General features: G+C 39.3%; 2 protein-coding genes and 3 long non-coding RNA genes across 5 annotated transcripts; 1 reads left to right on the forward strand and 4 right to left on the reverse strand.

The window, feature by feature from the left end:
- Nucleotides 1-6988: 6988 nt before the first annotated feature.
- On the reverse strand, nt 6989-8758 carry LOC110939565. Its single transcript, XR_002592322.2, has 2 exons — nt 8445-8758; nt 6989-7428 (listed from the first exon to the last, which is right to left on the reverse strand). It is a non-coding gene; the product is annotated as an uncharacterized LOC110939565 (long non-coding RNA).
- Nucleotides 8759-27274: 18516 nt separating this feature from the next.
- On the reverse strand, nt 27275-28460 carry LOC110876592. Its single transcript, XR_002556670.2, has 2 exons — nt 27908-28460; nt 27275-27700 (listed from the first exon to the last, which is right to left on the reverse strand). It is a non-coding gene; the product is annotated as an uncharacterized LOC110876592 (long non-coding RNA).
- Nucleotides 28461-33162: 4702 nt separating this feature from the next.
- LOC110876578 (protein FAR1-RELATED SEQUENCE 4) lies at nt 33163-37134 on the reverse strand. Its single transcript, XM_022124748.2, has 4 exons — nt 36931-37134; nt 34172-36269; nt 33644-33700; nt 33163-33537 (listed from the first exon to the last, which is right to left on the reverse strand). Exons 2-4 carry the CDS (start codon nt 36155-36157, stop codon nt 33388-33390), a joined length of 2193 nt encoding a protein of 730 aa, XP_021980440.1. The 5' UTR covers nt 36158-36269; nt 36931-37134; the 3' UTR covers nt 33163-33387.
- Nucleotides 37135-52147: 15013 nt separating this feature from the next.
- LOC110939559 lies at nt 52148-52951 on the forward strand. Its single transcript, XR_002592321.2, has 2 exons — nt 52148-52285; nt 52767-52951. It is a non-coding gene; the product is annotated as an uncharacterized LOC110939559 (long non-coding RNA).
- A 6725-nt stretch (nt 52952-59676) lies between these two features.
- On the reverse strand, nt 59677-60264 carry LOC110876572 (histone H3.2). The gene has a single exon (XM_022124739.2). The coding sequence runs from the start codon at nt 60185-60187 to the stop codon at nt 59777-59779; it is 411 nt and encodes a 136-aa protein (XP_021980431.1). The 5' UTR covers nt 60188-60264; the 3' UTR covers nt 59677-59776.
- Between the last annotated feature and the right edge of the window lie 11825 nt (nt 60265-72089).

Below are 72089 nucleotides of genomic sequence, written 5' to 3' on the forward strand. Positions count from 1 at the left end.
TTGTAAAATCATTAAACAAAACAAATAGAAACATGTTGTTCTCAAACGTACAGACACGTCCTGAACATTTTCAAACACGGCAGTGTTTAAGATACTTGCGCAACAGCGCACCATCAAAACAGGGATTTACATCCGCATATTACATGAAAAATTGTTCAAATACAATTTTAAAACTACTCTAAATCTTCACCCTCATCCGGAAAGATTTCCTTTAATTGCGCTACGTGGTCATCCGACTGCAACGCTACGTTTATCAAATCCATAACCGAAAGTTGCAAATTATTAAACTCTGTCTTCATGGAAGCAAGCGCGGCACCAGTATTTATGCCAAAATTTGCAGACTTGCTATCATCCCAGCTAACTTTTAATGCACTGTTCACATGTTGGGAACATTCAGCATATCCTTGCGCATACCCATCACGTCGCGCAGCAACCATTAAATTAGCAACGGTTTTATCCAACTCTTCAGAGTTTAATACAGATTCCGCAACCTATGAAATCAAGCAAAAATAAATATCAAAAAAGCGTTTTCCACAAACAAGAAGGAGAGAAGAAACTTACGCAAGCAATTCCGCGATCTTTCAACCAGGCCATGTCATTCTTTAAAGGTTCAAGCTCGCTTTCCGCTGTAACCCGCGCCGTTTCTGAATTTTCTAATTTCTCCTCAACCTCAGTCAAACGGCGGGAGGTTTCAGTATTCTCGAAATGCGCAAGCTCCAGATCCTTCTTAAGTTGTTCCTGATCAGAAACCAAAGCAGTAAGTTCTTTCAACTCTTTATCTCTAAGGGAAAGGGTGGCAAAAGCTTGTATCTCTCATTGCTCACTACGCTCTCTATGAGAACGCGCCTCCGCCAGCGCAGCTTCTGCATCAACGTTCTCCTTCTTCAATTTTTCTACCTCCGCATCCTGATTCTTCAGTTTTTCAACCTCAGCCTTGAGGTTATTAATGATATTACGAAGGTTTGCTTTCTCAGCATTATCTTTTTCGCAAATCTTTCTCCAATTTTTACGTTCCTCGGAAAGGAGAGCAGCTTCAGCTTCCGCCTTTCTTTTCCAACCAGCAACAGACCATTCCTCAGTCTTGCGCTCAGCCTCAAACTTGGCTTGATCATCTTTTAATTTAGCCATCAATTGAGCCAAACGTCTCTCATTTTTGGCAAATTTCTTCCGAGACGCCATAAAGGATTCCTGCTCCTTATGCATGCTATACCACTCACGTACTATGCGGTGAGTGGTAGAGACATGAGAAGCAGTTTCTGCACAATAAGACTGGTTGGTCTGCTCGTAAGATCGACTTTCCTGAAATTTAACCTCCTCAGGTGGAAGTATCCCCTGCAACCAATCTTGGCACACATGCCAATCTGAGAAAGTATCACCTTTCTTTAAGTTCCAAACAGGGGCGTGAGGATCAGCAGCATCTTTCTCCGTGTAAGTCCGATAATAGTAATCTCCCAAGGTTTCCTCTGGGCGGATCGGAGAATGTTTACTAATACCAGCAGACGAATCTTCCCCCTCAACTGTCACCTTCTCAACATGCTCCGGCATAGTATCAGAAGGTTTAGGGGAAGAAGTAGAAGTGTTCTCAGTTGTCTCTTTCCCCAAGTCTTGGACAACAACCTCAGGGATTGAGGGATTGTCAGCATCATTCACCACACTTGGATCAACACCAGCAAGCTTCTCAGCTTCAACAGTCTTCTCCACACCATCGTCTGCAACCTCTGTAGGTTTCAGCTGGTCAGCTACAGAAGCATGTGGAGGGGTGGAGGGAAGTTCTTCATTTTCCACAGATTGCAGTTCTGTGGGAATAGGAGCAACAGCAACCTCTGGGAAAATAAAAATCCGTAAGGATCTAATCCGCATAAGGAAAACAAAGAAAGACGCCACTTACCAGGAACAGATTCCGTAACAAAGGCGTCAAGATTTCCCTTTCTAGTAATTTTCTTCCTCTGAACTTTTTTGGGAGGTTGACCCTCCGCGTCAGTATCAGTTTGTTTACTTTTGCTTGCTCCCCTTTGCACCAAATGCTCAGGACTGGATTACAAATCAATTGGATCCTCTGGGTTAGATGGAGGAATGTCAGCAGAGTCCTTTGGTTCTGGTTTCGGTCGCCTAATAGTAACTGCAGGCGCAAGACCCTCCAAAGTATCAGAAACCACCACATAATCACACCAGTTGTCAGAAGAATGGCGCATACCTTTCTTCTCCCCAACATTTTTAGCTTTAAAAGATTGAGTCTTCTCGGCATCACTCTTTTTCGGCGCAACATTACCAGTCGTCGCGCGTCTTTTCTTCTCAGGGCCTATGCCCAAATTTGACAACTCACCTATAAAGCGCAAGGAACAATTCACTCAGATGCGCAATGGTAAGTAAACAACAAACAGTATGCACAATCTTACCTATACCAGCAGAAGGCTGTTCAGACAAATCCGTATCTCGCGGAAGAGCAAAATTCCTCACAATACGATGGTACCAAAGCTCTTCGTCAGGCTTTTTCTTAATGGTACCCATCCTTCCCCCTTCTCTCTTATATGCAACAACATACAACGAAACAACTGCAAGAAAAGGGGAAACATGTTCAAAAAAAAAAGGGGGGGGGGAGAAAGGTAAGAAGGAGAAAACCCAATCATACCATGACCTCCCTCCGTATACACCGGCTTGTCGTCCCGGTCCATCTTCCAGTTTAAACTCATACTAGCTCCGACAAGGGCTTTCTCCGGCAAAACAATGTTAGGAATTTCCTTCAAATCTTGATACCAATTCTCGTCAGAAGGAGTCCGGAGCGTTTCAACCGGAACATCTTCCTTTCCCCTTAAAACCATCCTCACCGGAATCACTCCGGCCTTAATAAAGAAATTTTTTTTCTTCCAATCGTGAAAAGACTTCGGAGGATGCTGCAAAATTTTCTTTGCAGATGCTCTCTGAACGAATGAGTAAAACCTCTGGGTATAATGCATTTGATGGAAAACCCTAAATCGGGGACGGTCGGCTCAATATGCATAGTCCGACACACAAATTCAAAATGTCGAACCCTAACCATGCCAATAGGATGCAGTTGAGAGATATGAATGTTGTAAAAACCAAGAATTTCAAGAAAGAACTTTGTTACAGGCAAGCGAAAGTTGCCTTCGCAAAAGAAATCCCAAAACAGAGTAATATACCCAGCCAGAGCATCTGCTGCCGTCTGACCCTCCTCAGGGTACCGGGCACCCCAGGTCTCTGGGAATCTAAAGTTCTGAACCAGGCCGTCGAAAGTTGCCCTAGGCCATTTCAGCGGTGGCAGTTCAGCAGACATTTCCTCCGATAAATCTTCGTGATATTCTCCAGTTGACATAAGAAGAAGAAAGATTGACAATCTCTTTCTCAAACAATTAAAGAAGAAGGGAAGGGGAAAAGTTTTCAACAAAACAATGATTACACGAAGAGGTTACCCAAACGTTATATACTTATCGCAATAAATAGCATCGGTAATCGTCACAGCGACTTTTATGGATATCACAGTTCTCCAAACAGCAGGAAAAATACACACGCGTTTGCACGCGCGCGTGAAAAACTCGGATAGTAAAATATACCTGACTGTGACAGCCTGTCACATAGTCCTGACTGTACTATCCACTAAAGTCAAAGAATTTCAAAACTTTCAAAACAAAATTAAATCTTCTCATAGAAGATTCCTTATTTTTCGCGCCCAAAAGCATTTCCCTCTCACAAGTCCAGTGCTCCACTTACTTACATAAGTACAACACTAGACTGGGGGGACTTGAAGGGGTAAGGTCCCAAAAACCTTATAAAAAGTGCTTGGGACCATACCACAACTTTAATTTTCAGCTTGGCACCTTGCGCGGCCGCGCACTGGTCTCACAAAAGAAAGGTTTAAAAGGCCCACAAACAGTCAACACTTGCGCCCAAAGGAATCATAAAACCTTGCGCCTTTCCTACACAAAGCAAAGGATAAGAATCCGGAGTTAGATACTTCCGCTTAATATTCAGACTTGGATATTATTTGCCCAGACTTGGGATTTATTCATCTGCTTCCACACGATAAGGTGTCACACCAGATCACAGCGGTAATCTTCTAGAAATAATACAATCGTGCACCACCAAAACGGTTACAACCGTCTGGACACGTGTCACTATATCAGTTGTCCCCAAATTCACAACGAATGCATGCAAATGAAGAGTAATCTTCACTTAAGTCACTTTACACGTGGTAAATCCCTTGCCTTTGATCTAAACCACGATCCGTGTGCCATCACATCGGATCAAGGAGTATTAACGGAAGAAAGCATAACCGCTTACGGAGTTAGCATCTTCCGTCTTCTTTTCACTAATGGGTTTTCCCGCCTTTCGAACGACTCCCGGCTATAAATAAGAGAAAAATCAGGTATGAACACAAGTTACACACACTTCTCAAATACATCTTCTTCTTCATTACCAATACTTATTCTCACACCGGAGTCGGGTCAAGGAGAGAACCCTCTTCTCCCCTTGGCGAGGCTAACGGTGTTCTTTTTTGCAAAATCACCGGAGAAGAAGGTCGGTTAGGCCTAAATCGATCGAGTGGAAACCAACCTTTTTATGACGGGTCATTAGTTGTTGCGAAAGCGACCTGAGAGAGATGACTAGTGTCGCTTCTCTAGCAGCCACAACGGATGGATATTCGCTAACAAACGTTGAAGACCGTCGATCATATGGGGCATTCGAATGTCTGGAACTGTCATCCTAAGACCTGGTTCCCGCATCTGGTAAATCCTTATAACCTTTTCATCACCAAATTGATTTGCTCATTCTAGCAATTAATCTGGGTTACGCCCCGCTTGCGGTATGCTCATATAATGTATATATGTATGGGTGCTCGAGGGGCAAAAGTGAAAGTGCACTAATTTTAACGTTATTTTACTAATTTCGTGAAAATAATGTTAAAAGAGGGGATGGTTAATCATGCATCATGTGGTGGAGTTGATAGCCAAAAGACAATGGAGTACATGCACTAATTGGCCATTGTCTTAATTGCCGAGTGTTATGTGCCTTATGTCCAGGGCTTGATGCAAAACTACCATCGAGCCAAGGGTCTCACTGGAAGCAACCTCTCTATTCCTACGGGGTAGAGATAAAGTTGTCTACATCTTACCCTCCTCAGACCCTACCTTAGCTTTGCTATTGATGGGATTTACTGAGTATGATGATGATGATGATAATTCTAGCAATTAATCGCTTTTTAACTGATTTTACCTTAAAAAATGATTTCTAAACTTGGTTACAAAATGGAATTAACTAGTATTAACGACCCCCGCGTTGCGGCGGGGTCGAACGCCAATGCCACACTACTATCAGCGACCACCAACAATAAAGTTGCAGCGTGTTAATACGAATAAATTAAAACGAAACGTAAAACATATAAAAAAATAACTAAGTCGATCTAGGATCCGAGCGTTACGATTAACCTGTCAAACGGAAAAAATAAACTACGTAAAATCGATTAACCACACACGCACGTTGCGCCGTGTTAACTCACAAAATTATTTATAGTACTTAAATGAAATACAATTTTTTCTTTAGTGGATACAACCCACTAAGAATTATGTGACAAATCATAATGCATAAATATGTTGCAAATTATATACCCCCATGTTGTGGTGGAGGCCTAAAACCGTGCTAAGTAGCTCCAATATTATATCACCGTGAACGACCATCAACACCAAAAAGGTTCGTGTAAAAAAAGAAATAAAAAATGAAATATAAAACCAAACGAAAAGTAGACGATGAAACAATGTTGAACCAATCACTCTAAATGTAAAACATAGAAAACAATAACTAAGTTGTTCTAGAGCCGCGCGTTGTGACGGCTTGTTGTATAGGAAAACTACGCGTAAAAACATTGAATCATACACGCACGTTGTAGCATGTTAACTCGCAAAATTAAATTTGACCAAAACATAATACAAAAAATTTGTATGGGTTAAAAGTGATTCTAACCAATCACTTTATATGTTTTACATTTTAAAGATAAAAGAACAAAAATATAAGTACAACTCATCAAACTTATGGTACAACCCTTGATGTAAACATATATTAAGTACAACCCATGAAACATATAATACAACCTTTGATGCCAACATGTGTTTCAAATTGATATTATATAAATGTCATTTCATGGGTACATGTAATGAGAACGCATTCATTGCGACATATCACATGCTAATTGTTTCTTAGTCCCACATAGGATACAAGAAAAGTTCAGGAACATTTGCCATATAAAATGAGAGCTGCTAATTTTTAATCTTGCTTTAATGGCACATTATCAAATACGCCTAAGACAAAAGTTATTTTTTTCAAAGGTTATTAGATTTTATCACCCTTAACCATTGGCTATTTGTCGCTGTCACCTCCAACTTAACACTTAGTGTGTTCTGTCACCACATCGTTAATTGATCAGTAACTTTTGATCTTGGTACTATACTTTTGGGGTGTCATAGACTCATTGGGATCTTAGTAAGGTTTTAGGGATCTTAGGACACCCCAAAAGTATAGTAAAAGATCAAAAGTTAGTTATTAGTTAACGACGTGGTGACTGAACACGCTAAGTGTTAAGTTGGGGGTGACAGGCGTCAAAGTGATAGTTGAGGGTGGCAGCGGCCAATAGCCAATAGTTGGGGGTGATAAATCCAATAACCCTTTTTTAAATAATCAACTTGGTTAGAATCCCATGTTTTGTAACTAATTTGGTTTTCATTATGGTTATGGCTCAAAAATAAACCGAACCACTCTATGCGCACCCCTAAAATCATCATTCTAAGTGTTGTGTTTCCCGTCGCAACACGCGAGGACCCCACCAGTATAAAAATAAATGCAACATTAATTTTATGTAATACACGATTTATCGATTTACTATACCTTTCATCTCACCATTATTATTATATTATTTTCACAATCTGACCAAGTCATTACACGAAACTTAACTTAAAGACAGAAAGTACGTAAGCGACCACAATTAGAAACGGGTTGGCTTTATAAAAGCATATTTCATACTTATCCTCAAAAGAGAAACATTCATCTCCCTACGGTTGAAACACAAGGTCTTCCACATTTTTGTCTCTAGTGACTATTGATGGGAATATTTGTGTGGGCCTGATTTTAGCTCAACCAAAAAAGATGCAGAGTAGAACATGAAGCCTCTAAAGTTGTTTTCATGTCATTGCACATGATGGTGCACAAGAAGTTTGTTTGATTCTGAAACCGTGTTTGCTTATTTATACTAGTGATAGCGAAGTTATGAACAACAGGATCGATTTGGTCAGCAAAGTTATGACCGGCTACTGTTTGTGCTTCCAAAACATTTGAGCCAATCTGAATACCATTGATATCTTGATTTTGCCTGAGTTTGCAATTAATTATGTCCGCTATGTCAGCTCCAGATTCGAAAGCTGAAGCCTGAAATTAACATAAATTACATCAGATAAAAGCAAGTCACCTTATTGAAAATACGGTCTTGAGTCAACAAGTATAAGGGGGTGTTTGGTGTTGCGTTTTCAAAATAGATTTTGCGCAGATAATCACTTTTTCATCCAAACACTTTTTTAGATTATTTATGTTTTACAAACGCAATAATCAAATAATCACTTCAAAACGTAATCCCAAACACCCTCCAAGGATAATGGCCTGGATCATAAAATTATGAGATAATCAATTTTGTTGAGTTGCCCAATCTGGGCCTAACAACATTATTAGCATGAATGGAGGGAAAACTAAAAGCAAGCAAGACTGTATTCTTACATAACCAATGTCAAAATATAATATAATACTAATACCATGTCAATTCAGTGAGCTACTCATGTTTAATTTATTTTCACATTTTGGCCAACTATATTTTAGAAATTGTTATTGTTAAGAGGAATTTAATTGTGCATTGTGTTTAAAGATAATTATTTTAATTTTTAAGATTTAACAAAAAGGAATTAAAATGGAAACATGACAGATCCCCCGCTTTTATATTTTATGTTAGTACCAAGTAACATCTTCATAGAATGTGTTCCTAAACTAGGAGTTTGTGTTTTTATCCGGTAAGATTCAAGTTCAAAATTTGTAAAAGATACCTTTAGACTACCCGGTATGGTGAGGCTCATTCCTAAGGAGATGGGCCGTCACGTCACTGGAAGTAAGGATGAGCCTAAAGGGGATGGACCAAGGGGGTGGAGGATGGGGCTAAATACATATATATGTATGTATGTATAGTTATGTGTGTGGAGGAGTGACACGTCGCACACATCCTTGGGGCGACGGAGAAGACGGGACGGGGCAGGGGGCGGTGTGGGGGTGCGGCGCCGGGGCTCGCCGGGGCAAGGCCGGCCCCCATACCGTTTAGTCTTACAGCCTTGCATGGAAATCAATTAGGTAGGTGTGTTATAGAAAAAAGCATCAGAAATTTCTAATAGAAGAAAAACACTTACTGGGCATTAGCACGCATCTTCTTTCAGGCATTTATGCTGTTTGTTCGGCTTCGTTTCTTATCAAAAGCTTATCTACAAGTGGTGTGTACTCCAATGCTTGAGCACTCCTAGCTTTGTATGTTGAATTAAACTGGCAGTTGCTGGATATTCAACCAGCGGAGCTATACTCTAGGAGTACTTGAGTTGTTGGCCACCACATATTAGATATTGAGCACTTTGACATCTATGAAGGGAGTCTAGTCCACTTGAAGATTAAGGGTTAGAAAAGATTAGGTGAGAGGAAGATGGCAATGGGAACATGAAAGCAAACAATAAATTTTACAACTTACAACTAGAGTTGAAAAGATAAATCTTACAAGTATATGGGGAACATGAAAAAGTAAGGCCCTCCTTATTCCCACACCCCCTATATATTATTTTCACATCCCTAGTGTATACGGGCCCGTATACAAAATATACGGCCCGTATAGAATGTTTTTAAATAGGAAAATGCGCAGAGAATGTTTTTTGATTTTACTATATACGGCCCGTATATTTTTATACGAGCCGTATACATGTGTATACGATTTGTAAAAACTATACGGCTCAATGGATTTATTTTGGAAGGTTTTTGATGTTACCAAATGTATACGGGCCGTATATATGGATGTTTTTCAAGTATCACGTTTTTTTCCCGTAAAAACACCATCATTCTAGGGTTTCTAAACTCTTCATCACCTTTAACAACGTTGATCGGAACACGCCGCTTAAATCGGAGCACAAGTAGAGTAATGTTACCGATCAGTCCGTTGATCGAGTAACTAGCAGAAGAACCCGACACAAACAAGTTCTCCACAGTTTGTTATTCAGATCTCTATTCGGTCATCTTTCCAAACTACAACACAAGATAACTTTAAACTTTATAGTGTGTGATTTGACCAGGAAATGATTGGAGGTGATTGCTACTTTTAATAAGCTGTCATAGTTGTCAAATTCGATTTCAACAAATCTTTTCCTTTTCCTTCAATTTTTAGAACATTCTCCGTAACATGAAGACGTGTCGGGTTCTTCTACTAGTGGTATTTTAATGAAGTATTGAAGATTGAATGTGCAAACCCAACCGTTTTTTACTACGGAAACGGTGGCTATGCGAAATACAAACCGCGACTGTTTTTTACTACGGAAACGGTGGCTATGCGAAATACAAACCGCAATCTTTTGTGACTATGGGAAAAATAAGCTTTCTTTTTGAGCTTGATGGATGTCCGTTATCTCAGTTTAGGCGGGCATTGTTTAAATCTGAATATAACTAGATGTTATGCGTAACTTCATGTGTTTGTATCAGCGTTGTTTATCACCCTGTGTGAGCATTGGAAACCCGACAAACAGTCTTTACAACTGTGACAACTTATCTATCTGTGTGTGTCACATCCATCCTGTTATAGCAATCGATACGATTAATTTTACAGATTTTTTTCTAATTAGCGTTGTTAACTACCAAAAGAATACATACACAAATAGTTCTAGTGGACGAAGCAAAGAGACCGTTGTGTATCTGAATCAGGTTCTCAAACAAACACTACTAAAGTTGAGTTGGTGATAAATACCGGAGCTGTTATCTCGGTTATTCGGTACTTTCGTGATAATAAAACAAGCAGGCATTGATTTTGCCAAGATTGAAGGAAAGAATCTGGCCATAAGCGTTGTGGATTCTCAGCGTTATTCGAATGTAAGTGGATCGAGTAATACACTTATCTATTCTAGTCAAGGTGTGCATGGTTTGTTCGGGAGTAAATCACCACCCAAAGATCAACAACTTGTGAGTGGGAATATGGCTATGAAGACGTGTCGGGTTCTGCTTGTCGCAACCCCCGATCCCTTATCTGTCCCGGGAACGGGCGGACGCGAACTCAGATTTTCGGTGGTATCAGCTTGTTAATTTGGCAGCGGAAATTACATCAGGACCGTAGTTAGGAAATGTTTATCAGAGTAAAACCACCATATTTAATATCAATAATCACATGGGCAAAACCCAAGTTTCTTATTACAATACGTTTATAGGGAAAAACCCTATTTTATTGAATTTAAAACATTGTTTATTAGGTAACTTTTATAGCTACATTTTTCCCAAGCCTTCAGTGCTCTCCAGCTGGCTTTTTACTAATTGGCTGTGTTACCTGAAACACGTTTTAAAAACATTTTGTCAGTGGGAAATACTAGTGAGTGAATCCCAGTTTAATCAAGAAACATTTTATCAATTAAAACAGTATTGAGAGCGATCACATTGTTTACTACTACACAATTACTCATCCAGTATTTGCCACTCGACCGGATCTGTGGCTATGGTCAAATTATCCATTGGCTAATTCGTCGTCCAATGGTAATGTACTGTCATTCCGACTTACTACTACTCGTAGTAATAAATTTTGTATACAAAACCCCATAATACCGGCAGTAATTGGAGAACTACAAAGACTCAATCACCGCTTAATCATATTGTAAACAATTTAAGGTTTTGTAAAATATTCCAAAAAGGTTAACAAAAAGAGGATAAACTCACATTGCTATCTTAGACTTCGCGTAAGGGTTTCCTGGGAATAATCAATTTACACAAATGTACTTAGGTTAGTATCATAACCCTTTGAAAATATTAATGATACCCTCCCCGAGACGGCATTCCAACAACTACGTCGGGCAGAACCACGACAGTTGTTACGGAACCCTAAATCAATCGGGCAGCGTATCCATTACGAAACTGGGGTTATAATACTTACAACGGAGCAAAACCTCGCTAATTAGGGGGTATAATACCCGAGTATAATAACTCTACTACAGAAATTGTGATTTGAGAATGAATTGTGAACGAACTGAAATGAAATCCGATGCCTTCTATTTATACTTGCTGAACTGGACTATCTTGCGGCCCGCGTAAATGATAAGCAGGGCTTACGCGGCCCGCGTACTAGACCGGGTAGGGTTTAGGTGATCCGGGTCATTGCCTAGACTCGACACGTGTCGGCCTCTGGTGTCTCTGCATTGTTGATCTCACACGGCCCACGTAAGATTGAGATGGGATTTACGCGGCCCGCCTGAACTTAAGAAATCAGACGGAATCAGGTTCTAACCTTCATACCGCCCGCGTGAGTGTTGGGGTGGGTCTACGCGGCCCGCCTCAACCCTAGATTAAAACTTTTATTTATTTTAAATACTATTTTATATATTTCGGGCTTGGTTTCTACATACGGGGTGTATATAAAGACATATTGGGACATTTTAAGATATACTAGGGTGTCGGAAATATTATGAGGGTGTTGGTTTTACCGAGGGTTGTTACATTCTCCCCACCTTTTTTAGAGCTCGTCCTCGAGATCTACTGGAACAAATGCGGATATTTCCGTTGCATTTCAGATTCAAGCTCCCATGTATACTCAGGTCCTCTTTTGGAGTCCCACTTAACTTTGACCAGAACTAATCTCTTGTGTTTGAGATTCTTAACTTTCCTGTCTTCAATCTGTAGAGGCCTTTCTACAAATTTGAGTTGTTCGTTTACCTCTATATCCTTAAGAGGCACTACGAGTGATTCATCGGCTAAGCATTTCTTAAGATTTGATACATGAAATACATCATGTATCCCTACCATTTCCTCTGGTAGTTGTAGCTGATAGGCTACATGTCCTATTCTTCTAATAATTTCAAAAGGTCTAATATACCTGGGACTTAGCTTTCCCCTTTTTATGAATCTTACTACTCCTTTCCAAGGAGAGACTTTCAGTAATACTTTATCTCCTACTTGAAATTCCAATGGCTTGCGTCGATTATCGACATAGCTCTTCTGTCGATCACGTGCTGTTTTCAGTCGTTCCTTTACTTGAATAATCTTATTAGTTGTTTCTTGTACTATCTCAGGTCCAGATAGTTGCTTTTCTCCAATTTCTGCCCAACAGACTGGGGTTCTACACTTTCGTCCATAAAGTGCTTCGAATGGTGCAGCGTTGATACTTGTGTGGTAACTGTTATTATAAGAAAATTCTATTGAAGGTAAGTGATCGTCCCAATTACCCCCGAAATCAATTACACAAGCTCTAAGCATGTCTTCCATTGTCTGGATTGTCCTTTCACTTTGTCCGTCTGTTTGAGGATGATAAGCTGTGCTTAGTTTTAACTTGGTTCCCATAGCCTTTTGGAAATTTGACCAAAAATGAGAGGTAAATCAGCTATCTCTATCAGAAACAATTGATAAAGGTATTCCATGTAAAGAAACAATTTCATTTACATATAATTTGGCTAACTGTTCCATAGTGAAAGTTTCCTTTAATGGTAAGAAATGGGCTGACTTGGTTAGCCTATCTACAATCACCCAGATTGTATCATTTCCTTTCTTTGTTTTGGGTAATTTAGTAACAAAATCCATTGTTATTAATTCCCATTTCCACACCGGCATTTCTAAATGTTGTAATAAACCTGAGGGTTTCTGGTGTTCAGCTTTAACTTGTGAACAGGTTAAACATTTAGAAACATAGGTTGCTATGTCCTTTTTCATTCCTATCCACCAAAAATTCTTTCTTAAATCCTGGTACATCTTATCATTTCCTGGATGCATCGTATACTTAGATTTATGGGCTTCTTCTAATATACGATGGCGTAGGTTTCCTAATTTAGGTATCCACAATCTCTTCTTATGGAATCTCCAGATTCCATCTGTTCCTTGTTCTAATTCTTTTAGCATACCTTTTAATTTTTCAGTATCTTCCTTGATTACTGATTCTTGTGCTTTTCTGATCTGATTGTTTAAATCTACTTGTAGATTTAATTTAAGAGAACGTACCCTTTTTGGCTTTTCATGATACTTTCGGCTTAAAGCATCGGCCACTACATTTGCTTTTCCTTCATGATACTGGATATCACAATCATAATCACTAAGTAGTTCCATCCAGCGTCTTTGTCTCATATTTAATTCCTTTTGCCTGAAGACATATCTCAAACTCTTATGATCGGTGAATATGGTAAACTTACTACCAAAAAGATAATGTCTCCAAATCTTAAGGGCAAAAATTATAGCTCCTAATTCTAGATCGGTTGAATAAATTTCTTCATGATGCTTAAGCTGTCTAGAGGCGTAAGCTATAACCTTTTGACGTTGCATTAATACACATCCATAGCCTATCTTAGAAGCGTCACAAAAGACTACAAAGTCTTCAATTCTTTATGGTAATGCTAGTATGGGTGCATGGGTTAATCTTTGCTTAAGGATTCTAAAGGCTTCTTCTTGCTTTGGTCCCCATTCAAACTTAATGGATTTACAGGTTAACTTAGTCAAAGGAATAGCTATTCTAGAAAAATCTTGAATAAACCTTCTATAATAACCGGCTAATCCTAAGAAACTTCTAACCTCAGTTGGTGATTCAGGGGTTTTCCATTTAGTAGGTGCCTCGATCTTTGTGGGATCCACATGAATTCCTTCATGATTGACTAGGTGTCCAAGAAATTGTACCTGTTCTAACCAAAACTCGCACTTGGAAAACTTAGCATAAAGCTTTTCCTTTCTTAATAAACTTAAAAGTGCGTGCAAATGCCTTGCATGTTCTTCTTTACTCTTAGAGTAAATTAGAATATCATCTAGGAAAACAATTATGAATTTATCCAAATATGGCTTACATATTCGGTTTATCATGTCCATAAATGCGGTTGGGGCATTGGTTAAACCAAATGGCATGACAGTAAATTCATAATGGCCATACCTTGTTCTGAATGCGGTCTTAGGAATGCCCTCTTCCTGTACCTTTAATTGATGATATCCTGACCTTAAATCGATTTTAGAGAAAAATCGAGCTCCTTGCAGCTGATCGAACAGATCATCGATTCTTGGTAATGGGTACCGATTCTTAATTGTGACTTTGTTCAATTCACGGTAGTCAATGCACATACGCATTGATCCGTCCTTCCTTTTAACAAACAAAATCGGTGCTCCCCATGGCGATGAGCTTGGCTGTATGAATCCTTTTTCTAACAATTCGTCTAACTGTTTCTTTGGCTCCTGCATTTCGGCGGGTGCCAAACGATAAGGTGCTTTGGCAATCGGTGTTGTCCCTGGTAGCAGGTGAATTCTGAATTCAACTTCCCTGTCTGGCGGTAGTCCTGGCAATTCTTCTGGAAAGACATCTGAAAACTGGGATACTACTTGAATATCTTTTAAATCTTTTCCTTTAGTGTTAGTGATTATAGAAATCAAATACACTAATAATCCTTTTCTTATGTAACTTGCAGTTTTCATCACAGAGATGAATTTTGTGGATCTAAATGGTTTATCTCCTTTAATTGTGATCATTTTACCTTTTGGTGAATTTACTTGGATTGACTTTTGATCACATAAAATACTGGCTTTATTGGCTATTAATCAATCCATTCCTAAAACAACATCGAATCTTGCCAGATTCATAGGATAAAGATTTGCAATAAATTTCTGTTTTAAAAATTTCTATTCTTGCTCCCTGCAAGATTTCAGAAATTCTAACAGTTTCTCCATTAGTTGTCTCTACTAAACATTCTTGTGGTAGTTTAGTTAATGACTGATTTAGAAATTTGCAAAATGATGTATTAATAAAACTTTGGTTTGCACCAGAGTCAAATAATACTTTAGCAAAAACATCATTAACTAAAAACGTATCAGCTATGACATCTGGAATCATCTGCAGTTAGAACAAATGCTCTAGCATTTTGAGTATTCTTGTTATTCGTAGCCGGAGCTAACTTTGGACAATTAAGCTTGATATGACCTTGTTCTCCGCAGTTATAACATATCTTGTTATTAGCTTTCTTCCTGCAATTTTCCTCCTTGTGTCCCGATATTTTGCAAAAGTTACAGTATATGGAGCATTTTCCTGAATGCTTTCTTTTGCAATTCTTACAGTAACGTGCAGAGGTAGAACCTACATTTTTCCCACGATTAAGATTTCCAGAACGAAATTCTTGCGTGAGCTTCTGGGTTAGGTTCCTTTTTTGATCTTCTTCTCGGGTACGCACTAATTCATCTGTCAGGGTATTTGCTAGTTCTACAGCTTCTTCTATGGTTTGAGGTCTAGCTGCCTTGACTACGTGCCTTATCTCCCCAATTAATCCCCAAATATAACGGTAGATTAACACTGGTTCTGGTGAAGCAAGAGTTGGCACTATTCTAGCATGTTCGAAGAATATTTTAGTGTATCCCTTACTATCCACACCAGTCATCCTAAGGTTTAAGAATTTGTTTGCTATCTGTTCCTTTTCATTAGGTGGGCAGAATTTCCTTTCTACCTTGTCCTTAAATTCCTCCCATTCCATATTATAAGTTCTATCACTTCCTCTTGATTGGAGGATAGTGTTCCACCATTCTAGAGCTGAATTCTTAAATAGATTAGAAGCAAACAATATTTTATCTTCTTCAGCACACTTGCTTATTCTTAAGACTGCCTCAGTCTTCTCTATCCAGCGTAAGGTTGCAATGGCCCCTTCGTTGCCCGAGAATTCCATTGGTTTACAAGACCAGAATTCTTTGTAAGAACACCCATATGGCAGGGTTCTTCTTCTTTTGGGAATGGGTGCCTGAAGTAAGGGTCCATTATTCACGCTATGTTCTGGTTCGATTGGTCGCTTACTGCTATGCTTACTCTTGTTATCGGCTTCCCTAACAGTTTGAATAATAAATGGCATTGCATCTATGATTCCTTGTGCCACAATATGTTGAACAACACTATTATCCATTTGGTTTCCATTGTTATTGATGCTTGGATTCTCATTAACCACGTTAATGTTACTCTGGTTATCATTATTCAAATTTTCTTGATTTCCTTCGTCGGCCATCTGAATTTTAAACATTCGCCCCATATTAATATCACAAGATAATATTTAATATAGTTAATCACATGACATGAAATCTATCCAAAAACGTCGATCATTGCGACTTTTCCTCTATTTCCATATACTATTATGCATCTATTACATACTAGTACTGAAATAAAAATTACAATACCAACAGAAATAGAATCACACTAATAGTAATATGCATCCGTACACACATATTTTATTTTATTATATATTATTATTACTATTATCGTTTCCTCCATCACATCACGGATATGGATTTATCCAAAAATCCATATTGCGTTCATCGTATTTCCATACGAGACGTTCTCCCACCTGACGCATTCTCTCACAGCTTTCTAAAATTTCCTCACCAAATGTCCTAAGTTCTTGGATGTTTTCTGCACTCATTGGGGGTGCAGGTTCTAGGACTGGGTTCGGAATTTGGGGTGCGGGTTCCTGATATGGGGGTGAAAGTGCCTGAAATTGGTAAGGATCTTCTAAGATCTCCCTAATATAATCATTTTGGTAATAGGGATCTAAAGGGTCCATACTTAGATAGGCTCCTATGTTCTGTATAGGTTTTGTACCTATTATCGTGCCACCAGGGGTCGTAATTTGGCTCTAGGGAGTTTGGTGCAGGTATCCTAGGGATTTCTCCTGGGTTGAAATCATGCATCTCCACTTGGTTTTCAAGGTTTTCTATCTCCATGGGTTAGTTTGGGTTTTGTGGTTGTGGGGCTACTAGTTGTTCCAGACTTGGGTCAGCAGCAGTGGTAGCTAGGATATGGAAATTGGCTAGGCTTCTATTAAGCATATCCTGTGTATGGGCATCTGACTCTCGCTTAGCGGCTGCTAAAACTCTTTGCCGTTGCAACTTTCGCATTATTTTCCTACGCGCAAAGGCTTCCTTACTGAACCATCCTCTTTTCTTATGAGGGAATGGCTCCTCCGACTGAGCTTTAAAGGCAAATATCCCTTCTTCTGTATCAGCAGAGTACCCAGAGAGGGCAGGCTGAGAAGAGGTACCTTCACTCCTAGGTGAATCAGACAACTGACGACTCATGTCTGAGGGTCCTTGATCACTCGTACTGTAAACTAACAAATAGTCAAATAACACATAACAAATAAATACAGTTATGCACGTATTTCCGTAATTTATCTCCTAACACAAAATTTGGAATTTAAGTGTCAGCAGAACACTTCTTTGGCTCAGACCAGTGGCTAGGCTCTGATACCACCTTCTGTCGCAACCCTCGATTCCTTATCTGTCCCGGGAACGGGCGGACGCGAACTCAGATTTTCGGTGGTATCAGCTTGTTAATTTGGCAGCGGAAATGACATCAGGACCGTAGTTAGGAAATGTTTATCAGAGTAAAACCACCATATTTAATATCAATAATCACATGGGCAAAACACAAGTTTCTTATTACTATACGTTTATAGGGAAAACCCTATTTTATTGAATTTAAATTTAAAACATTGTTTATTAGGTAACTTTTATAGCCACATTTTTCCCAAGCCTTCAGTGCTCTCCAGCTGGCTTTCTACTAATTGGCTGTCACATTGTGTTACCTGAAACGCGTTTTAAAAACATTTTGTCAGTGGGAAATACTGATGAGTGAATCCTAGTTTAATCAAGAAACATTTTATCAATTAAAACAGTATTGAGAGCGATCACATTGTTTATTTCTACACAATTACTCATTCAGTATTTGCCACTCGACCGGATCTGTGGCTATGGTCAAATTACCCATTGGCTAACTCGTCGTCCAATGGTAATGTACTGTCATTCCGACTTACTACTACTCGTAGTAATAAATTTTGTATACAAAACCCCATAATACCGGCAGTAATTGAAGAACTACAAAGACTCAATCACCGCTTAATCATATTGTAAACAATTTAAGGTTTTGTAAAATATTCCAAAAAGGTTAACAAAAAGAGGATAAACTAAATCAATCGGGCAGCGTATCCATTACGAAACTAGGGTTATAATACTTACAACGGAGCAGAACCTTGCTAATTAGGGGGTATAATACCCGACTATAATAACTCTACTACAGAAATTGTGATTTGAGAATGAATTGTGAACGAACTGAAATAAAATCCGGTGCCTTCTATTTATACTTGCTGAACTGGACTATCTCGCAGCCCGCGTAAACGATAAGCAGGGCTTACGCGGCCCGCGTACTAGACCAGGTAGGGTTTAGGTGATCCGGGTCATTGCCTAGACTCGACATGTGTCGGCCTCTGGTGTCTCTGCGTTGTTGATCTCACACGGCCCGCGTAAGATTGAGATGGGATTTACGCGGCCCACCTGAACTTAAGAAATCAGACGGAATCAGGTTCTAACCTTCATACCACCCACATGAGTGTTGGGGTGGGTCTACGTGGCCCGCCTCAACCCTAGATTAAAACTTTTATTTATTTTAAATACTATTTTTTATATTTCGGGCTTGGTTTCTACATACGGGGTGTATATAAAGACATATTGGGACATTTTAAGATATACTAGGGTGTCGAAATATTATGAGGGTGTTGGTTTTACCGAGGGTTGTTACACTGCTAGTTATTCGGAATGTTTCGAATCATCACAGAAAACGTGTCGGGTTCTGCTAGTTATTCGGAATGTTTCGAATCATCACAGAAGACGTGTCGGGTTCTGCTAGTTATTCGGAATGTTTTGAATCATAGCAGAAGACGGATGCGGTTTGCATATTCAATCTTCATTGCTTCATTAAAATTACAACACACGATAAAATGCTTGAAAAATTGCATCAACTCTCCTATATCAACATACTCTTCTCCAGATGCTTAGTTGTTATGAATGACAACTTGAGGGGTCTAGTTAACTTTCAGATTCAGATTCAGGAAACAGATGATTTGTCAAAAAACCGGTTGATGAAACCGAAGCTGTTATTTCTGTTGTTCAGTACTTCCGAGATCTGAACCAACCGAAATCCACAAATTCCAACAAATTACATCAGGAAGCTCAACTTGAACGGAAGATATTTATCTTCTATCATGCGACGGACCCAATTATTGCAAGTTAAACCCACAATCAACGTATACAGGTGCAAGAGAATGGCGAGTTATTTCAGTTATTTCTGTTGATCCACAAATTCCATTGTTTAAATCAGAATCAGGATCGTTCTAATAGATTAAAGAGAATAAACCCTCATTTCTTCCTCTTCATCTTCATATTCAAATGAAAGCAGCCAAAGGTATGTACTAAAAACTATTCACCCGAAATCCACAAATTCCAACAGTTTCTTCGTAGATTCCGTCCGGTTTGAAAGCCGGTTGAGGTTACGACTGTTCTACAGTGGTTCAAAGTCAGGTTGATGATTACAAGGATCGTTCTAATAGATTAAAGAGAATAAACCAATTTTTACCATTTTTTACCCATAGTATAAGGGTCGTATAAAAATATACGGCCCGTATACAATCATCGTATACATAGTATATGATCGGTAAAAATTTTTTCACATTCTGTATACGGCCGTATAATAGTATATGACCCGTATTTAAAGGGTAAAAAATGACCCGGTAAACTTTTTTCACATGGTATATACGGGCCGTATAATAGTATACGGCCCGTATTCTCAGGGTAAAAAATGGTTTACTCTCTTTAATCTATTACAATGATCCAAAAAACGAAGAACAAAGTCAAATGTGATCAAACTTGGACATCAGACGTAAATCTTGATTCAGATCTCTATTCGGTCATCTTTCCAAACTACAACACATGATAACTTTACACTTTATATAGTGTGTGATTTGACCGGTTGTATTCAGTTATTTATGTTGATCCACAAATTCCAACGAATATTTCACTCCAGTAGTTGAAACTTGAGCACAGGAATCAATTCAAAACCCTCACCCTCAAAATCAACCAGAAACCAAAGGAAAAAGGGCTGATAATGGCTGATGGTTCTTTGTTGAGGAAACCAAACGTAGACGGAGATGATAGGCCTGGTAACCGGAAGAGAAAAAACCGCAGTGACGTCGTCGACAATTATGAACGGATTATTGGCCATTATAAATTCATGTTGTTTAACTTCAAGAAATCAGATTAAATATAAAAGTGCCAAGAAAGAACTATAAGCAGAAACTCACCTGATAACAAATAATCAGTTCAAACTTTCAACAATCGACATCTGTCAAACAAAAAAAACGGCAGTCAATAATGGCTGATGGTTCTTCGTTGAGGAAACCAAACGTAGATGGAGATGATAGGCCTGGTAACAGGAAGAGAAATCAATTGTATTTTTTTAGTTGCTTCTCTTGTTAAGTTTCTGAACCAACCGAAATCCACAAATTCCAACAGTTTCTTCGTAGATTCCGTCCGGTTTCTAAACTCTTTCACTCAAAGTTAATATTCACTGTGGTGGATGCAAGCATAAAGTTAGAAAAATACTTAAGAAGATTGAAGGGTACACAACTGAAGGTTCAGTGCACGAAAAGAGGTGAATGGTCCTTGTTTTTCACTATGGTGGATGCAAGCATATGTATCAACAACTTGTGAGTGGGAATATGGCTATGAAGAATAGTATGGATAAACAATCACCGGTACGGGTTTTGGTGTTTTGGTAGGTTGAAAGAGGTGAATGGTCCTTGTTTTTCCATGTATGTGACAAAACAAGGATCGTTCTAATCATCACAGAAGACGTATCGGGTCCTTCTGCTAGTAGTATGAGTCTGAGTCCATTCAATTATTTTTGTTAATCCACAAATTCCATTGTTTAAATCGGAATCAGGTTTTCAAGACAAGGATCGTTCTAATAGATTAAAGAGAATAAACCCTTTTTACCATTTTTTTACCCATTGTATATGAGCCGTATAACAATATACGGCCCGTATACAAACATCGTATACATTGTATACGATCGGTAAAAATATTTTTTACCAAGAGTATACGGCCGTATAAACCGTATACGACCCGTATACATATGGTAAAAAATGGTAAAAACCTCTGTAATCTATTAGAACGATCCAATAAACGAAGAACAAAGCCTATTTTCAAAACACAGGTTCATACAATGATGTAATAGGTTGTGGTTCAGCCAAAATGACATCTAGCATTACTAACGGTTCAAGTAAGTGTCTAAAATTTTGAAAATTCAGGTTTACCTTGTTAGTTTCTCAAACACTACTAATCATCTGCTTCCTGAATCTGAATCTGAATGTTAACTTTGAGTCATAAACCGTTAATCCCAACGCTTCTCTAAAAAAATTTCTTTCTTTCCTTTTCATGAGGTGAAACCGGTACAAACATCGAGGGTTGTGTCAGAATCAGGCGTTGGAAGGATTATAGTAGTAGGACATTGGTACCACTGTGAAAATTGTTAAGTTTCTAACCCAACCGAAATCCACAAATTCAAGTCAATGATCGTTCTAATAGATTAAAGAGAATAAACCCTCGTTTTTTCATCTTCATCTTCATCTTCAAGAACAATGATGAACAGATGATGTTTTTTTTCGCAGAACGTGGTGGATTGCGGTGGTTTGGGTCTAGGGTTGTCAGAGAGAGAAAAGGAGGGGAGAGAGTTTGATACAATAAAGATGTTGGGAATTAAACGCATGTACGTGACAAAACAAGGATCGTTCTAATAGATTAAAGAGAATAAAGCAAGGATGTTGGGAATTCGCATAAACATATATTCGTTTCATAACCTCCTCCTATAAATCAACCACAACTGACAAAGAGCCTGTATTAGAAACCATCCTATGTCTTTTACCAACCGAAGAGGCGGCAAGGACAGATAATACTTCATTTGTCGAGAAACCATACTGTCAAGAAGCTAACATCTTTTACTCATAAACCCTTGAATCCCAACGCTTCTCTAAAAGAGCCTGTATTAGAAACCATCCTATGTCTTTTACCAACCGAAGAGGCAGCAAGGACAGATAATACTTCATTTGTCGAGAATCCATATTGTCAAGAAACTAACATCTTTTAATACTTCATTTGTAACCGTAAGGATGATGGAAATTTGTACGTCAAGATCTCTACACAAACTCTTCTACATCTTTTAACCAATTATTCATCACTTAAGACCTTGAAAGATTTGTTGAAATCGAAGAAAAGAGTAACTAGCAGAAGACGTGTCGGATTCTTCCAACAAATTGTGTATGTGCTTGTGCTGTAGAAACCGGTGATGAATTTGTGTATCTAAATCAGGTTCTCTGCCTTAGATCGGTCATTCCTTGTGATACATGAACGTTGTATTCTTGTCTTTCAGAAGAGTTCGTATTGAACCAAGAATACTTCAAACATTCTAAACCCTACCTAGAAACAAACCAACAAAATCCTGATACTCTTCTAGCAGAACCCGACACGTCTTCTATGATGATTCGAAACATTCACGAACCACAATGGACTCAGACTAATACTACTCACCCTCCCCTAAGGAAAAAGTTTTCCCGAGGACTCAAGACAAAGCGGTTGGTTTGTATTCATATCAGCGTTGTTTATCACCCTGTGTAAGCATTAGAAGCCCGACCACTATCAGAATTATTGCATTACATCCCCGTTGAAAACAAGTGATTAAAACGTTTCTCCTTACAACTCTCATCAAATGCCTCACCCTTCCTTTTTATTACAGTCATACGACACGTTTTTTTGTTCTTCAATCTTTGTTACTTGTTAATGTTTTATTTTTTTCTACTTTTAGAAATATTTGACCACCTAACGACTGTAAAATGTCTCGTGTGATTGACACCTTAAATCCCTCAAATAATTTGGGTAAAATCTAATCTTCGTTTCATACAGGCCGTATACGGTTATACGGCCCGTATACATCGTTCGTATACATTGTATACGACAAGGCAAATTATTTACACATGGTGTATACGGGCCGTATACAGTTATACGGCCCGTATGGAATGTAAAAAACTGACAAAGTCTGCTGGCACAGACTTTGTTAGTTTTATTTCATTCTATACGGGCCGTATAACTGTATACGGCCCGCATACACCATGTGTAAATAAGTTTTTGCCATGTATTAATATTAGGACCCAAAAGTAAACCATCCTATTTGTCAGTCTGAAAATGATTATTATTTAAATTTTAAATTAAGTCTAAAAGCTATTAATATATAGTTCGTATCTAACTTAGACTATGGGGTATGGGGCTTGGGTTGGCTGAAAACGTCCAAGCCACCACCTCGGGTGGGCTTGGGTTGGGGCGTGGCCCAAGGGGCGGGAGTTTGCAGCCGGGCGTGGGGCGGTCTAGAAAGGTGACATGGCGGGCTCTTAATGGCCAAACCAAATTAGCCGTTGGGGGCATTTAAAAAAAATTTTCCTTTATAAATACCTTACCATATTTAACATTTTTCTCACATAATATCAAACACATAAAACACAATCTTGCCATGAGTTCTTCAAGTTATAGTGAATCGTCATCATCATCTGACGATGGTGTGGAAATATTTCTACAAACGATCGTGGCGGTGGTGAAAGCTATCGTGGAAGACGAAGACACTGAGGAAGAGAGTCCGCAACCTAAACGGAGGAGAAGGTACATCGCTCGTAAACGGCACACCGCTAACAATTTGTTGGTAAGCGATTACTTCTCAATGATCGGGTAAATGGTATAGGAACCAAAGGAACTTTCTTTGTAAACGGGGTTGAGTACGTGTATGGGTACTACCTAGTTGATGGGATTTACCCAGAGTGGGGGGTTTTCGTAAAATCGTTCACAAAACACGGTACCATAGATCCAAAGTGATTAGAGTTTAACAGGGTCCAAATGGTTGCACGTAAAGACGTCGAGCGAGCATTCGGTGTTTTGAAGAAAATGTGGCGAATATTGACAATGCCTTGTCGACTATGGGACAAGGATCAGATTGGAAACGTGATGTACGCATGTATCATTCTTCACAACATGATTTTGGGGGATGAAGGTAGAGCGGTCGTTACCTACTATGATGACGATGACCCCCAACCAGGTAACGTAACAGACGAAGATAAAGCGGCAAATGAATTTTTGATCAAGTCAAGGGATATACATCACAACCTTCGATCTGATTTGGTGGATCATGTTTCAACGATTCCTGGGTTTGAAACCGACGAAAACGACGAAGAATGATAGTTTTTTATTTTGCTAATTATTTTGTATGTTTATGTAGTTTTAATGGTTATAAATATATATATATATATATATATATATATATATATATATAAATATATATATATATATATATATATATATATATATATATATATATATAGAGTAGGAGTTGGGTGAAAAATCTATTTTTCCTAGAAAGTCTAGGAAGGAATAAGAATTGGACATGTGTCATTGAGGGATTTTAAGTAGAAGGGCTATCATGTAATTTCACATTTTTAATTTTATATTTGGAATGTATCTTCATTAACTAAAATTCCATGATTTTCGGAAGTTTTATTATTTTCGAATTCAAATCTGGAAGTCAATGTGTTTATCTGAAAACTATCAGCATGTTCTTAGTGATGTGTGTTATCAGTCAGAGAGGTTGAAGTCAGTGTGTTTTAACACTCTGAAGTCAATATATAATCAGGTTGTGTTTTAACAGTTCTTTTGCATTTTAACAATCTGAATGTGTTTTATGTTATTGTCTATGTCACATTACATCGAATATTCCATTGTTCAGAAGATTACTGGAATTTATCAGCATGTTCTTGGTGCTGTGTTTTAACAGTTTACAGGGCTAAAGTCAATTTTTTTATAGATCCCACAATATAAAGATGGTAAAACACAGGGTATGAATCTGATTGCTGTTAAAACACAACTGTATGAACCTGAATGCTAAAACACAACTGTATGAATCTGATTACTGTTAAAACACAATTGTATGAATCTGAATGCTAAAACACAAGTGTATGAATCTGCTTGCTGTTAAAACACATCTGTATGAATCTGTTTGCTGTTAAAACACAACTGTATGAATTTGAATGCTAAAACACAATTGTATGAATCTGCTTGCTGTTAAAACACATCTGTATGAATCTGGATGCTAAAACACAACTGTATGAATCTGAATGCTAAAACACAACTGTATGAATCTGCTTGCTGTTAAAACACATCTGTATGAATCTGCTTGCTGTTAAAACACAACTGTATGAATCTGTTTGCTGTTAAAACACATCTGTATGAATCTGAATGCTAAAACACAGCTGTATGAATCTGCTTGCTGTTAAAACACATCTGTATGATTTTGGATGCTAAACCACAACTGTATGAATCTGTTTACTGCTAAAACACAACTGTATTAATTTGCTTGCTGTTAGAACACATCGTCAAGAGAACGGAGATGATAAGAACAATATTTGAATGGTGATGATGAACTCGGAGATGGTGGAGATGGAGAAGTGTTTTAATTTGATCCGGTGCTCTCCCTCGTTTCTAAAGTTATCTTCTTCCATGATTATAGTTATTTTTGGTAGGGATTGGGGTTTCCAAGATGGGTTTGGAGAGAGAGAGAGAGAGAGAGAGAGAGAGAGAGAGAGAGAGAGAGGGAAAATCGCTTGAATTTAGGAACTAGGCGGTTATCTAATTGATTTAAAACACGGCCATTGACAAAATTGCCCCTACTCATTTAAAACAATAAATTAATTAAACTTAAATATTACAAGATTGCCATTGATTTAATCTCAACCCTTAAACACACCAATCGGATGGAACAGATCGCTTCCTAGACTTTCTAGGAAAAACACACTTTCTGTGCGAACCCTACTATATATATATATATATATATATATATATATATAAAGAGAGAGAGAGAGAGAAAGGTTAACATACTTCACGGCTTATCATACTTCACGTAGGAGACAATGGTAACCATTGGATCAGAGGTATAATCATGCATGGAACATATAATCACGCATGGGACCACATTATCACGCATGGGACCACATAATCACGCATGGGATCCAAAATCACGCACGTTATTTTGGTCAAAAAAATAATTACGCATGTTATATATTTCGTGAAATACGTTAATGTACGTTAAGGCGTGAAGCACATTATACTTTCTATATATATATATATATATATTAAAAAAAAACTGATGTGGCTTGGCCACGCCAGCCAAGCCACGCCCACCATACCCCATACAAAATGGGTTTGTGAATTGAGTTTTCAAAGTTACACGTGTCAACCTATTCCCCAAACCCCCGCCCCACCACACCCCACAGTCTTATATTAAAACTAGATTTTAAAGATGGTTTCTACATACTATAGTGTACACATGTTTACTTGTATTTTTTTTAAATAAATAAAGGAAAATCAATTTTTAATTTAAACCATTCAAAAGCAGTTGTCCCTAACTAACAGACGTAAAACAAAGTGAACATGGATGGATATTTCGCGACATTCAAAGTAAATTTCTTCCTTACCTCTTTTGACGTTGGTATCGGTTTTAACATGCAAGCCCGAAGAACCGAACCCCAAAATACCCGGAATTACACATAGGTGCAGTACTCGGTTATGAGTTTTATATGTTCATCAGTCTCGGGTCGGGTTTAAACTCCGACGTGGTGGAAGGAAGGACGGTCGTGGCAAAGCTTGACCCGAATGATGGGGGAGGGGGTGGGGTCGAAAACGTATATACCCAAAAATTTCTATAGAACCGGGGAGTCGAAAACGTATATACCAAAAAAATTCTATACGAAAACTACATATATAACACTACTGAGCGAAAAGTTCGAGGGGTCGGGGCCCCCCGGCCCCTTCTATACTTCGCCCCTGCGGTTGACGATCTTGATGCCGATTGTCGGCTACTATTGTGCACAGAAGTAAGTAGTATTGTGGGAGTCTAGGGTTTGACAAGAGGAAACATTACAAAGGAGCACTTAGGGGTAGGGTGATCCACTTTAGATCACTCATCAGATAATCATTGTTCGTCATGTCATTGAATTTGATTCCATCAATAGTGATAAATTTTAGTAGGGGTGCCCATCACTAGTGATGGAATAACGTACAACCAAAGCAACACGTGCCCATCAGGCTCAAAGCCCAAACACAATAATAGTTTAAACAAACAATTTTGCATAAGATACAAAAGCCTATTACACAAAACAACATAAATGCATAACGTACAACCAAAGCAAGCCAACTATGGTAAACACACTCAACAAAACGCGTGTCAGATGACATGGATTGCAAAAGAAAGTTGTAAATCAAGCACCATTTAAGCATAAGGTACAATAGCCTATTGCACAAAACACCACCAATACATAATAGGGTGCAAGCAAAGCAAGTCAATCATGGTTGGTAATTGACGGTATTAGGAAGCAAATTCATTTGCTTTTCTTTCTCAGTATTTGTGGCTTCACCTGCCTCCACAAATTTCTTGAGCCGGTCTCTCTTGTCACCCAAGACTTTGATTTTTTTCTTTCATGTGTTTGATGTAACTCACTGCCTGATGCATTTGATCCGATGTAGACCGCTTTCCCTAAACACATTTTTAAACATACAATAATTAGGTATCAACCAGATTAATCAATCGTTTGGGATAGAGGTAAGGTTTACCTCCCCAGATCCTACTCTATGAGTAGGATTTTCCTTTACAAGGTTGTTTGTTTGAACTAATCAAACACACCTAGCTGGTTATCAAGTTAGGAAGTACCCTAAACAACTTGAAGCGACCAAAAGAGCTTACCTTAACATAATTAAGGGGAAGTAGACCCCTAAGTGTAGCATAAAGCTCAGCCATATCACGCCTTCGTTGTCTTTCCTATGAGCCAATTTTCTTTGTGTATGCTCATCTTTACTATCATTTGATCAGTTGTTCCTGAATTAGGTTTAGATGAAGGTGACTGAACTCCGTGCAGTTTCCGAGCTTTGGTGAGTGGAATATTTGTAGTGGCCTCCATGATCATGAAGGTTGAGTACAAGATCTTGTTGATTTCTTGCCGGTTGTTGGAAGGAAATTAAAAAGAAGGAATCTGGTGAAATACCAGGTCATCACTATGCTTGAAAGAGAACATAATAAATAATATATGATGATATCTAGGTTAAGCCCACCAGGATTTGATCAACCACTATATATATTTGGGGGATCATACGAGTATAAAATACATGTTAAAATAGTGATTGTAGAGATATGTCTATCTGTGATATCTTCAACCTAACAAGATTTCTTGACATCTTTCCTGTTAATTATTAAGTATTAAGTAGTATTTTCTTTTTTGTAAACAATTTTAAATTCATGTGTACCATCTCCGGAATATTTTCTTTTATGTTCATACTAGGTTATAACCCCGTGTGTTATACGGGTTAAGTAAATAAAAAATCAAATAGTTAATAACGAAGATTTAAGAATTATGAAACGATATTTATAAGACGCTTTTCTGATATCCAAATAAAATTTTGTGTCATGTATGATCAAAACTTGTGATGTTTGTCAAGTTTATAAACATGAAAGCATTTGAACCATCGATTAGAAGACAGACTGTATCATCGACTTCTCACGAGTTTTAACAGTCATGTAAACATACATTTAATAACCCAAGTTTTATTTAAATAATAGTGGTCTTAATTTATTTGTTCTAAAAAAATGTTGAAATGTCCAGATTAGACATATAGCAATTATCCAATTAGAAAAACTTATATAAAAAAATAATGTTTCAATTTAAATTAATTAGATAAATATAAATTATCGGTAATTATTAAATTATATAACTTTAAAATTTAAATATCTGAACGTGAGTTGCATCTTAAAAGAACGGTTGTTTTTTGATAAATTTATTAGTATGATAAATGTAATTTTTATTCTTCTTGCATTTTAAACATCTATTAAATTTAAGAGTAAAATGCACGGATAGTCCCTGTGGTTTTGTAAAATAACACCTATAGTCCCCAACTTTTGTAAATGCACGAAGAAGGCGTGTATCGATGAGGGAGTTGCAGGTGGCAGGTGCTGAGGGTGAGGGTGGGGTGGGGCCAATTGAGTTAATTTTATTTTTTAATATTTTAATATTTTTTATACAGTAAGGGCATGAAGGTCATTTCACACTCGCTTAACTGAGAAAAATAACCCCTATTTACTCCAGGGACTATCCAAGTAAAAAATTGTCAAACCACAGGGAGCACCGATGTAATTTCCAAAAGTTAGGGACTATAGGTGTTATTTTACAAAACCACAGGGACTACCCGTGCATTTTACTCTAAATTTAATAATTTAAATTAAATAATAATTATCTACAATTAAGGAATTAAGATATAATTTCTAACCTAGTAATTAATATAAATAAATAAGAAGATATTTTATGAAACTTTATCCGTAATTTCTTAAATGTTTGAAACATATTAAATTTAATAATTTAAATTAAATAATAATTATATATAATTAATGATGGTTTAGAATAATGATAAGTATCCCTAAATTGGTTTCTTTTATTATATAGTATAGATTATTTGTGGGGTTTTTTTTTATTTGTTAGGTTAAAATACTTTAGTTTTGAATGCATATATGGAACCCCACCATCTACATTAGCAGTTGATCAACATCCAACCAAGATTAAAAATTAAAAAAAAACAAAAGCAACGCTCACAAACACATCATTTTGGTTAATGGTTGTATTTATCGGTAAAAAAGTCGAGTTGAATACATTATAATTATAAATTATAAAATAATTATAAATAAACATCAATGCTTTACATTCATCTCTGGCTGTAAAAAATAGACTGGATTTTTTTTTTCTTTAAACAATTTAGAAAATATGAATATATGACAAGTTTCATAGTTTTTTTTTTTTTTTTTTTTTTTTGGAAATTGAACTTTATTAAATGACAAGTTTAATAGTAACACTATAGCATTCACCAATAAGGCATATGTGAGATGTGTTTTTGGTGATGTGACAATTTTTTGGTGTTTTTATTACTGGGTGAAGTTGTTTTTAAGAAGAGAGTGTGTGGTTTAGTTTATGGTGAAAAACTAGAAAATATGAGCTATGTAAGAGCATCCCCAATAAAGGGTGTTTTTTATGTTTTTTCTAGTGCCTAGTTGGCACTTGCCAAACCAATACTCACCCATCTTTCTCTCTTTTGCCCTACTCACACAACACAAAAACACATATTATCTCTCCTCTCTCCTACATAACACTCACATAAGGCTATGGGGTGTGGGGGTCATGGATTGGAACATTATTTCCACATAGGATCATTAATTAAATGGTATACCATCCCCCCTCCTTGATTGATGGTGGTTCCCATGGATTAAACCACGATTACCACGACCCTCCCATTTGATAATTTTAAGACAAAAACAAATTAACAAAAATAAAGGGGATAGTGGTTGGGGTCATGACCACACCCTTAGGGTAGTGGTTTTAAATAATAGATTAAAGATGAATGATGTGGTGCCTATGTGGAGGGTCATGGTGGTCATAAGGGTCATGACCACACCCTATAGCCTAACATTCTTCCCTCCAATTTTTTCTCATTTTTTCTCACATACATCACCACACCTTCTCTTCTCCATATCACTTTTTCTCTCTTTAAAACCATCAAAAAACTTCTCTACTTAGACCATGTGTAGTGGTGAAGAATTATAATGCCCCCACCATGGGGCATTATCCGACACGTGTCATCCCAGTCAGCATGGGGCATTATAGCAAAAGTGGTGTAGTGGGCATAATGCCTAGTAATGCCCCTTCCAATTATTAAAAGTGATTAAAAAAAAAAAAAACTTATTCATAGTCATCCACTAATCTGTGTTCCCATTGGTGAGTCAAAGTTCCACCCTCATCCATTGTTTGCTTTGAGCGTTTTAAAGAAAACGCCGGAAGAAAAATTTTTCCAAATTTTTACAAAGTAACGCCCCATGTAATGGTGGGGTAGGCGTTATAGGGCGTTTTTTTTGAAATTTTTTTAAAGAAAACGCCCCACTATACATGGTCTTACAACTGGAATGTGGTTGTCATTTTGTGGGGCCCTACAATTAACTCTTGCCCTTCAAAAAAAAAAGTTAACTCTTATCTCTTCCATAAAAACTAGGATTTTGACCCGCCACGCGTTGCGGCGGCGGCGTCGAAAGTTAAATTAACTCGTATTTATACTTTATATTTGATCCGGCTCTTTGCTAAAAAAAAACTATGTCATCGTCGAATGAAAACGTATTTATACTTTATATTTGACCGGCTCTTTACTGAAAAAAGTTACTGAAAACGTATTACCTGGCTGTCGATTGCATCTCTCAAGCACCGAAAACAACATGAATTGTTGCAAGTTTTTCAACAAGTAATCTTTAACGACATTGAACCATTAACGAGTAAACCATATACTTGTGTGTATATTTGTGAACCTGATGGGTAATGAGAAACAATTATCTGACTGGTATGATACTGGATATAAAAAACAGTTTATAATCAGAGGATGTAACAAATTACAAGGACATATGAAATTATATTTGTTTTTAGAGTTTTAACGTGTGAAAGAACATCTTAAAGAGAAATGAGATATTGATCATAACCTTGCATGCCTATTGTGAGAAAGGGCCATGGATTTGCTTCCATATACACATATTAAGTTCCATTTATTACGAAATTGTTTCAATTTTTAAGTTTTTTTCCAACGACAACTATATTATTATTTAAATATAGAGAAAGGGGACAAGTACATAGAATTCCAAAACAAAAACAAAGACACGTCACATCTAGAATATTAAAATCACACTATCTACCCCAATTTAGACCATCATATGGTGATCTATTCTTTAACCAAAGAAATATGGTGATCTATTCTTTAACCAAAGAAACGAGCCTTCCTTCATTGTCATCACGGTTCTCATTACGGATAACTTAGCATTATTAAAGGTGATGTCATTCCTCGATCTCCAAATTCTCCACATTACAATTCTTTTGTTACATAAACCTTTCCATAAAACTTTTAGTTATTAGTATACCTCTGTTTATATAAATCCTCTATATATTTTTCTAAAAATATCCTCATCTTTCTGTCAGCTAAATGAAGGAAATTACTAGCAAGGTTTTTCTTTTTTACCTTTTTATACCCGATGTATCGTTGTATGCAATGATTTCATTAGCAATGGATGCAAACTTTAACGTTAAACCGTCAAGCTGCTGACCGGTTTTTGTCAAGTCAACTGCCATGTCGTCCGTTTTCACAGACATGAGATGTGGCTGCCATGTCACGCTTAAAGGTTATCAAGTATCATAATGACAGTTTGCTGAAAATTCATTACACTTAGGTGAAGTAAACCCGTCACCGTATATATCAGAGATGCTTAGGATTCAACAGGCCGGTATGGTCTGGAGACATTTACCAGAGAATAAATAGACTTTGATACATGTTTTAACAAATAACATGGGCATTTATCATCTTGAATGAGTCTAGGCCCTAACACAAATATACATACCAACCCAAGACACATAACTTCTAAAAAATGTTCAGGCAAATTAATTCAAATACAAAAACAACTTCAGGTTGAGATCTACGAGAAGTCGAAAACCAAAACACTTGCATATATAAGGTGGGTGATTATGTAACCATCTACCACTCTTTTCTCTCACTCGTTAAATCACTAAAGCACTACGTAAAACTATATTGTGGTGTTACACTTTAACATCGGTTTTGTATCGAATCTGCCCGTATATATGTGGTGTGAGGAGGTTCATTGCAAAACACCAAATTATTACGAGAAGAAAAATAAGCAACTCAAAATCATTTAACATTTTTCTATCAATAGTTCATGTTTTTAGAATTGTGCTTCTCACAAACACATGTGTAGGCTATGTACAAACGCAGCAAGCTAATTTGTTCATATATGCTGTAATTTTCTACCTTCTACCTACATGTGTAGGACCGTAGGTTATATACATAAATGAACAATCAAGCTAATCTCTTCATATTTTTCTTTCAATTCAAGGAGAGAGGAGCGAGAAACAATAACTATATGTATATAGAGATATATATCAATAGTGGATAAAAAAGAGCTCTAACCTTGAATCAGGACTCTATATACTTGTCCTGTATTTTCCTAACATTACAAAATACCAGCACAATGTGATCGAATGTGAAAATGTATGATTAGCTCAAGGAAAAAAAATCTAATTCTATTGATAGAGAATGCACAATCATATATATGTTTTTAAAAAAAAAAAATTAAAAAATCTAACTCTAATGCGGCAGACGAGAATTCTGCAATTGTGCTGAAGTTACGTTGTGAAACTGTGTAGATGCTACATTGTGGAACATTGTTGGTACTACACCTTGCAACTGCGGCGCCATCATATTATGCAACTGTAAATGCCTCGCGTTAGGAAGCTCCTGCAACGACATTTATAAAAATAATAATACGGTAAGTTGTTACAATGTTAACAGTACATATGTATGAATTATGATAAAGATTAATAGGCAAGAGTGCAAGACAAACCATTTGATGAAAACTGGAATCAATCCCAATATTTACAACTTCTGGTTGTGCGGGTACCTGATTCATGTGAGATAAAGCTTATTTAGACAGATGAGAACTTGAAGTCATTAAAAATAGAGTAAAATGCCATTTTCGTCTCGGAGGTTTGGCCAGGTTTGCGACTTTCGTCCAAAGGTTTGTTTTTTCGCATCTAGATCCAAAAGGTTTGAAATCTTGCCATTTTCATCCTGCTCGTTAACTCCATCCATTTTTCTCCGTTAAGTCAGGGGTATTTCCATCTTTTTGTTAAGTCCTTACTAAATAAAAGTTAAGTTCTTGACTTTAAGTTGACAAAAAAGACGAAAATACCCCTGACTTAACAGAGAAAAATGGATGGAGTTAACGAGCGGGATAAAAATGGTAAGATTTCAAACATTTTGGATCCAAATGCGAAAAAACAAACCTTTGGACGAAAGTCGCAAAACTGGCCAAACCTTAGGAACGAAAATGGCATTTTACTCTAAAAATAAAGAGGGAAAATAAACAAACCTTTTCGTTCATAACTGCAGTACCATTACTGTTTGACTTTTCTTTCTCGGGCTCTGCTCGCGTAATACGATTCACATCTAAGTTAGTCGCGGGTTCTTTAGAAACTGCGGGGCCTTCATTTGCAACAGAGTTATTCACATTTGTGCATTGAGCCAATGCATCTTTAATCGCACCTAACGCAATTTTGTAACTTTCTTGCGAAATCGAGCCTTCTTCCCCCAAAATGATAGCCCGACGACACAAATCATTAAGCCGTCTGGTTTTCGTTTGTACGTTTTCCAGTTTTTCACTAATAGGGTATCGGCTAGTAGCTGCATTTGTCCATCTTTGCAGCACATATTTAAACGGGATACTGCAAACACCCGACATTTGTAGAACGACAACCGCATGCCGACATAAATAGCCTTTAAATTCAAACGAACGACAAGAACAACATATATCCAAATGTGAACCATTCCATTCCACCATGTAGTCTTGACCACTTTCGAATTCTTTTACGGTACACGCTACCGAATCTCCGTCTTGTTTGTCGATCTTAAGATGACACGCAGACGCCCCCAAAATCTCAACTTGAAATCTCTTAAAGATTTCATGAGTGTATACAAACGACACCTGTTTTTCAAACGGTGATGGCGATTTCAACTCAGGTGTGTCGTGCCACGCGTCAAAATTCGATTTCGCTTGTTCTTCATACAAATCTTCCACCATAAGTTTGTATTGTTCTAGAAACTCTCGCAAAAAAGTTTCTAAATGAATGTATTTATCGATAAAAGAATTCGGGCTCTCTGATCGAGAAGGTGCGTATAATCCAGCAAGCGATATGTTCTTGATAAACGTTGGGGCCCATTGTTTTCGATCATGGTATAAAGATTGAAACCATGCGTCTTCGTTAAGATTAAACTTGTCGACTAATTTAACCCACCTTTTGTCAAATTCTTCTTCGGTCCATGACCGGTGTATACACTTGTTAAATTTCTTCGTGAACGTATCGTGCCACGGGTACAAACAATCAAGCTGCCTCGAAACCTTTTCTAGAACATTCCAGAGATTGTAAAAATGCCGCGTGTCAGGAAACACCGCTGCAATCGCTGCTTCTATAGAATTGCTTCGGTCCGTAAGTATTACGCTCGGGGCCCGGCTACCCATCGCTAAAAACCATGTTTGAAACAACCAAACAAACGTGAATAACGTTTCGTCTGCGATTAACGCACACCCGAGTAATGTGGGCTGACAATGCTGGTTAACTCCGATAAAAAGAACCAACGGGATTTTGTACTTGTTTGTGAAATACATAGTGTCGAAAGAAACCACATCGTTAAAGTTTTTATAATCCTCGATGCCTTTTGCATCGACCCAGAATACGTTTCGGAGTTGATGTTCTTCGTTTAAATCCACGGAATAATAAAAGTTTGGGTTTTCTTCCTGCATTGTAACGAAGAGTTCGAGAAGTATTTGAGCGTCGCCTTCATCTAACGTTAAACACCGACCCCTGTCGTTTTGATTTCTTATATAATTCTCCAAGCCGGTAGGTTGATATACGCCGTATTGTTTCGACATGGTTGCTAATATTGTTTTTCTACGTATCTTGGGATCGTTTTTAAGCGGGTCGGAATTCCGGTGACTTCGGAAAAAATGTGATTGAGATGGCAAGAGTTCATGGTTATGCTCCTTTACGAAACTATGAATATACCATTTTCCGTTCGGTTTTCGCTTGACGTGCATACTCGCTTTACAACCGATTTTAGGTGAGGGTCTTGGATTAATCGCGTCATCGGATTGTTGTTTGTTTCCGTATCTTATGCATGAGAATTTAGCATCAATGAACTCTTTTGAGGCTCTGGAACGACGACTGCTCAGTTTGGCGGTTCCAAAACCTACTGATTTCGCGTATTCTTTATAATACTCGTAAGCTGCTTCATTTGAATCAAATTCTATATTGTCTTGGGGTTCTGAATTAGAAGCCACAGAGGCAGTATTGACATCCATATTCGCAGTGACAGATCTTAGCTTGTGTACAACTTAACCACAATACCGGTTCATATTTCGTCCATCATATCCGATACATGAAACTTTATCGCGTTGATCCCCCGCGGATACACTAGAAAGACCAAAACTGACATCAATAGTGGTAAATTAAAAACTAGCACATTTCCTACTTAACAACACACGTATAATAGTTCATCGTAAACAACTATTGGGGTGCGTTCAATACACAAACCAATACTAACTTGAAAGCTAAGAGAACCGCGTAATTCATTTTTACATAGTGCTTCGTAGATATAATGGAAGCGAGAAAAGGAACGCGTGAGTGCGGTAAGCGGATACATAACTGTCGCATGTATAACAGTTAATGCAAAAGATACAACTGCATTATGCGGTTTTCATCGTTCTCGACTTAAATTGGTTCGTATTGCGCGTTCCTTACAACTATTCCCTCTTTCCAAACAAAAGGCTACACTTCAATATTTCTCATACCTAATATCATTGCATAAGCATAACTCACATAAACTGTGATGGAATTAACACAAAAATTCACACCTTACTGGACTCAAAATCAATACATTTAAAGTGAAATATAACCTCTATAAACAAAGTTTCATACTCAATATTCAATAATGAGAATCAGCACATTTAACACTTTAACCTACACGCACGAATCTGAATTGTTTAACAGAATCAATTAACGGAATCTTGTGTATGATAGGGAATCTAAATCAAATATAATCAACTAGAAGAGTTATGGATGTGAGAGATTTTACCGAAATTACGTGCAGATCAGGAGATGTTTGAATGAATTCTGATTGATTGAAGGCGGAGACAGCAGGAATTTAGAGTGAGATCAGAAGATTGGTTGCGGGTATAATTTGAAGTTTAGGGATTTTAGGGTTTGTTTCTGTGTTAATTTGGGGAAGAAGAAATGGGTCGTATTCGACGCGCGTTTGTATTTGCGTTCAAGTGCACTCGTGCTGTGAGGGTGACACGTGATATACAAAGGTTGGTTCTGGTATAAACCATATTTATCCTACAAACTGTAAGAACAATGCTAGTACTTACAAAAAATTAAATTAATACATACTAAAACAATAGATACATAAAAGTAGCACTTTTGAATTAGAGTAAACTTCCGTTTTGCTCCCTGTGGTTTGGTCAATTTAACGGTTTTGCTCCAAATCTTTAAAAATAGCCATTTTACTCCCTGATGTTTCGGTTTTTTGGCCAGTTTGCTCCCTGCCTCTAACTCCATCCAAATTGTTTGTTTTTCCATTTTGCTCCCCGCAGGGAGCAAACTGGCAACAAAACCAAAACATCAGGGAGTAAAATGGCTATTTTTAAAGGTTTGGGGCAAAACCGTTAAAGTGACCAAACCACAGGGAGTAAAACGGAAGTTTACTCTTTGAATTATATTAGCACATGAATAATCAAGATAATTGATTTTAGCACATATGTAAAATGATTTCAGCACTTTTCTTTATCAGCACATTGAAAACAAAAGGAAGATCAAAATAAATAATTAATTGTTTGTTAGCATAATTATAAAGAATTCAAAATAATTGATATTTTTTAGGTTATCATTTTGCCATTTCTCTATAATTGGTTGGATGCCACATGTCACTTTTTAAATGGGGGTATACGAAATGTAGTTTGTATTTGATCCTACTCCGTGATATACAATGGTAGATTCGTGAATACAAAATATGATTTAAAACTATTTGGTGATTGAACCCACTTGGTGGGTGTTTGGGTTTTACCTTATTTTAGAGTTACTTATAAAGCTGGAACGGGTGTCTTCGATGACCTCATGCGGAGAGCAAGTGTACCGATCGGGAATGTGTCACCAACATGCTTTCGGTGAACTGTGAAGTGGTTAAACGGTGAGTGTCACCAAGTGGGAGGAGAGAGAAGGGATAAAGAGTGGGTTAATGGTGGGCTCCACCCTCTTTCAACCAATCATAAAAGGGTTATTGGATTTTATCACACCAAACTATTGGCTATTGGCCGCTGCCACCCCCAACTATCACTTTGACGTCTGTTACCCCCAACTTAACACTTTGTGTGTTATGTCGCCATATCGTTAACTGATCACTAACTTTAGATCCCGGTACTATACTTTTGGGGGTGTCATGGGGATCTTAGGACACCCCAAGTGTATAGTAACATGATCAAAAGTTAGTGATTAGTTAACGACGTAGTGACAGAACACATTGAGTGTTAAGTTGGGGGTGGTGGGCGTCAAAGTGATAGTTGGGGGTGGCAGTGGCCAATATGTAACACCCCGTGTTTCGGAAGTCGAAGTCAAAGTCAAAGTCAAGATTGAAGTCAAAGGAAGAAAAGATTGCTAATTGCAATCTGTCTCTCCTTGCTCAATTCTTGTTTTGACTTCTTTGACTTATAGTTAGCCTATTTTAGGTTTTACGTTAGTTATATTATGTGGAGTAATTGTTAAGATCGCAGTAATCGATGTATATTTATCGCTACGAATCGCTTTACGACTGTGAACAATAGGAAGTAACAATGCGATAAAGTCAACTAAACGCTAATCGAACTAATCTAAACAACATCGCGCTCGCAACTCAAATTACGTATTTTGGGTGATTGTTATATGTGTGTGTGTGTGTGTCTTATGTGTTACCTATGCATGTTTATTTATGATATGTGTGGTAATCAATCGAATCGCAATCGAACTCAATCACAATCGAATCGCAAACGCTAAACGAACACGAAATAAGGATGATTGTATGTTGATATAGTATGATAATTAGTGGAGAAGAGATAACGCGAGATATGAGTGGTTGGGATTAAAAGTAATTTGAATAAGGAAACTCTATCGCATCGCAATGCTCGCAATAGAAATCGAAACGGGCAAAACTCGTCGCGCAAAACTCTCAAATCAAGCGACTGATCGATCAGGCGACCAACCGATCGACCAGCCGTGACCGATCGAGCTGCCTGGCCGATTGACCAGCCCTTTCCTCTTTTGGAACTCTATAAATACCTCCTGTCACTTTCATTCTTTCTACTTTTGGAAACTCTCTGTCTGAACAGCACGCTTTCCTCGCTTTTTCTCCGATTTCTCTCAAATCCGGTAAGATGTCGTCCTAAATCTTGTACTTCCTTAATCTACACGCACTCCTACACCTTTCTATCTTTTGAATCTTAACTTTTGACCGTGAAATCACCAAGATTCAAGGTGTTTTAGGATGACGTCATCATATGTTCTTGAAGAACTTCATGTTTTGGCCTCAATCCACCAAGAACAACTTAGATCTAACCGATTTCCACACAAATAAACAAAGATCTTGCATAGATCTAAACACATTCATGGTGAAAAAGGATTGGAAGATGGTTTCTAACTTTCTTTCAACTCTTTTACACTCAATGCACTCAAAACCGATAGAATCGGACCTTGTTCAAGTCTTCTACTCATTCTTAGTGTTGTACTAGTTCAAGATCTGGATTCTACTCACGAGACCACCGATTTCGAGTTAACCAAGAACGGATGTCTTGAACCGGTTAACTGGTCGAACTAGGGTGATTCCTGTTTGATCGGATCGCTTGGGTCAAGACAGGGTTCTGTTGGTGTTGTCACACCGTCTCGATAAAATGACAAACAATCAAAACAACCAAGTGTAACACGAACAGGTCGACCAGGACTGAGTGTCGTCCGATCAGACTGTTGTCCGATCGAACAGCCCATCCGAGCGACCGGCCATCCGAACGGCTTACACCTTGGGTCCCACACTTAACCAACCTTATCTGAAGTCTGAGTGTTGAACGAATTGCTGTCTGATCGGACTACCATCCGACCGAAATACCATTCGGATCATGAGATACTTGGACTTTAATACTTAAATAATTTTCAACATGTTCAATGCACTAGGAATGTCACCCGATCGAACTGCTGTCCGATCGAGTGACATCCTGCTGCGAACTTGTTTTCACTTAAGTGCCCAACCGAACGGGTTGCCGGCCGATCGAACGACCGTCCGATCCACTGACCTGAAAGGTAGAGATACTTCAATGTTTTATAATGCTACAACGAAAACTTCAAAAGTCAAACCATCATACACAAACACATCCTTCCTAAAGGGAGAAACAATCCACTCGAACGGCCATCCGCACGGACAGCCGTCCGAAAGGACTGTCACCCGCACGATCAGCTGTCCGATCGGACTACCATCCGATCGACCAGCTGTTCGACCCACCAACACTTATTTCGTTTTACGCATCACTTATCGTTATGCTATCGAACTATTCCGGCTAACCCTACTCTCAAGCGCTCCCTTCAATCCATCAACCACTGTGAGTATACTCGATCCCTTTTTGCTTTCGCACTTTTGGGTGTTACATACGTTACTTATTCGAAATCACATCGAACACACTATGCAATACTTTTAACGCTAACTGTTACCGCATGTTATACGTGACTTAATGAATGCTTGTTTGTTATGTTTACACATGGAATGTTGTCTACCTGCCTTAGCAACGACAGTACTATAGTTTGGACTCAGCACCCGTTCATACGGGGGTTGTTAAGGACAATTATTTGCATGGATTACACTGGCGATCATGTATTACGAACTGCCTTGGGCAGTCAACCCGCAGTCATGGGTATCGATAGGTTCATGTCGATAACTAACATGCTTCGTTTTACTCAGTGTACGTGCCAGTTATGCGTAAACTATTTCGAACTCTATATGCTACTATCAAACTTGTATACTCGCCTTTACACTATGAGTATTGACTTTTGTTTTATCGTATGTGACAGGTGCATAAGGTGTCTATTTGCTTGGAAATCAAGGCTAGGAAAGAGTCTTAGTTACCAACAAATAGTTGTATGTACTATTGAAACCTGAGTTGTCGAAACAGAACAATTTGCCTAGATTTGTCTGTAATAATTTGTTTGCCTTTTGAGACATGGTATGGGACATGTTACTTTAAATTGATTGGTAATGATAATTGTTATGGAAACTTCTGGAAAATTTGTTTCGCTCAGTGCCATGCCCCGATGTTTCTGCCATCGGTTGGGGTGTGACAGATTGGTACCAGAGCCATAACTATAGGGAATTAGGCAAGACTCGACCTAGTCCGGGTCGAAGTCTTAGAGACCTAGTCTATTGTTAGGACCCATAGCCCGACTCGTGCATGTCCAGTAGGGATTAGGTATGAGCTTACTGCTATCTCTCGTTATTCTCGCCTACGCTACACTATCACTGCAATAGAAATTTCAATTTTTTGATAGGCGATTAAGTCGAGATTAGGTGTGAAAACCGTAAACTCTCGATTAAATTGCTTGTTTGATCTGTATTTATCTATAAAACGCGAGAATTCGCGTTGAATCTGGAGTGAAATCCCTACTTTAGCGCGGATTTTCGTCTCTATTTTACTAAAATAGGAAAGGAGTTGTTAAGCTAGGGGTGAAACCCTAACCTTGACGACTTGTTGCAACTTTTTTATTTTGTTTTACGAAACTCTCACCAAAGTCTCGACGGACTCCAACGACCTGAACTCACGGTATGACTAGAGGGATGTGTGCCGGATGCCCAAGAATCGAGGCAGAGGCCCGATCCTGAAAGTCAAAATGAGTACGACAAGTCCTTGAGAATAGTCGAATCGCTTTGGGTAGTAAATGTCTAATAGTCGCAGACAATCTATTTCTCGATTTTTTATATGTTTCGATTCTGAGTCCGCGACTGCTGACTCCGATGATTCATCGATTTTATGTGGAGTTATGTGTTTACGTGGTTTATGCTTATTTGTTAGCATTTTGAGGTACTACTGGTTTCGATTTAATGCCTTTTGCTTCCGCTGTTCTCATGACACCCACTACCCCACGTTAACAAATCACTACTACCCTAAGGAAGCACCATACGCTATGATGCTCGTTATACCACACGCTTATAATATAAATAATCGCTATGCTAAAAGAGATCGCTATATTCGAACGCTCGCAGACTTTAAATGATAGGTTTCTGTATTCTGACTACTTCTGGTGATTATGTGCTTACGTGCTTCCGTGATTCTGTGCCCTACGTGCTTATGTGCTTCTGTGATTATGTGTCTATGTGATAGAATGTGTTCCTGAGCTTTAGTATTAGACGTGTGAGGTGAGATTCGATTATGATGTGTCTGAGACCTATGACGATGTCTGTTGCAGACATTGTCAACCGGACCATCATCAGGACCACGACACCCATGACTCACTCGCCAAGAATAGAGGGACAAACGCCTTGCTGCCATCCTCGCTAAACAAGTGGCCAAGGTTGCGCCCAGATCGTGAGTGAAATTTACGAGAACGTTAGCAAATCGTCTGAGGAGTCTAGAACCGAAGCTCCTAAAGTTGCTACCAAGACTGCTTTCAGCTTCAAGCAGTTCAAGGCTTGTGGTCCAAAGGAATTCACTGGAGAAGATGGCCCAACGGCTATGTTTCAATGGTTCGATTCCCTCGAAGTCACTCTGCGCCAAAGCGGTTGTCCTGAAAATCTCTGTACCCTAAACGCTACCGGCGTCTTCCAGTCCCACGCATTAGACTGGTGGACGGCCGAGAGAAACAAACGCGGGAATGATGCAGCTTATGAGCTGACCTGGGAAGAGTTGAAAGCCATCATGATGGACGAATTCTGCCCTCCCCATGAACGCCAAAAGCTGGAGGACGAGTTTTGGAACATAAAGCAGAAGGATGGAGACAACGCTACCCTGACTGCTCGCTTTAAGCAGCTCAGCCTCATCTGCCCCGATCAAGTGAAGACGTCTGATATGGCAATCAAGAAGTACATCCGAGCTCTACCCGACTGTGGATCTGATTTTATTCATGCCGCAAAGACAGCAACGATCGAAGAAACTTATCTGCTTGCCGCCGAAATCAACGACAAACAGGTAAAAGCTGGTTTTTGGGAGAAAGCTTCAAAGTCTTTGCATCAAGCTACCGTCGCACCATCCTCCGAAACCGCCGCCGCTCAACCGTCAAAGTCCTCACGCCGCAGGAAGAAGAACAACAGCAGCTCCAGCAACAAGAACTGTGCTGTCACCAATACTGCTGCTCCACTTCAAGCCGTACCGGCTCAGCAGCAGTCCCACCACCGTCCAGCACCAGTTACATATGCACCGCCCACAAAGCGTGCATACACAGGCCCTCACCCGGCTTGCCCAACATGTTCTTATCATCATCCGGTGGGTCTTGCCTGTCGTTTCTGCGCCCACTGCAACATGTACGGCCACTTCACTGTCAACTGTCATACTGGTCCCCGCAACACCACGGCTCCTGCCACTGCTCATCAAGCTCTACTCCCAGCCCCGCAAGGCCATCAAGCGGCTTAGGCACCCGCGATCAACGTCAGAGTCTGCTTCGCATGTGGTGATCCCAACCACTTTGCGAACATGTGCCCGAACAGGGTTGTGAAACAAGAGCCCCAGCAGCAGCAGCCTCATCAGCAGCAACAGCCACAGCAGCAGCAACAAGCCGCACGCACCAGAACATTCAACATCAATGCGCGCCAAGCCCAGGCTGACAACAACGTGGTCAATGGTACGTTCCTTGTGAATGGTATTTATGCATCGTGTTTGTTTGATACTGGAGTCAATAATTGCTTTGTGTCGTTTGAATTCGAGAAGCTCCTTAGTCGTAAGCGCTCCCATCTCCCCTCGACATTCGATGTTGAAGTGGCCACCGGAAGAACTGTCGCCGTTAATTATGTTCTTCGTGATTGTACTCTTGATCACATCTTCCCAATCGACCTTATCCCGATGCAACTCGAAAGTTTGACGTCATAGTAGGTATGGACTTTCTTCGCGAAAACCATGCTGAAGTTGTGTGCTTCGACAAGATGATTCGATTCTCGCTCGCGAATGGTGATTTATTGTGTGTCTATGGCGAAACTGCTTCGAAAGGTCTCAAACTCATGTCATGTGTCCAAGCTAGAAAGTATCTCCACAAGGAATACAGAGCTTTCTTGGCTAACATCGTAGTAGCGGAGAAGGAACAGAAAAGGAAGGCATAAGTGAAAGACGTCCCTGTGGTCCGTGAATTTCCTCAGGTGTTCCCTGATGACCTTCCTGGACTACCGCCAAGTCGTGATATCGACTTTCGTATCGACCTCATTCTTGGAGCCAATCCTGTTGCCAAAGCTCCTTACTGACTCGCGCCATCCGAAATGCGTGAACTCTCAAACCAACTCCAGGAATTACTTGAGAAAGGCTTCATTCGCCCGAGCACCTCTCCTTGGGGCGCGCCAGTCCTTTTCGTCAAAAAGAAGGATGGGTCGTTCCGGATGTGCATCGACTACCAGGAATTGAATAAGCTAACCATCAAGAACTGTTATCCCCTGCCTCGCATTGACGATTTGTTTGATCAGCTACAAGGTGCTACGTGTTTCTCGAAGATCGATCTACGCTCAGGCTATCACCAGCTGCGCAATCAAGAGGAGGATATACCCAAAACCGCTTTTCGCACTCGTTACGGCCACTATGAGTTCGTTGTTATGCCTTTTGGTTTAACCAACGCACCTGTGGTTTTTATGGATCTGATGAATCGCGTGTGTAAACCATATCTCGACCGTTTCGTCATCGTGTTCATCGAAGATGTCTTGATCTATTCCAAGTCGAAAGCCGAACACGCGCAACATCTACGTTTGGTTCTCGAGCTACTCCAGGGGAATCGACTCTATGCCAAGTTCTCCAAGTGTGAATTCTGGCTAGAGGAGGTTCAGTTTCTGGGTCACATCGTAAATAGTCAAGGTATTCATGTCGATCCCGCGAAGATTGTAGCAGTTAAGAGTTGGATTACACCTAAGAACTTGTCTGAGGTCCGTTCTTTTCTCGGATTAGCGGGCTATTATCGACGATTTATCGAAGGATTCTCAAAGATAGCTGTGCCGCTTACCGCTCTCACGTATAAAGACAAGCCTTTTGTTTGGGGAACCGAACAATAGTCTGCTTTCCAAACCCTCAAGCACATGCTTTGCAATGCTCCTGTTCTCACATTGCCTAATGGAAACGACGGATTCATTGTCTATTGTGATGCTTCCAACCTTGGTCTTGGTTATGTTCTCATGCAACGGGACAATGTTATAGCTTACGCATCTCAACAACTCAAAATCCAAGAGAGGAACTATACAACCCATGATCTCGAGCTAGGCGCGGTTGTTTTTGTGTTAAGGATTTGGCGACACTACCTGTATGGTACCAAGTATACGATCTTCACCGATCATAGGAGCCTACAACATATCTTTGATCAAAAAGAACTTAACATGCGTCAACGCCGATGGGTAGAACTTCTCAACGATTACGACTGTGAGATTCGTTATCACCCTGGCAAAGCAAATGTTGTTGCTGACGCGCTCAGCAGACAGAGTTATTTGCTTAGCATCCGTAATACCCAAGCCCAACACGATCTTGAAACTCTTATCCGCGAAGCCCAGCATGCCTGTTTTAATGAACGCACCCTAAAGAAGGAGAGAATCTATCACGATGGAGCTCAGCTAGTGAATAAGTCGAATGGGATATTCCATTTCCTGGACCGAATTTGGATCCCTAGGCGGACCGATTTGCGACAGATTTTGATGGACGAAGCCCACAAATCCTGGTATTCTATTCATCCCGGTGCCGATAAAATGTACCAGGATTTTCGCTACAAGTACTGGTGGCCAGGTATGAAAAGGGATATTGCCCTCTACGTTGGGAAGTGCCTGACTTGTGCAAGGGTCAAGGCTGAACACCAAAGGCCCTCTGGCTTACTCGAACAACCCCCAATCCCCATGTGGAAGTGGGAGAGTATAGCTATGGACTTCATAACAAAGCTTCCACACACGTCATCAGGTCACGACAGCATTTGGGTAGTTGTTGATCGTTTGACCAAATCTGCCCACTTCCTTCCAATACGAGAAGACTACAAGGTAGAACGATTAGCCCGAATCTACACCGATGAGATCATTTCTAATCATGGGACGCCTCGCGACATCATCTCTGACCGTGATGCTCGGTTTACCTCGTGACTGTGGGAAAATGTTTCAAGCGGCTCTTGGTACTACGCTTAATCTGAGTACCGCATTCCACCCTCAAACCGACTGTCAGACTGAAAGAACGATTCGCACTCTTGAGGACATGCTCCGTTCGTGTGTCATAGATTTCGATGGTAATTGGGATAAATACCTGCCGTTAGTCGAATTCTCGTATAACAACACTTATCATTCCAGCATCCAGATGGCACCATTCGAGGCCTTATATGGAAGAAGATGTCGATCGCCTATTGTATGGAACGAGATCAGTCACTGCAACTAACCGATCCCGAGCTATTGCAAGAAACGACTGACAAAGTCCTCCAAATTCGAGACAACTTGTTGAAAGCTCGAAGTCGACAAAAAAGTTACGCCGATAGACGACGCAAGCCCCTTGAATTTGACGTTGCTGACTACGTACTCCTAAAGGTATCACCTTGGAAGGGTGTGGTCAGATGCGGCAAGAAAGGGAAACTAGCGCCTCGATATGTTGGACCATTTAAGATTCTAGAAAGGATCGGAAAAGTCGCCTACAGACTCGAACTACCGGAGGAACTTAGTAATGTCCACCCGACTTTCCACGTGTCAAACCTCCGAAAGTGCCTGGCTGAGCATGATTTAATTGTGCCTCTCGATGACCTCCAAATAAACGAAACACTATGCTTTGTGGAGAAGCCCGTCGAAATCATGGATCGCCAAACCAAGCAGCTCAGACGCTCGCACATTCCTATTGTGAAAGTCCGATGAGATGGCAAATGAGGCGCGGAGTTCACTTGGGAACTCGAAAGCGACATGAGGGCGAAGTACCCGCAGTTGTTTGTTACGGCTTAGGCCTAATTTCGGGACGAAATTCCCTCAACTAGGGGATGCTGTAACACCCCATGTTTCGGAAGTCAAAGTCAAAGTCAAGATTGAAGTCAAAGGAAGAAAAGATTGCTAATTCCAATCTGTCTCTCCTTGCTCAATTCCTGTTTTGACTTCTTTGACTTATAGTTAGCCTATTTTATGTTTTACGTTAGTTATATTATGTGGAGTAATTGTTAAGAATCGCAGTAATCGATGTATATTTATCCCTACGAATCGCTTTACGACTGTGAACAATAGGAAGTAACAATGCGATAAAGTCAACTAAACGCATCGAACTAATCTAAACAACATCACGCTCGCAACTCGAATTACGCATTTTTGGTGATTGTTATACGTGTGTGTGCCTTATGTGTTACCTGTGCATGTTTATTTATGATATGTGTGGTAACCAATCGAATCGCAATCGAACTCAATCGTAATCGAATCGCAAACGCTAAACGAATACGAAATAAGGATGATTGTATGTTGATATAGTATGATAATTAGTGGAGAAGAGATAGCGCGAGATATGAGTGGTTAGGATTAAAAGTAATTTGAATAAGGAAACTCTATCACATCGCAACGCTCGCAATCGAAATCGAAACGGCAAAACTCGTCGCGCAAAACGCTCAAATAAAGCGACTGATCGATCAGGCGACCAGCCGATCGACCAGCCCTTTCCTCTTTTGGAACTCTATAAATACCTCCTGTCACTTTCATTCTTTCTACCTTTGGAAACTCTCTGTCCGAACAGCACACTTTCCTCGCTTTTTCTCCGATTTCTCTCAAATCCGGTAAGATCTTGTCCTAAATCTTGTACTTCCTTAATCTACACGCACTCCTACACCTTTCTATCTTTTGAATCTTAACTTTTAACCGTGAAATCACCAAGATTCAAGGTGTTCTAGGATGACGTCATCATGTGTTCTTGAAGAACTTCATGTTTTGGCCTTAATCCACCAAGAACAACTTAGATCTAACCGATTTCCACACAAATAAACAAAGATCTTGCATAGATCTAAACACATTCATGGTGAAAAAGGATTGGAAGATGGTTTCTAACTTTCTTTCAACTCTTTTACACTCAATGCACTCAAAACCGATAGAATCGGACCTTGTTCTAGTCTTCTACTCATTCTTAGTGTTGTGCTAGTTCAAGATCTGGATTCTACTCACGAGACCACCGATTTCGGGTTAACCAAGAACGGATGTCTTGAACCGGTTAACTGGTCGAACTAGGGTGATTCCTATTTGATCGGATCGCTTGGGTCAAGACAGGGTTCTGTTGGTTAACACGTTGTCACACCGTCTCGATAAAACGACAAACAATCAGAACAACCAAGTGTAAGACGAACAGGTCAACCAGGATGGAGTGCCGTCCGATCGGACTATTATCCGATCGAACAGCCCATCCGAGCGATCGGCCATCCGCACGACTTACACCTTGGGTCCCACACTTAACCAACCTTATCTGAAGTCTGAGTGTTGAACGAATTGTTGTCCGATCGGACTACTATCCGACCGAACTACCATTCGGATCATGAGAAACTTGGACTTTAATACTTAAACAATTTTCAACATGTTTAATGCACTAGGAATGTCACCCGATCAAACTGCTGTCCGATCGAGTGACATCCTGCTGCGAACTTGTTTTCACTGAAGTGCCCAACCGAACGGGTTGCCTGCCGATCGAACGACCGTCCGATCGACCGACCTGAAAGGTAGAGATACTTCAATGTTTTATAATGCTACAACGAAAACTTCAAGAGTCAAACCATCATACACAAACACTTCCTTCCTAAAGGGAGAAACAATCCACTCGAATGGTCATCCGCACGGACAGCCGTCCGAACGGACTGTCACCCGCACGATCAGCTGTCCGATCGGACTACCATCCGATCGACCAGTTGTTCGACCCACCAACTCTTATTTCGTTTTACGCATCACTTATCGTTATGCTATCGAACTATTCAGGCTAACCCTACTCTCAAGCGCTCCCTTCAATCCATCAACCGCTGTGAGTATACTCGATCCCTTTTTGCTTTCACACTTTTGGGTATTACATTCGTTACTTATTCGAAATCACATCGAACAAACTACGCAATACTTTTAACGCTAACCGTTACCGCATGTTATACGTGACTTAATGAATGCTTGTTTGTTATGTTTACACATGGAATGTTGTCTACCTGCCTTAGCAACGATAGTACTATAGTTTGGACTCAGCATCCGTTCACACGGGGGTTGTTAAGGACAATTATTTGCATGGATTACACTGGTGATCATGTATTACGAACTGCCTTGGGCAGTCAACCCACAGTCATTGGTATCGATAGGTTCATGTCAATAACTAACATGCTTCGTTTTACTCAGTGTACGTGCCGGTTATGCGTAAACTATTTCGAACTCCATATGCTACTATCAAACTTGTATACTCGCCTTTACACTATGAGTATTGACTTTTGTTTTATCGTATGTGACAGGTGCATAAGGTGTCTATTTGCTTGGAAATCAAGGCTAGGAAAGAGTCTTAGTTACCAACAAATAGTTGTCTGTACTATTGAAACCTGAGTTGTCGAAACAGAACAATTTGCCTAGATTTGTCTGTAATAATTTGTTTGCCTTTTGAGACATGGTATGGGACATGTTACTTTAAATTGATTGGTATTGATAATTGTTATGGAAACTTCTGGACAATCTGTTTCGCTCAGTGCCATGCCCCGATGTTTCCGCCATCGGTTGGGGTGTGACACAATAGCCAATAGTTAGGGGTGATAAAATCTAATAACCCATCATAAAATTATCTTCTTTTTTTTTTTTGAAAAAATGTTTATCACTCTCCATGTGTTTGAACACCCCTAGTGTTTGAGTGCAAAATGAGGAGTGAAGGGGGAAATTGACATGCCATGATATTATTGGTTAGGGGAAAAGCTTATCACTCCCCATTTTGGGAAGCACCCCTTTCACCTAACTTATTGATTTATAAAAAGTTAACAAGTCATTTTGATAGTGTTTGGATAAGGGTTAACAAAGAGTTTTATGATTTAAAAAGGAGAAAATGAGAAGTTAAAATTTATGACTTATGACTTATGACTTATAAAAAGTTAATCAGACATAAGTTAAAAGCTAACCCAAACACCCCTCAAGGGTGTTGAAATGCGCATGGTTAGGTTTTGAAGATTTTACATTAGCGTTTATCTCATAATGTCGAATTATGCTTATGTCAACAACTCGGTTTTAAGAAAGACATGAAAGGTTGATACTTTCTTCTTTCTGACATTTTTCAAACGTGTTATTTCAGTTCAAAACTAATTTAGTTAAAAAAACTAATAACTCAGCTAGCTCGGAGACACGTAAATGACACATAAACTCTAGGGACGTAAATGGTACTTAACACCTAGAATTTTTATTTTTTATTTATTTTTTAAACTTCTTTTTGTTAAAAAAATAAAATATAATAATCCTAGGAGTTAAGTGTCATTTATGTCCATATAGTTTAAGTGTCATTTACGTCACTAAACTAGTTGAGTTATGAATTTTTTTAATTGGGTTAGTTTTTAGACTGAAATGACACATTCAAGAAAGCTATGGATGAAAATGATACAATTTTGAATCTAGGCCTGAAATAACAAAAGTGAATAAATCATAGGGAAGCAAATAACACTTAACTAAAAAACAAAAGATGGTGATTGGTTAATTATTTAAAAGGTTGTTGACCAGAAAAAAAAAGAAAAAAACAAAGGCAATTTAAACTATATGATATAAAGGGTATCTCTACTTAAACTTGAGAGAGTCATGTTGCAACTTTAATTTTATATTGATTTTACGGTCGCTCCTTGTACATTAGTGCTTAAAGCACTTGTACACATTGATTTAGCGTATGAATAGTAATTTGTGTGCAAGCACCGACTTTCTCTTTTGTATGTGTGTGTACAGACATTGGTTTTGAAACGTATATTTAAAAAGATAGAGTAAATCATATATGATGTGCTGAGATTTTAACTCTCCTCAAATCACTTCTACGTCGAACTTCGCCTTTCTTTTGCAACCTGGTTCGCATTTCCATCGACTAGAATTATGACTCCCCTAGGACAAGCCTCACCATTCTTCTTCGCCATTTGTTTTCCGTACATCAAACACAAAACATAACCCAAACCGTAAATCCCCAAGGACAAACCTCAATCTTGCAATCCTAATTTGTAGCTTGGATCATGTCATACATGTGGTTCATTGGAGGGTGTGAATCGCAAAGAAACAAGAGAAGGGTTGGGATCAAGGTTGTTCAAAAAGCCCGTGGATCAAAACTTTCTTGAAAAAATCTGGCACGAAATTGAGCCTTGGCTCAGCTCGGCTCGTTAGCTCGAATAGTTTGACCAACTAAAATGCTACAATTTTATATCCAGATTGTAAGTACATAACTAGTGTTGGTGCATATGGCATAACCCTCCACAATACGTAGTGGAGCTTTCAAGTTCAAATGCGGACAAGCCCTTAGCACATTTTAGCCATCGCCACTCATCCCTTTATTCCATTTGTGATTTGCCTATCTCACATCTCCCAAATTATAATGTAACATCCTGATTTTCCATGAGATGAGAACATATTTTATATGTGGATATTTAATTTCTGAGTGAGTTTACTATTAGGTGATATAGTGTTTTTAGAAATGCTAAATTACCATTTTCTTTACCTTTATGACGAGAGTTGAGGAAACGAGTTTTTAACATCATTGATTAGAAATGCTAATCTCATATAATAAGTATGTGTTTCTTTTCAAGATAATTGAAAGTTATAGGTGTTATTATGGGCAAAACCATAATCAGGGGCCAAATGGGAGAAATCTAATTAATAAATAAAAGGGGATAATATATAAATTAACTTAAAAATATGTAAGCATATCATTGAATGGAAAGAAGTTCCAATGAACTTCTAAAATAGTTTTGAAACAATATATTTAATTTGGTAGAAATACCCTTCGAGGTTAACTTGGAAAGTTTAACATGACTTTAAGATGAAAGTTTGTACTTCGGGTTTTAGATGTCAAAAACCAAACTATGAGGGACTAGATAGTCATTTGATGAAAGTTTAATTTAACTAGTCAATTGGGAATTTACTTGGTCAAAATCAGATTTAGGTGTGGGTGTTTGTGTGTGTATTTTCTACATGGTATCAAGGAGAAGATACAATAAACCACAATTAACATAAATCAAGGAATGCATGTGTTGATCAAAGGTTGAAATCAGTGATTTCTAGTGTTATCCTGCAAGAATCCATCAAGGTAAGAACCCTAGTTCCTTCCCCGTCAATTTTCGTGATTATGAAAGATGGGTGGTGAACAATTTTGATGATATTGATGTGCAATTCATGTTAGATACTCTCTAACAAGAGGAATGAAAGTAGAATTTGTATTTGAAATATCAATTTTTGTATAAAGAATGTTCAAAGTTCTTGTTAGTGGATTTTAGAAGATAAATGATTAGAATCTATGTAGTGGTAGAAATAATTAATGAGTCCTCACATAGCTATGCTAACTTTGGTGGTGTCTCCATGTAGGTAATACAATAGAGATTAATGAATGGTGTGGACAAGTCATGAGAAGCAATAGGGTGACTTGAACTAGTAACATGAAAGAAGAAAGGAACTCACAAGTCATTCATTAATATTCCGATTTAACAATATATTAGTCATTGTTAAGCTTACTATAAAAAATTTATATAACTATTAGTCGAGACTAATGATATGGAAATGTTGTATGACAGATTCGGATGGTAGAATGGCAAAAGTGATCAAGTCTTGGAAACGGGTCCGCGTAGGAGGATTTAGTGATGTTTTGTTCACTAAGTATATGAGTTTTCTTATCGAGTCAATTAGACTTAATTATTTGTATTTTGGAGTTTAAGTCCAATGTTTGTTTTAGCGAAATGTTAGTATGTCATTGTGGTAATGTGTTATGTTTGTTTTATAAAAACCTTTGTCATTAAGCAGGTTTTGTTTTCATAAGGGTTGACCGTTTTGTAAACGGGTCATGGCGATTTTTTTAAACGGGTGTTTGCAGATTTGTAATTAACTCGGTTTATGTGGATTAATATATTTTGGGAATAAGATCCTTTATTATGTAATGTTCGATAAGAAAAAAAAATTGGGCCTATTTTCTGCAAAGTATTTTAATATTAGTTTTTAACTCTCGGGTCTAACATATAAACTTTCAGTCTTTTACCTTCCTTTGTTCTTGTGTATTTTTATCCCACATTGGCCCAACAACACAACTAATAGATAGGTCTTGTCTATAAATAAAGAGGTCTAAGTATCTCATTATAGCACTGCTTGAACCTATAGTTTTAAAATGGTAAGCACGTTTAGATATTTAATTATCTTGCTTGAAATACATTAATCAAGCAAAAGTGAGCCAAGCCAAGTTCGCTTCCTGACTCCACCAGTCCACCATCTTGATATCGAATCCTTATTCAGCCATCTGAAGCCCCTAGAACACCAACATACTTGTTTTTTGACGCCTTCGATCAGTTTATGAATTGCAAAACAATGTGTTTTTTGGAACCGTCTATATATCAAGGTACACACATATATATAAATCAATATATTAGTTAAACAAAAGGTGTGAAGATGCTTGGAAAGCAGGATGAGACTAGAGAGGGCTCATCCTTGAATCTTTAGAATATTCTTATACTGATGATATACACAGATAAACTCTTTCGTATCCCATACACCACCTCAATGTTTTCACTTTTTTTTAATGTCCTAATTAATTTATTATCATGTACAAAAGGTTTATTTTTATTCTTTCAAATATGTATGTTTGTATTGAATTGCAGTGGATGACCTTTAACTTTAATAATTACAACCATAGTCCTTTATTTGGAAAACTCATTACACCCTACATCCTTTAACACTAACAAGGTTAAATTTTCAGGTTACGTATGGCATGTACATTGCATATGAGGGCTTTTATGTCTTTTAACCCCAATCTATTTAAATTATATAATAATCCATAAAGCGCCCCTTCTCTCTCCTATCTCTTTTCTCTCACTGTCTCTATCCCTACACCTATCATCAACATTAACCATTAACTATCATTATCATCACCAACAACATTCAACACCATCAACCATCATAACCACAACCATCAATCATCATCACCGTATACCATTGTTGTCATCAGATAGAAACACCATCACCATATCGCAATCATGCCGCCCTCAACCATCATCACCATCGACCTCCACAGTCCCGCCACCATCAGAACCCAACCCCTTATCAGTCCCGCAATCATGCTGTTGTCTTCTTGGACACGTCAACGGTTTCGTCGCCGGAAAAAATCAACGAGCGATTCAACAGACGAAACAGGAGATATCGTCTTCAACGAATTCACCAGAAACAGTACAGCTCTAATCTTTGATAACAGCAGCAGCGAGTTCTTCATCGGAAGAAACGGAGACCAGAACGTCCAGGTCTTCCGACGGTAATTTACACTTCAAGTTGACGGAGAATCCGCACGATTCCCAAAGCTTGACGATCAGTTCAGCGTACGTGTCGGAACGATCAACGGCGAGGACTCTGGTGTGGGGTTCAGAAGAGAAAGAAAGACAAGGAGTGGGGGGGGAAACGTATATACCCAAAAATTTCTATACGAAAACTACATATACAACACTACTGAGCGAAAAATTCAGGAGGCGCCCCGCCCCACTTATCATGTGCCCCTGCTTAGTCGTAGAAACAAATCTCAATGGTTCAGTTCTTAATGTTTCCACTTGTGTAAATTATGTTTTCTTTATAATAATCAATTACGAATATTGGATTTAAAAAAAACCCACTTTCTTGCCAATGATCTCTAGATCAAGTGGTGGAAGGCTTGCATTTTTCTTGAGAGATGCAGGTTCAACTCTTACTTGATGCTTGATGCAGAGTGAGGCACTCGTGGACAATAATAGGAGCTCCAGGGAAACTGGGTTTGATTCTTCAGCCAAACGAGTTTTATCGGTAATTTTACCGCCGTGCCTACGGATGGGTGAGTTACCGGGTTTTCCCCGGGATTGATGGTGGACTCGGGTTACTCTTGGAGTACTCCATTTGGTCCAGTGGGTTCCCCGAGAGTGCTCGGGATTGATTCTGTTGGTCGTTCAAAAAAAATAACCCCAACTTTCACCAATTGGCCGATAGCACTCACAACTTTTGATTTGTAACACACCACTCCCAACTTATTAGCCGATAGCACTCTCAAACTAACTGAACCCTAACTCAGTTAGTGTTTTGCTGATGTGACACTTGTGTGTTAACATGGCATCTGACGTGGAGTTTTTTATGACATGGCAGCTGATGTGGCATCTGACTTGGCTTTTGATGACGTGGCAGCTGATGTAGCACTGATTTGGTGACGGGGCAATTGATATCAGCTAACTGGTTAGTATTGGGTTACTTTAGAAGTGTTGTCGGCCAATAAGTTGAAAATTGGGAGTGATATGGTACAAATCAAAAGTTAAGAGTGCTATCAACCAATTAGTAAAAGTTTGGGTTATATAAATCCAATATCTCAATCAATTATTATGTTACAGCTAGTACTTAAACCAGGCGCGCGTTGCAGCGCGGGTACATCGCAAACATCGCTAATCATATAAAAATGTGTGTTTCGACGTATACGACTGAACTCAATGTAACCTATAGAGGCATTGCAATTGGATTAAAACGTAAAGCAAATCGAGTTTATCGTACAATCATACCGTATTATATGCGACTCGACTAATTTGAATTTATACCATCAAGTCTAAACGTATTATATGTGATCCGATTCATATGTAGAAAACATACAAAATAAAGCACGAAAGCATATGCCAAATTTACGTCAAAACATAGCAAAGTTTAAAAGTTGAGGGGTCGGTATAAAGCATATGGGCCAAAAACGTAGATTACCAAAGTATACATAAAAATGCAAGTTACAAAAGTAGGGGGTAAAAAAGAAAAATTCTATATGAAAAAATATAAATTACAAAACTTTTATTTTTATTTTTTTTATATATTTTCTTTGGCAATTACAAAGCAATGGCAGGTAGTCGGGCAAAAAGTTGCGCCGCCACCTCCTTTTGAATAGAAAAACAAATTCTACTAAATACAAAGTTTGAAACCTTTAGCGACAAAGAATTACTATTAACGACTTTTTGAACCCGATTCAAAAGTCGCACAACGTCAGGAGCGAGACCACCAAAGGTATCAAACGCAAACGGGACAAACACATGTTGATTCTCCAGGCAGGATTTCTCATGTTTTGCCACTTTGCTCGCCTCTACCTTGAGCACCGCTTGCCCTACGACAAAGCCCTTGTCCTTGAGCCCGACAAGGGGGGAGACTCCAGTTAGATCTACACAAGCATGTTTCCCCCCTTCCCATCCAAACACAAGAATGTCCGCCGGGCGTAAAGTGGACCTCCCCTCTAAGGGGTCAGTCAGGAAATTTACTGGAGCCTCCTTTTTGGCAGAGATCCCGGCCCGCTTAAGAACATCACATAACACATCTCTCACCCAATCATGCCGATATTTAAACCCTGGTAGCTCTTTACAGTGGATCGCGTGCTTGCCGAAAGAATCCAAACACGCTTTGCGGCATACCGGACATGGCTCGTCAACTGGGAACAAAGGAACCATCAGTCGGTATCTAAGGATAGCACGGTATTCCATAGCCGACATGTGTTGCCCCAAGCCTTCAATAGGTGCGACGGACAGAAAATCCTGAGCATGTGGCACGTAGACATTCAAACACAGCTCTTTGCCGAGGGAATTACAAAACTATAAGTTAAAAGTGAAAATTTTTCAAAGTTAAAGGTTGATGGGGAAAATAGTGCATCATATACAAAACTACCATCGTTTATGTTATATAGAAATGTAACATAGTGCATCATATATAACGGCCCAATAAACTCTGTACGTAAACATTCATATCATTTAACCTCAGTTTTTCAACAATTTGTGATTACAGCTGCTAAGAAATTATAGGATTATTGTTCATAAATATTAATTTCTAACATGTGAATGAAAATAGCTAAATTGTTTTTTTTTTTTTTTTTGTGTGTATTTTGTTTTTAATAAGCACAGTAAATTTTATAGTTTATGAATTTTGTAACTAACTTTTGGTTTTTTATAATTTCAATCACAAGAGTTAAATGAGTTTACTTTTTTTTACAGTTTAAGATTTAAATATTGATATTATTGGAATCAGTATTCATTATTTGTTTTCATGTTTTTCAATTAGCTACACCAATAAACCTCCAAGGGTCACGGTTACAGATTTACACCCTGCTCCACAATGCCCCATGTCTGTCTAAGAAACCGTGACCTATGTGGAACAGAAAGGAGAATAATTCTGTAAGAGGGGACGGGGCGGTCCGTTATGGACCCCCGAGCACGCGTGATCATCAATAAGCACACCGCCGCCGCCCATAGTTTAACGCGTGTTATTATTAACGCGTAATGTGTATAACGCGTGGAAAACTCAAAAAATCGACCGTTTGGATGATGACCGTTGGTTTCAACGGTAACTTTAATAAAAAAAAAATCCATTTTATCTATATATATATCCACATTTCAACCATTTTTTCATACACCAAACTATATCTTTTAAACCATTTTAAACCCACTTCACACATTTTATATATCTTTCTCAAATGGAATTCCCTACCGATTCGACGTTTCCGGTGTCTAGCGATTCCGAGTCGTCTTCCGACAACGACACACTAAACTATTTTGTGTCGGTGTATAACGAGCTTGATGCCGAGTCGTCCCGCCCAAAGAAGAAGATGGTCGGCCGTGATCGTATACGTGCCAACGAAGTTTTGATGAACGATTATTTTGTGGAAAACCCGCTATACAATTCCGAAACGTTTAGAGATCGTTTTCGTTTACCCAAAGAATTATTTTTAAAGATTGTTGGAGACATCGAGGCAAGCGAGGGATGGTTTCAAGAAGGTTACGATGCGAGGGGCAAACCAAGTTTCATGCCGATTCAAAAATGCACGTCCGCCATTCGCCAACTAGCGACAGGTAACCCACCCGATCAATATGATGAATACCTAGCTATGTCTGAAAGAACTTCACGTGAGTGTTTGCAATTTTTTTGCAATGCGGCTATTAAGTTGTATTCTAACGAGTTTTTACGAAAACCGACGAGCCACGACATCTCTCGTATTTATGCCGCACACGAGGCTAGATGGCATTTTCCCGGGATGCTCGGTAGCATCGATTGTACACATATCGAGTGGAAAAATTGTCCAAGAGAGTTGCGAGGGGCGTATGTGAGGGGAGACATCAAAAGACCAACCATCATACTAGAAGCGGTGGCGTCGAATGATTTATGGATTTGGCATTCGTATTTCGGTGTCCCAGGTTCAAACAACGACATCAATGTGTTGCACACGTCGCCGTTGTTCCAAAGCGTAACGGATGGTACCGCACCTTCCTCTCCTTTCTATGTGAACGGTCGACATTACAGACGAGGCTTTTATCTTGTCGATGGTATCTACCCGTCTTGGTCTGTTTTTGTGAAAGCTCCCTCATTTCCCGTCGAGGCTAAAGAAAAGGCGTTCAAAAAATTGCAAGAATCGGCAAGAAAAGATGTTGAGAGGGCGTTTGGTGTTTTAAAGGGTAGATGGGGTATACTACACCGACCGGTTCGTTCGATGACCAAGAAAGCAATACATAGCATAGTGTATGCGTGTATCATATTGCACAATATGTTGATCAAACACGACGGACGTGCAATATCCCCGGATTGGGTACCGGATCCTCCTACACAAGTTCAAGTTCCACAAGATATCAATTTACAATTGCCTAACGAAGAAACTCACTTTCGGTTGAGATACGATTTAATCGAACTAGTAGGTTCTCTAGGTTTGGAGTTTCCGGATTCGGACGAGGAGTAGGTTTTTTTTTTTTTTAATTGTATGTTCCTAGTATGTTAAATTGAAATAGTATGTTTTAAAATTAATGAAATTTTTAATTTTAGTGTTTTATTGTTAATTTCTAATTTAAAAATAAAAGTTAAAAAAATTGGGAGGGAGTGATAGAATCCATCACTAGTGATTCCACCCCTAGTCCATTTCTATCACTAGTGATGGAAATATGGTTGATGACATGGCATTAGTTGATTGGATAGTGGGAGTGATGGAATCAATCACTAATGATTCCACCCCTAGTCCCCTAAGAGGGTAATTTAATTTGTAGCTTAAATGAGTTCATACTAAAGACACAACCTAAAGTATTTTATTAAAAAATAGCTAATTAAATTATTACACCTCATTTTCACCTATATTCATAAAATTACCAATCGAATTTTTTTTTTAACGGCAAATTTGTATCATTGACGGACCACTGGAGTATCATCGTGCCACCAGCAAAACCACCCAATCATATCCATCTCCACTAGACAATAATGCCTATACACCAATTCAGGAGGAAACCCAATAAATATGAGAAAAACCCCCTTTGTGAGAATCAAACCCATAACCTAATAGTCATAAGATTTATCCCACCACCAAGATACCACTAGACTATAATGACATGGTTACCAATGGAATTTTAACCTCACTTTTCTGCACTCTACATCAAATAGTAGTCACCAAATTCATAACTTTATTTTGATAAGAAAGTAAGATTAAAAATGAACACCCAATTAAGTTTCAAAATAAAGTTCCATTGACATCCATCAATTTACATAAAACAACAGGAGGAATGATAAACCCAAAACAAACACCACCAACTGAACACAAACCCTAAGCCCTCTCACCACGAATCCTCCTGGCAAGCTGCATATCTTTGGGCATAATCGTAACCCTTTTCGCATGAATCGCGCACAAATTCGTATCCTCAAACAACCCAACCAGATACGCCTCAGACGCTTCCTGAAGCGCCGCAACAGCAGAGCTCTGAAACCGTAAATCGGTTTTAAAGTCCTGAGCAATCTCCCTCACCAGCCGCTGAAACGGCAGCTTCCTGATCAACAACTCAGTGCTCTTCTGGTACTTCCTGATCTCCCTCAATGCAACGGTTCCGGGGCGGAACCTGTGCGGCTTTTTCACTCCTCCGGTTGCCGGTGCTGACTTTCTAGCTGCCTTTGTGGCTAGTTGCTTTCTTGGAGCCTTTCCTCCGGTTGATTTTCTTGCTGTTTGCTTTGTACGAGCCATTTGGTTGAATGGGGGTTGAAAATTGAAATGGGGTTGAGGAGTTGATGAGGGTGGTGGTTTTTCTGGGGTGGGTTTGTGGATGTATTTATGGTGTGAAGGTTTGAAAGTTTTGCTGGTGGGTGATGGTGGTTTTGAGGCGTTGGATTGGAAGTGGATCGATGGTTGGGAAGTCACGGATTGCGATCCGTGTGATGTGGGTTTTCACTAATATTGGGGATGCACATGTTACGGAACATATTAACATTTTTTTTTTTGAACGTTTTTAACCAAAATAATAAATGTTTTCTTTTCAAAGGCAAAAAACTTTATTATCACATCCAACAAATATCGTTGGAGTTGGTGGAGAAATAAAGCTTTTACGAACACCAAAGTTTTGAAGTTTATGGGTTCAAGTCTTACAACGAATAAAAAAGACATTTGTTAAAAAAATCACTGCGGCGTCCGCCGTGTGATGTGGCAAAATTAAGTACATAACATAAAATTGAGTGCTAAATTATAAAGTAAAATCATATTAGCCTTTCGAGACAGACATGCATTTAGATGTTTATATACAGATGATGATCACAACATACATTTGTGAGTAAACTGCTATTTTGGTTCATGTGGTTTGAGCACTTTTGTCATTTTAGTCTAAATCTCAAACTTTTTACATCTTGGTCCCTGTGATTTGCATTTTGTTGCCATTTTGGTCCAAAACTCAAATCAGATCAGATTTAAAAAAAAAAAAAAAAACCCTGATTTTTGTCCTTTTCCTCATGGTCATTTTGCCCAACTACCCACCCCACCCCCACCCCCACCCTCACCCTATCTCCCTCTCCTTTTTCTCTTTCTCTTTATAAGAAACTGATACCTGCTTCTCACCACCACCACCACTCTCTCCTCTCTCTAGCACCACCGCCTCCATGAACTTCACCACCGCCACCTCCTCTCCCTTCTCACCAGTGCCACCACCACCACCACCTCACCGTACAAATCTCCACTCACCACCTTCATCCCCACCCTTTAAACCCTAGCTCCACCACATTCTGCCACCAATGGATCCCTGCCGGCAATCCCGCACTGTCATCGATTGTGGGTGTTAATGGAAGATGGAGTTTGGGTGTTGCGGATGAGAAGCCGTCGTCGACAACGAATCCCCTGCAACGAATCCCAACGAAGCACAAAATCGGAGATCTCGCACCACCATTCCCGAACAGAACAACAGATTCAACGCTCCACTGCCATAACCGCCGCTCTCTCTCTGTCTTCACCACTTTGAACAACATTTCTAGAGAGAGAAACTAGAGAGAGAGCTTCAAGCTGCATCAAGGGCGTTCTTATCGTTCGTAGGTTGCGTTCTCTTCGTCTCCGTCTTCGTTTTCTCCGCTTATCTTGTTCCGGTTCTTTTATTTCAGATCTATCTCGTTTGAAAATAAGTTTTGTAGCTTTGGATCTGGATGTTGAATTGTGTTTTAATGTGGATGTATGTGTGTTAGTGTATTAACCCATTGGAGAAGATGATCTCAGTGGGTGATTTTGGGGAGTACAAAGTTTATATAAATTGAGATGGACAAAAATGCCCTTGCATAAAAAGACAAAACAACCAGCTTTCAACAGTTAAAAAAGGGGGTTTTTGAGTTTTGGACCAAAATGGCAACAAAATGCAAACCACAGGGACCCAGATGTAAAAAGTTTGAGATTTGGACTAAAATGGCAAAAGTGCCCAAACCACAGGGACCAAAATGGCAGTTTACTCTACATTTGTTGATTTCTAGTGTATTGTCAGTGGTCATCTAGAGTATTGTCAGTAAAGGTGCAAAATTAATTAAGGGGTGCCTTGTTCCCACACCCCCTATATTTTATTTTCACATCCCTAGTGTATACGGGTCGTATACAAAATATACGGCCCGTATAGAATGTTTTTTAATAGGAAAATGCGCAGAGAATGTTTTTTTGATTTTACTATATATGGCCCGTATATAGTTATACGAGCCGTATACATGTGTATACGATTTATAAAAACTATACGGCTCAATGGATTTATTTGGGAGGTTTTTTTGATGTTTACCAAATGTATACGGGCCGTATAACTGTATACGGGCCGTATGTATGGATGTTTTTCAAGTATGGTGTTTTTTCCCGTAAAAACACCATCATTCCAGGGTTTCTAAACTCTTCATCACCTTTAAACAACATTGATCGGAACACGCCGCTTAAATCGGAGCACAAGTAGAATAACGTTACCGATCAGTCCGTTGATCGAGTAACTAGCAAAAGAACCCGACACAAACAAGTTCTAGACAGTTTGTTATCTCATCTTTCCAAACTACAACACACGATAACTTTAAACTTTATAGTGTGTGATTTGACCAGGGAAATGATTGGAGGTGATTGCTACTTTTAATAAGCTGTCATAGTCGTCAAATTCGATTTCAACAAATCTTTTCCTTTTCCTTCAATTTCTAGAACATTCTTCGTAAAATGAAGACGTGTCGGTGGCTATGCGAAATACAAACCGCAACCGTTTTTTACTACGGAAACGGTGGCTATGCGAAATACAAACCGCAATCTTTTGTGACTATGGGAAACACAAGTTTTCTTTTTGAGCTTGATGGATGTCTGTTATCTCAGTTTAGGCGGGCATTGTTTAAATCTGAATATAACTAGATGTTACGTGTAACTTCATTAAACCAAGAACAAAACCTATTTCGAAACACATGCGTTTGTATCAGCGTTGTTTATCACCCTGTGTGAGCATTGGAAACCCGACAAACAGTCTTGACAACTGTGACAGCTTATCTATCTGTGTGTATCACATCCATCCTGTTATAGCAATCGATATGATTAATTTTTTTCAGATATTTTTCTAATTAGCGTTGTTAATTACCAAAAGAATGCATACACAAGTGGACGAAGCAAAGAGACCGTTGTGTATCTGAATCAGGTTCTCAAACAAACACTACTAAAGTTGAGTTGGTGATAAATACCGGAGCTGTTATCTCGGTTGTTCAGTACTTTCGTGATAATAAAACAAGCAGGCATTGATTTTGCCAAGATTGAAGGAAAGAATCTGGCTATAAGCGTTGTGGATTCTCAGCGTTATTCGAATGTAAGTGGATCGAGTGATACGCTTATCTATTTGGTCAAGGTGGGCATGGTTTGTTCGGGAGTAAATCACCACTCAAAGATCAACAACTTTGGAAGAACCCGACCGGTTTCTACAGCACAAGCACATACACAATTTGTTGGAAGAAACCGACACGTCTTCTGCTAGTTACTCTTTTCTTCGATTTCAACAAATCTTTTCAAGGTCTTAAGTGATAGACAATTGGTTATGAAGACGTGTCGGGTTCTGCTAGTTATTCGGAATGTTTCAAATCATCACAGAAGACGTGCCGGGTTCTGCTAGTTATTCGGAATGTTTCGAATCATCACAGAAGACGTGTCGGGTTCTGCTAGTTATTCAGAATGTTTCGAATCATCACAGCAGACGGATGCGGTTTGCATATTCAATCTTCATTTCTTCATTAAAATTACAACACACGATAAAATGCTTGTAAAATTGCATCAACTCTCCTATATCAACATACTCTTCTCTAGACGCTTAGTTGTTATGAATGACAACTTGAGGGGTCTAGTTAACTTTCAGATTCAGATTCAGGAAACAGATGATTTGTAAAAAAACCGATTGACGAAACCGAAGTTGTTATTTCTGTTGTTCAGTACTTCCGAGATCTGATCCAACCGAAATCCACAAATTCCAATAAATTGCATTAGGAAGCTCAACTTGAACGAACGATATGTATCTTCTATCATGTGACGGACCCAATACTTGCAAGTTAAATCCACAATCAACGTACACAGGTTCAAGAGAATGGCGAGTTATTTCTGTTGATCCACAAATTTCATTGTTTAAATCAGAATCAGGATCGTTCTAATAGATTAAAGAGAATAAACCCTCGTTTCTTCATCTTCATCTTCATATTCAAATGAAAGCAGCCAAAGGTATCTACTAAAAACTATTCTCCCGAAATCCACATATTCCAACAATTTCTTCATAGATTCCGTCCGGTTTCAAAGCCGGTTGAGGATTACGAGTGTTGTACAGTCGTTCAAACCGGTTGATGATTGCAAGGATCGTTCTAATAGATTAAAGAGAATAAACCAATTTTTACCATTTTACCCATTGTATACGGGCCGTATAACAATATACGGCCCGTATACTATCATCGTATACATAGTATACGATCGGTAAAAATTTTTTCACATGCTGTATACGGTCGTATAATAGTATACGGCCCTTGTTTAAAGGGTAAAAAATGACCTAGTAAATTTTTTCACATGGTGTATACGGGCCGTATAATAGTATACGGCCCATGTAAACATGGTAAAAAATGGTTTACTCTGTTTAATCTATTACAACGATCCAAAAAACGAAGAACAAAGTCAAATGTGATCAAACTTGGACATCTGACGTAAATCTTGATTCAGATATCTATTCGGTCATCTTTCCAAGCTACAACACACGATAACTTTACACTTTATATAGTGTGTGATTTGACCGGTTGTATTCAATTATTTCTGTTGATCTACAAATTCCAACAAATATTTCACTCCAGTAGTTGAAACTTGAGCGCAGGAATCAATTCGAAACCCTCACCCTCAAAATCAACCAGAAACCAAAGGAAAAAGTGCTGATAATGGCTGATGATTCTTCGTTGAGGAAACCAAACGTAGACGGAGATGATAGGCCTGGTAACCGGAAGAGAAATCAATTGTATTTTTTTAGTTTCTTCTCTTGTTAAGTTTCTGAACCAACCGAAATCCACAAATTCCAACAGTTTCTTCGTAGATTCCGCCCGGTTTCCAAACTCTTTCACTCAAAGTTAATATTCACTATGGTGGATGCAAGCATAAAGTTAGAAAAATACTCAAGAAGATTGAAGGGTACACAACTGAAGGTTCAGTGCACGAAAAGTTTCTTACAAACGATATGTTTCAGGAAGCTCAACTTGAACGGACGATATGTATCAACAACTTGTGAACGGGAATATGGCTATGAAGAATATTATGGATAAACAATCCCTGGTACGGATTTTGGTGTTTTGGTAGGTTGAAAGAGGTGAATGGTAGTAGTATGAGTCTGAGTCCATTGTGGTTCGGAATGTTTCGAATCATCACAGAAGACGTGTCGGGTTCTTCTGCTAGTAGTATGAGTCTGAGTCCATTGTGGTTCGTGAATGTTTCGAATCATCACAGAAGACGTGTCGGGTTCTGCTAGTAGTATGAGTCTGAGTCCAAGCGACGGACACAATTATTGCAAGTTAAATCCACAATCAACGTATACAGATGCAAGAGAATGGCGAGTTATTTTCAGTTATTTCTGTTGATCCACAAATTCCATTGTTTAAATCAGAATCAGGTTCTCAAGACAAGGATCGTTCTAATAGATCAAAGAGAATAAACCAATTTTACCATTTTTACCCATAGTATACGGGCCGTATAACAATATACGACCCGTATACAATCATCGTATACATAGTATACGATCGGTAAAAATATTTTTTACCAATCGTATACGGCCGTATAAACGGTATACGACCCGTATACGCATGGTAAAAAATGGTAAAAACCTCTTTAATCTATTAGAACGATCCAATAAACGAAGAACAAAGCCTATTTTCAAAACACAGGTTCAAACAGTGCTGTAATAGGTTGTGGTTCAGCCAAAATGACATCTAGCATTACTAACGGTTCAAGTAAGTGTCTAAAATTTTGAAAATTCAGGTTTACCTTGTTAGTTTCTCAAACACTACTAAACATCTGCTTCCTGAATCTGAATCAAAATGTTAACTCTTTCACTCATAAACCGTTAATCCCAACGCTTCTCTAAAAAAATTTCTTTCTTTCCTTTTCATGAGGTAAAACCGGTTTCAACATCAAGGGTTGTATCGGAATCAGGCGTTGGAAGGATTGTAGTAGTAGGATATTGGTACCACTGTGAAAATTGCATCAGGAAGCTCAACTTTAACGGACCCGTTATTCGACCGAGTAATCAATTGTATTTTTTTAGTTACTTCTCTTGTTAAGTTTTTCTGACCCAACCGAAATCCACAAATTCAAGTCAAGGATCGTTCTAATAGATTAAAGAGAATAAACCCTCGTTGCTTCTCTTGTTAAGTTTTTCTGATACAATAAGGATGTTGGGAATTAAACGCATGTACGTGACAAAACAAGGATCGTTATAATAGATTAAAGAGAATAAAGCAAGGATGTTGTGAATTTGCATAAACATGTATTCGTTTCATAACCTCCTCCTATAAATCAACCACAACTGACAAAGAGCCTGTATTAGAAACCATCCTATGTCTTTTACCAACCGAAGAGGCAGCAAGGACAGATAATACTTCATTTGTCGAGAAGCCATACTATCAAGAAACTACCATCTTTTACTCATAAACCCTTGAATCCCAATGCTTCTCTAAAAGAGCCTGTATTAGAAACCATCCTATGTCTTTTACCAACCGAAGAGGCAGCAAGAACAGATAATACTTCATTTGTCGAGAAACCATATTGTCAAGAAACTAACATCTTTTAATACTTCATTTGTAACCGTAAGGATGATGCAAATTTATACGTAAAGATCTCTACACAAACTCTTCTACATCTTTTAACCAATTGTCCATCACTTAAGACCTTGAAAGATTTGTTGAAATCAAATAAAAGAGTAACTAGCAGAAGACGTGTCGGGTTCTTCCAACAAACTGTGTATGTGCTTGTGCTGTAGAAACCAGTGATGAATTTGTGTATCTAAATCAGGTTCTCTGCCTCAGATCGGTCATTCCTTGTGATACATGAACGTTGTATTCTTGTCTTTCAGAAGAGTTGGTATTGAACCAAGAATACTTCAAACATTCTAAACCCTACTTGGAAACAAACCAACAAAATCCTGATACTCTTCTAGCAGAACCCGACACGTCTTCTATGATGATTCGAAACATTCACGAACCACAATTGACCCAGACTCATACTACTCACCCTCCCCTGAGGAAACGTTTTCCCGACGACTCAAGACAAAGCAGTTGGTTTGTGTTCATATCAACGTTGTTTATCACCCTGTGTAAGCATTGGAAGCCCGACCACTAGCAGAATCATTACATTACATCCCCGTTGAAAACAAGTGATTAAAACGCTTCTCCTTACAACTCTCATCAAATGCCTCACCCTTCCTTTTTATTACAGTCATACGACACGTTTTTTTGTTCTTCAATCTTTATTACTTGTTAAAGTTTTATTTTTTTCTACTTTTAGAAAGATTTGACCACCTAACGACTGTAAAATGTCTCGTGTGATTGACACCTTAAATCCATTAAATACTTTGGGTAAAATCTAATTTTCTTTTCATACAGGCCGTATACAGTTATACGGCCCGTATACATCGTTCGTATCCATTGTATACGACCAGGCAAATTCTTTACACATGGTGTATACGGGCCGTATACAGTTATACTGCCCGTATGGAATGAAAAAAACTGACAAAGTCTGAAGACACAAACTTTGTTAGTTTTATTTTATTCTATACGGGCCGTATAATTGTATACGGCCCGTATACACCATGTGTAAAAAGTTTTTGCCATGTATTAATATTAGGCCCCTTAATTAATTATATCATTAGGGTGAGAGGGGCACTCCACTAAGAGGGGATTGACCTCTCTTACACACACCCAATCAGCACACGCCACGCCAACTCCCCACTTAACTCCCCCCACACCCTCAATTTGATGGCGACACTCTTCTCTTTGGGACTTGTTTTTTTATTCAAAAAGAAAAAAAAGGAAAATAACTTGAGTGGTTGAAAATCTGGTGGGCCACCCTCTCCCTCTCCCCCTCTCTCCCTTATGTGGTAACTAGTCCCCGACCTTCCATCCCCTCCATGCGGTGAATGATGGTGGCAGCACTCCTCCCCGCGCGATAACTAGTCCCCGACCCCCCTCCCCGAGAAGTGCCCCGCTCACCCTTAGTATTTGGTAAATAATAATAGCTAGTTATATTGACTTGATTATTTCATTTGTTGAAAATACTAATTAAAACATCAAACACCCAATAACATTCTTATTTCTGAGTTGAGAATGTTTTATGGTATGGCAAATTGTTGAAATCAATCAAGCAGATTTCTCACGTTCTTGGTTCCTTCCTCAAATTCGTTATAACTATTGATTGAAGGTCGCCCGCTCGTTGACGCGTTGAAGGGGTATGGTCCCAAATCTTGTACCAAACTTGGGTGCGAGTGACCATCACCCGGTTCATTGCCCCTATCGACAAGGAGTCGCCTACGTTCGTGCGGGCACGCGCGGACGCGGTTCGCTTTCCCACTCGAGGAAACATGAGAAGACTCACCTTGTGTATGAAAAATGAGTGTTTTCGTCAACATACAAGGCTTGCGGTAATCACTGCGGTTACCGCACATAGCGATGCGGTCCAAACCGCATCCTATTGTCAAGACAACTGGAACTGACACTTTGACTTCAGTGACCAAACCAGCAAGTGGTCTGTCCGGTCACTGACAGCAGCGGCCAGCTGACCGCCAAATGCGCAGCTGCCCAGCCCACATGCATAAAAGCTGGTAGACAGACTGACAACACCAGCAGGACATGGCAACACCTCCGGATGCGCCCAACGTTTCCGTGACCTGCGTTCCTAACACACCTACAAAAGGCTACGCGTTGTCAGTCAGGTTCTAGGCCCACCTCCCGGCCCTTTGGGCCCTTCTCCTTCACTTTTTGGCTATAAATACCTATCCCGAACCAAGTTTGAGGTAACGCTAATCTGCTCTCTCACACATACTATTTAAACAATTATCTTGCTCACAAGCAAATACTTATTCTCATGCCGGAGAGTGGTAACAAGGAGCAACCCCCACCCCATCCTCCTTGTTACGAGTCACGGTATGTTTCCTCGTGTAGGAGACGGATTAGAGGACGACCCGGCCATCGATCAAGGAAAGAAGAGATTAACCCTACTTAACGAAGCTCGACCCGTGGACTAATCCCCAAATTATCCACTGCTTTATCATTGGCGCCCACCGCTATTCCTCTTAGCACACTTCTCTCTTCTTTTCAAAGATCATGTCTGATCACCAGAATCTCAACATGGGGGAACCCTTCATCCCACCAAGTGCAGGGCAAACAGGGAACACTCCCCTGAGCCAACCAACAGGCCATATTGGCACATCCGCACGCATGGGCAATCTACCAGTGAATATGCCGGAGGTTTCTAATTTACACCAATCTTACCAGCCGGAGCCGATCTTCACTCCTGATACTTACAACAACAGGCTCTCTTGAACACAACCTACGCACAGGCCTTCGCAGGCACGCAGCAGGCCGGAGGGCCTACACCGGCCCCGTTCACACCTGCGCCGCGTATTCTTCAATATGAGGCGCTACCTCCGACACATCCCTCGCATAGGGATAGGCGCACGCAACATGGAGACTCGTACGTGAGTATCCATACGCCGCAAGACGGGGATTCAACCTACGGATCCCGGGCCAGGACCTCTACGCAAGAGCCTGGGCCTACCAAGACAACACAGGCGAGAGTCAACAAGTCGCCGCGGGTCTGGTATATTAAGCCGTCTTGGGCCGTATCCCAATGACGACGCATACGATAGAACTGACCCCGACGATTATACATACTGCGGGGATTCCCAGACCCTTTACAGCCGGTCTGGAGACCAAGACGACTAGATCCCACAGCAACCCCGCATAACTTATGATCGTGCTGCAATGCATAATCATAGATCGGTCTATAAGCCGAAATCAGCAGCTGACAACTCCAAGTTTGTCAAGGAGATTGCCTTGGCCCCACTCATGAGGGCCAAACTTCCGCCCAACGTGGGCAAATACAGTGGGTTGTCAGATCCTGATGACCACATGTGCGTATTCCTCAGTGCCGCCCTCGTCGGCGGCTGGTCGCACCCGTTGTGGTGCCATCTGTTTGGCCAGACCCTCACAGGAACTGCAAGGGCCTGGTTTGATTCTTTGCCAGTGGGCTCACTGGCGTCATTCGAAGATTAGGAAGAGAAATTTCTTGCACATTTTAGCTAGTAGAGACATCACGCGAGGGACACCTCGAACGTCATGAATATATGGCGCGGGAATAATGAAGTCTTGGAAGCCTTCGTTACCCGCTTTTATAAAGAGTGCCTCGAGATCGGTGAGGTACCAGACGTGCTTGCACGCGCTCATTTCATAAAGGTGGTAAAAATGATAAAATGATTAAAACGATTTCGGGCAAGGAAGGCTTACCCAAGAAATGGGACGACGTCATGACGACAATCAAGACGTACGCCTAAACCGAGCGGTCTTTACGGCCCAACACAAGCAAGGATCGCCCTTCTTTCACAGAAGGGCAATCTTTTCACCAAGACTCTCAACGCAACAACAACAACAACAACAACAAATGCAACAGGAACTCGTGGAACCGCGACGGTGATTCCAAATCGTACGATCCACGCGAGTCCCACCCGTACGCCAGATCGACGATTAATGCCCAAAGAGACCAAAGGGAACCAAAAAAGGAGACTTGGGAACACAATTGGACCGAGCTCACCAAATCGCCGAGGGACGTTCTTCTTACGGAAGAATGGAACTTCAAGCCTGCTGTCACACCCCAACCAATGGCGGAAACAACGGAGTGAGACGAAAACAAATTGCTCAAAGCATCACAACACTAGTTGTGACAATATAATTAAATCAAAATTTCATAAAATGCTAATTGTCATACATGGTTCAAACATAAGCAATTTGTATCAAAACATAGAATCAAAACATTGTTTATTTCTAAGGTGTGTTTCTAAGTCCACCCTAAACTTTGTTTCTACACTAGCATCATCTTTCAACTTGCAACATGTATTAAAATAATGATCAACAATAATGTTGGCGAGTATACAAGTTTGAATACATAACATAATAGTAAAATGTTTAAACGTGCTCATATCCAACATGAATAACATATACAAGTTACTAACATGCTGAACTAGTGTAACTATATGTCAAACCCAAGTTTCCAACGCAATCTTGACTTCCCAATATCGTCAAAACGAAGGGGGTTAACATGTTTTACTTAACAATACCCGAAGACTCAAGGGCGGTGCATTAATCCTATAGTGTTATAATTGTTAAGATAGGCTAGCAAAGTTAATGAGCATATAAAAACAAATGTATACAAAGCATATGTGTAACAACCCATACTTTTGCGCTTGTTACTCTCGCTACACTCGTTACGCCTAGCACCAGAGATTCGGATCATAATGTAAACTATATCGCAAACTACGCTACTTCGCATATTTTCGCACTACATCGCTTATTACACACGCTATATCGCACATCACAACGCATACGCTTATAACGCTAACGCTTACACGATGACATCACGTGAGTATCTAAACTACTCGCTCTCGCTCATCACAATGCAAACTCGAAAGACAGTTACTTATGCTATGACCTACTACATTATAGTAATAGTTGGATATAAAAATCTCTTACCGCTTATCGCGTATCACTTATCATTACCGCTACCGCCTATCGCTAGTCGCTTATCGCACTCAACACCCATGTTACATCGATGTTCCAATCGCTGGATCATTTGCGCACACTCGTATTGCTAAACCGAGTTCGCAAACAACTTCATCGCTCAGTTTACTCAATCTCCCTCTCGAACTTGGTCCAACCACTTATCGCTTGGACAGAGGATACAAAAATCTATCCGTACCATGTCGACACACATGACATTGCTCCACGGGACAGAGGCAATATGGCTAAAACATGGTGGATACGCCGATGGTACTTCCTATATATAAGTGTTTTAGCCATATTAACAAACTTTCGTGGAAAGGTGCCATGTGGGGCTCGACGCTAATTAA

Source organism: Helianthus annuus, chromosome 1 (assembly GCF_002127325.2).
Source record: "Helianthus annuus cultivar XRQ/B chromosome 1, HanXRQr2.0-SUNRISE, whole genome shotgun sequence".
Classification (NCBI taxonomy): Eukaryota; Viridiplantae; Streptophyta; class Magnoliopsida; order Asterales; family Asteraceae; genus Helianthus; species Helianthus annuus.

Excerpts from the sequence above, each read along its gene's own strand:
- LOC110876578 (XM_022124748.2), bottom strand. The coding sequence starts at position 36,157 with ATGGATGTCAATACTGCCTCTGTGGCTTCTAATTCAGAACCCCAAGAC. Across the intron at positions 33,701-34,171 it reads CTGCAGTTATGAACGAAAAG|GTACCCGCACAACCAGAAGT; the intron begins GTTTGTTTATTT and ends CACATGAATCAG. Across the intron at positions 33,538-33,643 it reads ATTCCAGTTTTCATCAAATG|GAGCTTCCTAACGCGAGGCA; the intron begins GTTTGTCTTGCA and ends ATGTCGTTGCAG.
- LOC110876572 (XM_022124739.2), bottom strand. The coding sequence starts at position 60,187 with ATGGCTCGTACAAAGCAAACAGCAAGAAAATCAACCGGAGGAAAGGCT.